Raw genomic sequence first — 72,089 nt, 5'->3', positions numbered from 1 at the left:
TAGTAGAACAAATTTACTCCATACAAAAACATAATATCAAATATGTTTTCAAATAATTTTCCAAAAAATAGTTAAATTAACAAAAATCCAAATTAACACATAACATAAATACATAAGTATTATAAAAAGTAACAGCTTTGAATAAAACAAATTCAAAACAACTTAATCAAAGTATTCATAAACTTAACATCAACACAGATGATCAGATTTTAAGCTAACATAAACACAGCACATTAACTTCCATAAGAAGCAATATAAATCAATCAAGATGTGTACTGTGAATCAATCAAGATGTGTACTGTGTATTCACAGTGCCTCTTAAGTTTGTGCATAATCTTCCCCCTTTTGCCATCAATCAAAAAGAATTGGAAGTATCAAACCTCAGCACAAACCATATAGATTTGTAAGTGATGAAAGCAAGAAACAATAATGAAAGTAAGCACCATGAAAAGCATTCAAATCTGCATAATGTTAGTCATCACAGACCAGAAACAAAAGAAAGAAATGTAGCAGTTGTTCAAATAAAAACTTGTACCCCAGATGGTACAAAGAAAAGTGAAATTGTTTGATTAGTGATACAGCCAACAAATCATTTAAAAACATGGGAAGAGGAATTAGGGAGCGACCTCTTCTTCATCTATGTATTCGGTCTGCACTTCAACAGTATCCAACTTTGCACCAAGACGGTTTTCCATCAAGGTAAGTTGATCAACGATTGAAGCAAGTGAGACTCGAATTTCATCTTGAAAAGCAGTGAATTGAGACTGTAGGTCATTTAGCATAGAGAGGACAGAGTCAAAAGAAGCTGCAGAAACAGAATTATTGTTAGTATAACCTTCATCAGGTGAAGTGTGTGATTGAAAAGGTGGTGGAGTAGACTGTATTGGTGATGGAGGTGGTGATGGATTGTGATGTGGTGGTGATGTGGTTGGCTTGGGAGAGGGAGGTTTATTGGATGTAGGCTCAGGCATGGTCTCAAATGTGGTATCATCAACCAATGTAGCCTTACGTTTCGAGGCTAACCTCCTACTCCTCCTCTGAATAGATTTAGCCTTTCTCCTCAATGCTATCACAGTCTCTTCATCACTTGAATCATTACAGAGATTGTGATAAGCATCTTCTCCTAAGACTCCCTCCTGTTCTGCTTCCCCCTTACTAGCTTCTCCATCCTGTTCCCCTTTTTCTTCTGTTTCAATATTATCAGTGGGAACAGGTCCTTGCTCCTTTTCCTCTTTTTCTCCCTTTTCTTCCTCCATTAATTTTTCCTCTTCTTCCTCAATCCCTTCTTCTTCAGAACCAACTTCAACTTCCTCCTCTAAATAATGTATTAACATCCCTTCATCATTTAATTTCAAGTGCAAATTTTGTAAACACTTTGCACCTATTTTCATGTTGGGTCCCATTGGGAACTCCAACCCTTCCAAAGGGACATCAAATTTTCTAAAAATCCAGGTCAACAACCCTCCATAACCAACAAAGTTTTTCTTCTCAATACAATCAGACAAATGAGATATCATCAAAGATGGAAAATTTATCTTTAGGTGATTAGCCATGCAGTAAATCAAAGTAGCATCACGTAAACTTACTTCACTCCTTTTGGAGTTTCTTGGCAAAATAAATCTACGTGCAATATTGTACAGTAATTTATGCAGAGGATTCAAAATGTTATGGCTTATTTTCCCTTTTCTTTGCTCAATCCCTAAAAACTTTAAAACCGTTTTTTCATTTATCCCAGAAAATACTATTTTCGAACCAACATAGTAAGTATCAAACCCAACATAAGGAACATTAAACCATTCCCCCAGCAATGCACTATTAAATTCGATTTTGATGTTCTTGACAGTACTAGAACACATTCCACCATCATTAGAGAAATTTGAAATAAATTCTCGCATAAGATTTGGAAAAATGGAATTGCAACTAAAATTTGACATCAAAACTTCCCATTCTTGATGTTGCAAAATATCATGCAGTTGAGGAAAATGGGTAGAGTCATACCAGTATTTGTCGAGTCCGAAACCAACAGACATTTCCTTTGAGACTTCTTCAGCACTATTAGGGTCACTATGCTTCGAACGTTTGACTACTTTGGAAGATGAACCACCTTTTGGTGATGAAATCTTGCGTTTGGTACTGGTAGGTTCAGTAGTGTGTTTGGGTGATTCTTTTGTGGTTTCTGTGGTTGTGGGTGGTGCAGCATTCAGTAATGGTGGAGGATGAACCACTCTTAGAGGTTGTGGCTGGGTATGTGTACGGGATTTAGGGGTTTTCTTGCCTGATTTTGAAGATCTTGGGGTTTTCATTTTGAACTTTTTGAACAAGGTTGAGAGAAAAGAAGGAGAACAGTTTCTTGAGGAAGAGGAAAATGTATGCGTATTATGATGTACGGTGATTGCTTTTGAAAGTTTTGAAATGACGGTTACCTTAAGTCCCATCTCATCAATGCTTTCATCATTACTTGTGATTTGGAAGGATTATATGAAGAAATGAAAACCGTTTCCCATATTTTTGATTTATGTTGACCATATATAATTATAAAAAGAATGAATTATGATAATATAAAATATTATATGAAGAAAATAACGAACATACTGCTTTGGTCTGATCAAATTAACAACATGCAAACAAGAAGACATTCATAGTACAAACTTTATTAAGTGTTTACCTGATCCATTCAATAATTAATTCTCAATCAAGATATTGAGGTTGATTCCTGACCTTTTTCATTCTCAGGATGCTTCATTGGGAATTTTATGCAATCAAATTTAGTGGAGCTTGATCATACCAAGTTCCAATCTGATACAAATATGGTATCAAAGGCTGGGAACAACACCAAAGACAACAACAAGGGCATGAAGGAACAAGACAGTGTTTTGGACTTGTCATCTACGCCAAATCCACATGGAATACAGGGGGCTCCCATGGATACTCCTCAACAATCAGCTATGGGCCTAAGAACGCTCAACAAGGTCAAGGAAAGCAAGAACATCACAAGGAACAGCAACCAAGCCCCAACAGAACAGACAGACTCCAAGAACAGAGCCACAGAGCTACCTAGCGAACAGCTGACCTTGGTGAACCGCCTGAGTTCAGACCGGGACCACTTGGACCGGAAGGAGGGCTGGAATGGCATCTCTCTACATGGGCCAAGCCACCAAGGGCCAAAGTTCTTACTAATAGTGCACCAGGAAGACTGTAGAGCAAGCTAAAGGAGGCCTGGTCACCGATTGGTAAATATCAGAAATTTGGCTAAGTGTTGAAGCCTTTCTGTTTGTTTCTGTTTAAGTAATTAGCCACGTGTATTTGTTAGTTAATTGTAACGGCTAGTCTAGATCCCAAAGCCTATAAATATATGGGCTCTCATTGTAATAGGGACGCTTGAACATTGTTTTGAATATCAATAATACTTGAGGTATTTTTCAGAAAAAGGATTTTTCTGAGTTTTGAAGTTTGTTTGCAAACTTCATCAAGGGTTGTGGAGCAACCTTTGGCCAGAGGGAAGACAAGTTACGGAGTGATTTGGATTCTCAAAAGCACCCCGCAATCAAGGCTTTACAATCCTTGCATTGTACCTATCATTGTTTTAGTCAAAAGGCACGATCAAGGCCTCTGTTCACCATCATCAGAAAAACAAGAACCCAGTTCTTTGTATGTGTATGCGAGTCTGTGTGTTAATTGATGAGTGTTTGAATGTTTGAGTGTGTCTATGTTTGAATTAGTTAATCCATTTCAATCTTTACATCACAAAGAACATTCCTCGCCCTTGATTATGCATCAACTTGGTATCAGAGCCCAGCCACGGATTGGGCAAAGGCTGCACATATTGGAGTTCTGAGGAAAGAGGCTTCATAGTTTCTGGGTTTTTAGAAGGAGAAAAGCGTTGGGCGATTTTGACGCATTGTAGAAAATTCAATCATCATTGATTCCACGACATACAGGGAGTGATTTCTCCTATACTTTTCATTTGTCATTCAATTGTTTACATAATTTCTTTTTTCAGACACAAACACACACGAAATTTCTGGATTTGTTGATTCTTGCATTTGTCGATTTTCGCATACATTTCATAAACGTCATTTGTTGTGCATTGCTGGTATCATAGCTGTCTCTGGTCGAGTGGATATGACCATGGAGGAAAGATTTGGGAAATTAGAAGAAAATATGAGATTAGTCATGCAAACCCTAAACCAATTAAGGATCGACAATCAACAGGATAGAACACCAAACCCTAATTTGCGACCCTACGAGGATAGAACGGTTAAAATTGATATTCCTGAATTCGATGGACATTCCTATGACCCTGGGAAATATCTTGAATGGGAAGATCGAATGGATAACTACTTTGAATTCAAAAACACACCCCCAGATCAATAGTACAAATTAGCCAAAGTGAAATTGATTAAATCGGCTGCTATTTGGCTTGAAGGAGTGCAGAAGCGTAGAGTCAGAGAGGAGAGGGGTAGGATTAACTCTTGGGCTAAACTCAAGAAGCACATGAGAAGGAAATATGTCCCAACTACCTACAAACAGCAACAGTATGTTCAGTTTAGTGCCTTAACCCAAGGAAACCGGTCTGTGTAGGAGTATATCCATGAATGGGATAGGCTAAGTGTTCTCTGTCACATTAATGATCCTGAGGAGTTGAGAGTGAGCAAGTTTATAGCAGGATTGAGGGAGAACCTTAGGCACCAACTGATGATTACACCTGATTTGACAGTGCACTCAGTAGGGCTGCAAGCCATTGAGCTGGAGAGGATTGCTAACAGGTTCACTCACACACCAAGGCAGCCCAGTAAAACCTACACACTTAGGAACCCAAGCACTGCCACTGCACCTAAGAGAGATATCCAGAACAGTAGGCAAAGAGCCAACACCACAAGAGTAGACCCCCCCGCAAACCCCAAGGATGTGGTATGTTTTAAATGCAATGGGAGAGGACACTATAAGAGGGATTGTCCTAATGCTAGGGCCTTTACTATGAGGGAGTGGAATGAAATTAGGCAAGATACTAGGCCAAAGAAGATCTTAGTTGCCCAGAATGGTCAGGAAGAGGAGCTTCACCCCCCAAATTTGAGTGATGATGATGGCACCTACATAGAGGACAAAGAAGGGAAGTGGCATAGATTTGAGGGAGATACTGAAGAGGAGGAAGATGAGGAACTGGAGAGGGTGATGCCTGAAGAAGAGCACCTTAGCTTGGTCATAAGGAGGAGTTTTCACACCACACCTTTGGAGAGAAAGTTTGATCAAAGAGAAAACATATTCCAAACAAAGTGTAAAATACAGGGGAAAGTGTGTGACCTTATCATTGATAGTGGGAGTGAGTCCAACTGTGTGAGCAAGCAATTAGTTAATGAGCTGAACCTGGATACCAAGCCACACCCTCACCCTTACAAAATGAAGTGGCTTGACAATAAAGCTAGTGGGTCAGTGAACAAGCAATGCTTAGTAAGCCTAACTTTGGGAACATATGCTGATGAGGTGATCTGTGATGTTTTAGAGATGGATGCTTGCCACCTATTGCTAGGTAGACCTTGGCAATATGACAAGAAGACCACCCACAATGGTTACACTAACACCTACACCCTTAAGCATAATGGGAAAAGAAAGGAGCTGGTACCCCTGCCCCCACATAAAGCTGTTCCACCTAAACCATCCAAGGCACCCATACATTTGATGACCAGAAGGGAGTGTGAGAGGGAGATTGAGAAGAAGGAAGTCCTGTATATATTAATCAGTAAAGAAGTGCAGGACACCACACCCATACCCCCTGAGTTACAGAGCCTGTTGGATCAGTATAGTGATGCTTTTCCAAGTGACCTACCACCTGGCCTACCTCCTGTGAGGGGTATTGAGCACCAAATAGACTTAGTCCCGGGAGCCAGCTTGCCTAACAAGCCTGCCTATAGATCCAACCCTAAGGAAACTAAGGAATTACAAAGGCAAGTGGATGAGCTAATACAAAGAGCATATGTTAGGGAAAGCTTAAGCCCCTGTGCTGTGCCTACCCTGTTAGTGCCAAAAAAAGATGGCACATGGAGGATGTGCATAGACAGCCGTAGCATGAATAATATAACCATCAAGTATAGGTTCCCTATACCAAGAATTGATGATATCCTGGATGAATTAGGAGGCTCAGAATGGTTTAGCAAGGTGGATCTCAGAAGTGGATATCAACAAATACGCATGAAACAGGGGGATGAATGGAAAACTGCATTCAAGACCAAGTATGGGCTGTATGAGTGGCTTGTGATGCCCTTTGGTTTGACTGGAGCTCCCAGCACTTTCATGAGGTTGATGAATGAGGTGCTTAGACCCTTCTTAGGGAAGTTCATAGTGGTATACTTAGATGACATACTTGTTTACAGCAAGGGAATAACAGAACACTTAAGCCACCTCCAACAATTATTTGAAGTGCTGAGAAAACAGAGGCTTTATGCTAAGCTTGAGAAATGTAGTTTCCTCCTACCTGAAGTGAGTTTCCTAGGCTATATTATAGGGAAGGAAGGAGTGAGGGTTGATCCTGCTAAGGTCCAAGCCATGCAAGAATGGCCCACCCCCACCACCCTCACACAGGTGAGATCATTTCATGGTTTAGCCTCGTTCTACAGAAGGTTTATAAGGAATTTCAGCTCTGTTTTAGCACCTATAACAGAGTGTACCAAACAGGGGAAGTTTGAATGGACCCCTGGTGCTCAAAGGGCTTTTGAAACCCTCAAAGAGATGATGTGTAAGGCCCCCATATTAAAGCTACCTGACTTTACCAAGCCATCTGAATTGGAGTGTGATGCTAGTGGGGTAGGAATTGGAGCTGTGTTAGTTCAGGAGGGGAGACCTATTGCCTTTTTTAGTGAAAAGTTAAACCACAGTAAATTGAACTATTCCACTTATGATAAGGAGTTCTATGCAATTGTTAGGGCTTTTGAGCACTGGTCTCATTACCTCAGGATACAACCCTTTGTCTTGCACACAGACCATGAATCCCTAAAGCACATAAACAGCCAACAGAAGCTAAGCAGTAGACATGCTCGATGGGTCGAATTTATGCAGACTTTTGATTTTTCAGCCAAGTATGAAGTAGGAAAAACCAATATTATAGCTGATTCCCTCAGTAGGAAGCACAATACTTGGGATAGTAGGATCTAAAATCTTAGGCTTTGAATTCATAAAGGATCAGTACCCTGTTTGCCCTGATTTTGCTGAAATTTATCAGTCTTGTAGAGACAGACCTCAAGGCTTATTTAGTATTCACCAAGGCTTCTTATTCAAAGGCAACAAACTATGCATACCTAAGCTTCCCCTCAGGACTGTTTTGGTAAAGGAAGTTCATGAAGGAAGCATAGCAGGCCATTTTGGGATTCAAAAGACCTTAGACATGCTAGCTAAACACTTCTACTGGCCTAAGATGCTTGGCACAGTAGGAAAGCATATTCTGAAATGTGAGACCTGTCTTAAGGCCAAAGTGACCTTTCATAAGGGAGAATACATACCCCTACCTATTGCACACAAGCCTTGGGAACATATTAGCATGGATTTTGTGATGGCTCTACCTAAAACAAAGAGAGGAAAAGATGCCATCATGGTGGTTGTAGATAGATTTTCAAAAATGTCTCATTTTATAGCATGCACCAAGGTAGATGATGCACAGCATCTTGCAAAAATGTTCTTTGCTGAAGTAGTTAGATTGCATGGCATACCAAAAACCATTGTCTCAGACAGAGACAGTAAGTTTCTAAACCATTTTTGGAAAAGCTTGTGGAAATTGGTAGGCACTAAGCTATTGTTTAGCACTGCTTACCATCCACAAACGGATGGCCAAACAGAGGTGACCAATAGAACCTTGGGCACCCTGCTCAGGTCCTTAATAAACAAGAATATCAGAGAATGGGATTTAAAGCTTTGTCATGCTGAGTTTGCATATAACAGGGCACCTAGTCATGCTACCAAATTTTCACCATTTGAATGTGTTTATGGCACTAACCCTTTACTTCCTGTATCTCTTATTGATTTACCTGTATATAACAGCAAGAGCATGGAAGCAAAAGAGATGATTAAGCAAATGGAAGCAGTACACAAGCAAGTACGAGACAATTTGGAGATCACTAACTCAAGGTATAAGCAACAAGCAGACAAACACCTGAAGATGAAGCAGCCTATCAAAGAAGGGGATCTAGTGTGGGTGTACCTCAGAAAGGAAAGATTCCCACAACTCAGAAAGAACAAGCTCATGCCAAGAGCCATAGGTCCTTTTCCAGTGACAAAGCAATTTGGCAAGAATGCATTTGAAGTTCAAATCCCAGCAGAGTACAATATCTCCCACACATTCAACATAGGAGACTTGACTCTACATGAACCTGCACAAGAATTGAGGACAATTCTCTCCCAAGAGGGAGGAGTTGATACAAATATGGTATCAAAGGCTGGGAACAACACCAAAGACAACAACAAGGGCATGAAGGAACAAGACGGTGTTTTGGACTTGTCATCTACACCAAATCCACATGGAATACAGGGGGCTCCCATGGATACTCCTCAACAATCAGCTATGGGCCTAAGAACGCTCAACAAGGTCAAGGAAAGCAAGAACATCACAAGGAACAACAACCAAGCCCCAAGAGAACAGACAGACTCCAAGAACAGAGCCACAGAGCTACCTAGCGAACAGCTGACCTTGGTGAACCGCCTGAGTTTAGACCGGGACCACTTGGACCGGAAGAAGGGCTGGAATGGCATCTCTCTACATGGGCCAAGCCACCAAGGGCCAGGGTTCTTACTAATAGTGCACCAGGAAGACAGTAGAGCAAGCTAAAGGAGGCCTGGTCACCGATTGGTAAATATCAGAAATTTGGCTAAGTGTTGAAGCCTTTCTGTTTGTTTTTGTTTAAGTAATTAGCCACGTGTATTTGTTAGTTAATTGTAACGGCTAGTCTAGATCCCAAAGCCTATAAATATATGGGCTCTCATTGTAATAGGGACGCTTGAACATTGTTTTGAATATCAATAATACTTGAGGTATTTTTCAGAAAAAGGATTTTTCTGAGTTTTGAAGTTTGTTTGCAAACTTCATCAAGGGTTGTGGAGCAACCTTTGGCCGGAGGGAAGACAAGTTACGGAGTGATTTGGATTCTCAAAAGCACCCTGCAATCAAGGCTTTACAATCCTTGCATTGTACCTATCATTGTTTTAGTCAAAAGGCACGATCAAGGCCTCTGTTCACCATCATCAGAAAAACAAGAACCCAGTTCTTTGTATGTGTATACGAGTCTGTGTGTTAATTGATGAGTGTTTGAATGTTTGAGTGTGTCTACGTTTGAATTAGTTAATCCATTTCAATCTTTACATCACAAAGAACATTCCTCGCCCTTGATTATGCATCACAATCTCATCTTTTCATATTGTTCCCTTGGAAGCGGTTTGGTCAGAATGTCTGCAACTTGTTCATTAGTATTGACATGCTTTAATACAATATTTTTGTGTTCTACGTTATCCTTAAGGAAATGATGTCTAATATGTATATGTTTAGCTCGTGAATGATGCATTGGATCTTTAGATATACATATGGCACTGGTATTATTACAATAAATAGGAATACATTCAACTTTAATACCAAAATCTCTTAGCTGCTGTTTTATCCAAAGCATTTGGGAACAGCAGGCTGCTGCTGCTACGTATTCAGCTTCGGCTATGGATAATGCAACCGTGTTTTGTTTCTTGGAACTCCATGAAACTAAACATGAACCAAGACATTGTACCATACCTGACGTGCTTTTTCTATTAATTAGATCACCTGCATAATCTGCATCACTAAAGCCTTTTAAATCGTAAACATCACTTTTAGGATAAAATAGGGACAAGTCGTCTGTTCCCTTCAAATATCTTAAAATCCGTTTTACTGCTGTGAGATGTGATTCTTTGGGGTTGGACTGAAATCTAGCACATAAACCAACACTAAATGAAATATCGGGTCTACTTGCAGTTAGATATAATAGGGAACCTATCATGCCTCGATACATTGTTTGATCTACGTTAGTTCCTTTTAAGTCTTCATCTAATCTAACATTTGTAGCCATGGGTGTATGGTTGGTTTTAGCGTTGTTTAGCCCATACTTCTTAAGAAGTTCTTTTATGTATTTTTGTTGATGAATAAAAATACCATTTTCAGTTTGTTTAATTTGCAAACCAAGGAAGAAATTTAATTCTCCCATCATGCTCATTTCAAATTATGTGCCCATAAGGTTAGCAAATTCTTTACATAACAAATCATTGGTCGCACCAAAAATAATATCATCAACATAAATTTGAACAACCAAAATATCATAACCTTTATTCTTAAAGAATAAGGTTTTGTCAATTTTTCCTCTTACAAAGTTATTTTGAATCAAAAACTTTGATAGTCTTTCATACCATTGCCTAGGAGCTTGCTTCAAGCCATATAAAGCTTTGTCAAGCTTGTAGACATGATCAGGACAAGAGGTGTTCTCAAAACCTGGGGGTTGTTCAACAAAAACTTCTTTGTCAAGAAAGCCATTTAAGAAAGCACATTTCACATCCATTTGATATAATTTAAAATTCATAAATGCAGTAAAAGAAATTAAAATTCTAATAGCCTCTAACCTTGCTACCGGAGCAAATGTCTCAGTGTAATCAATACCTTCTTGTTGATTATATCCTTTGACCACGAGTCTTGCTTTGTTTCTTACAATTATTCCATGCTCATCTAGCTTATTCCGAAATACCCATTTTAAACCGATTACCTTTTTGTGTTTTGGTTTGGGTTCCAAGTGCCATACCTTATTTCTTTCAAACTCGTTCAATTCATCTTGCATGGCTACGGCCCATTCGGAATCCTTTAAAGCTTCCTCGTGATTTTTAGGTTCAAGTGATGATAGGAACGCAAAGTGTGCACAAAAATTTCTCATTTGGGATCTTGTTTGTGTTCCCTTATATATATCACTTATAATCGAATCAAGAGGATGATAACTTTGATATTTCCAAGGTTTAGGCACAAATTCTCTTGTGGGAACAGTTGCATGTTCTTGTTCAGCAACTTGATTGTCATTCTGTTCAGCTACTGGTTCATTCTGCTCATCTGCGGGAACAGCTGGATTGGGAACAGTCTGCTGGTCCTCTTGTACTGGTAGTTCCTGGGCTTGATCAGTTTCTCCTGCATCTTCTTGTATTGGTTGTTCACCTGCTGTTCCTAGATCTTGCATTTTAACTCCTTCATCATCATCTTCTAAATTTGCAAGACCTATTCTAATATTATTTGTTTCCTGTTCACTTGTTGAAAAGTTAGTTTCATCAAAAATTATGTGAATAGATTCCTCTATGCACATTGTTCTCTTATTGTAAACTCTGTAAGCTTTGTTATGTGATGAATAACCAAGAAACACTGCTTCATCACTTCTTTCATCAAATTTACCTATATTTCGTTTTCCATTCACATGAACAAAATATTTGCATCCAAACACACGAAAATAGGAAATATTGGGTTTGACACCTTTGAGCAATTCATAGGGTGTCTTAGAAGTGATTGGTCTAATTAACACACGGTTCAAGATATAGCATGCAGTATTGACGGCTTCGGCCCAAAAATTTCTAGGTAGACCACTAGCAATCAACATAGTTCTAGCCATTTCTTCTAGGGTTCTATTTTTCCTTTCTACCACTCCATTTTGTTGTGGTGTTGTAGTTGCGGAAAAATTTTGATTTATACCATATTCATTGCAATAATTCATAAAGTTTGAATTTTCAAATTCTTTGCCATGATCTGATCTTATGTGAACAATTAGATTATTGGTAGATTTTTGTATTTTGTTAGCAAAAGAAACAAACTCATCAAAAGCTTCATCTTTGCTTACTAAAAATAGGGTCCAAGTAAATCTACTATAGTCATCAACTATGACAAACACATATCTTTTGCCACTACAGCTTTGTGTTCTCATAGGCCCACATAAATCGATATGAATTAATTCTAACGGTCTAGTGGTAGTCACCAAATTCTTTGATTTAAAGGATGACCTCACTAGTTTTCTTTTGGCACAAGGATCACAAATTTCTTCCTTAAGAAATTTTATAGCTGATAGTCCTCTAACTAGGTCTTTTGATCTTAATGCATTAATCAATGAATAACTAGCATGACCTAGTCGCTTATGCCAAAGTAGTGGGTCTTCTTCTATGACACTTAAACACGTTAGACTGGTTTTGGGAACAGTGTCCAGGTCCACTACATAAGTGTTCCCTTTTCTGATTCCCTCAAGCACAGGGTCTCCTGTGTTGTTCCTAGAAATTATGCATCGTTCAGAAGTAAACTTAACAGAGTTACCTTTGTCACAAAATTGAGAAATACTTAAAAGATTGTGTTTTAAATTCTCGACTAAAAATACATTGTCAATGGCATAGGAACTTGACCTTCCAACCTTTCCTTTGGCGATTATCTCACCCTTCATATTGTCACCGAAGGTTACAGTTCCCCCATCATATGCTTCAAGTGAAAGAAATTTAGATTTGTCACCCGTCATGTGCTTGGAACACCCACTGTCGAGATACCATGAGTTGTTCCCCCTCACTTGAACCTGCAAAGCAAATTAATGGTTAGGTTCAGGAACCCAGTCATCCTTGGGTTCCCTGTCGATAATACTTGAATCACTTTTTTTAATCCATATGCGTTCGACATAATTTTTATTTGCTTTGATATGCTGTTCCCTTTTTACACATTGATTTTTTAGGTGTCCAATTTTGCCACAAAAGGAACAGATTTTACTACTAGGGAGATCAACATAGACCTTTTTATTTTTATCGTTTTTAACATAACCTAAACCTTCTTTACCTTTCGGTTTAGCATTTAGAATCCATTTGGGAACTTCATTGATTTTTCCTTTTCCTTTTAAATTAAGTTGATCTTGTAGATACTTATTTTCTCTTTTACATGATTCTAATTTTAATTTTATTTCTTGAAATTCCGTGCTAAACATGTGAGTGGATATATCGTTTACGTCTCTTCTTAATCCTAGCAATATATATTGATTTATTTCAACATTAAGAATAATGAATTCCTGCTTTATTTTCTCCAATTGCTCTTTTAAAATGATGTTCTTATCTAACAGCTCAAAAAATTACTTTGCACATCGATTCTAAAAGTATTTAAGTATGAGATGTGATCTTTACTTAACATAAGGTCTTTCTCAATTTGGAGACACTTAGCTGTTTTTTCCTCCAACTTCTCTTGTGTTTCCAAAACTAACTTAATTAATTTATCCTTACTTAAACTGAATAGTTTTTTAGGAGAAGAACTAGAAGACATTACCTCTCTTTCTTTAGTCTCTTCATGAGATGCCATGAGACACAGATTTGCAGTTTCTTCCTCTTCATATTCAGTGATTGGTTTTGGAATTGATTCATTGTTGGAGTTGATGGTTGTCACTTCGAAATCTCCTATTTCAATTACCCTCCATACTTGGTAATTTTCAGCCTTTATAAAAATTTTCATCCTATTTTTCCAGTAGGTATAGAATTTCCCATCGAATATAGGTGGCCTTTGCGTAGAGTACCCTTCTTCCATGCGTTCGTTCATCTTAAACATCTTGCCAGGGAACAGGATACTGCTCTCAGGGTTTCCTGATTAAACGAGGAACAGGGCTCTGATACCAATTGTAGGAATGCTAATAGATGATCGAATGCAACAAGAGGGGAGGGAGTGAATTGTTGTGTATTAAGTTTAAGATTTTTGCCTCTAATTTTTGCGGAATTGTATCAAGTAAAGAACAAAACTTAAACTCAAAAACGAAAAGAAAAATAATAAAAGGAGACAAAGATTTTACGTGGAAACCTTCTTGGCCTAATAAGAAGTAAAAACCACGACCCCCCGGGATTTCAAAATTCTCACTATGTTTTAGGCAATCAATTACAATTACATAAAACAGTTTGCTTCACTTGAAGCTTCTCTTCTCTAGGCCTAATTCTCTTTCTCTATTCTCCCTTTCTCTTTCTCTATTCTCATGATTCTCTTTTCTATACCCTTAGACTTCTCATGAGTCTAATTACAACAAAAACACTCAATTACCCTTACAAGGTCAATTCTCAAGAGATTAAAAATTAAAATAATTACTTAAGAAAAATATAATAAATTAATTGGCATTTAAAAACAGAAAATATTTTTCTTAAAATGATCTCCCTTTTAATGGACACTCTTGGATCCTCTTGGATGGATTTCGGTTTGAGCAAAGTTCCTCCTATTTATAGTGGGAACAGACAGCAGTTACCTCAGACACACCTCCCACTATCATCCACATTCTCAAAATAAAAGGATAGTGGAATTGCCAAAAGAATAAATGACCGGCTGTCATTTGCTCAAAGATAAAATCAGTTTCCTTAAGCTAAAAATAGCATAGGAGTTAAAAAGAACAAGATCCTAAAAAATAGGAGATCTTAATCTTAAGAAGAAAAAGTCTTAGGCTATTTTTAGATAACCTAAAAATAGTTTTGCCAACCAATTTATTAAATAATTAAGCAATTAAATTAATTCTTAACCGTTACATCAACTTAAAAACAGAAAATAATTAATTCGCAATTTTCCAGCCGATATTTCTCTCCGGACCTGTATCGTGGGGAACAGCGCACTGTCTCCATCTACAATTTTCGTCAGGACTTTAACTCTAGGAACAACAAACTGACTTCTAAAGCAATTGTCCAACTTCTTGGATATTTGAGACATGTACAACTACCACGAACCAAGTCATAGGCTTCATCAACGATTAACACAATCGGATATTCACCTACAAAACAATCTCTAAAATATGTTTGTTTATTTTAGAAGTGAAGTCATCATCAAAACCTTAAGAGCCAACAATATATATATAGCCCTTGTGTATTCATTCAAGATTATGAAATAATAATAATACAAAATTTGTTGTCTTTCATTGTGTAGGAATGTTAATAGATGATCGAATGCAACAAGAGGGGGGGTGAATTGTTGTGTTGTTAGTTTAAGATTTTTTGCTCAACTTTTTGCGGAATTGTATCAAGTAAAGAACAAAACTTAAACTTGAAAGCGAAAAGAGAAATAATAAAGGAGACAAGAATTTTACGTGGAAACCTTCTTGGCCTAATAAGAAGGAAAAACCACGACCCCCCGGGATTTCAAAATTCTCACTATGTTAAGGCAATCAATTACAATTACACATAACAATAATTTGCTTCACTTGAAGCTTCTCAATTCTCTAACTGCTTTTCTCAAAGCTTCTCAACTTAGACCTAATTCTCTCTTCTATTCTCTCCTTCTCTTTCTCTTCTCACGATTCTCTCTTCTACTACCCTTAGACTTCCCACAAGTCTAATTACAACAATAACACTCAATTACCCTTTACAAGGCCAATTCATAAAGATCAAAATGAAATAGTTGCTTTAAGAAAAATATTATGAATTAATTGGCATTAAAAACTTAGAATATTTTTCTCAAATAAATCTCCCTCTTGATGGACACTCTTAATTCATGCATACCTACCTGAACCGTAAGTTCCCTCTTTTAAAAGGGGAACAGCAAGCAGTGCACTCAGCCCATGTTCTCCAGGAGCTGCACACATCCCACGTTCTCCATAACTAACTTACTCCCAAAGAAAACGGGAAGTTAGTTAAAGGTAAGAGTGGAATGTAACTGCTGTATGCACGGTTAAAACATCATGGGTCAAGGAGATCCTAAATTGTAGGAGACCAATTCAAAGTAGAGAACAAGTCTCTTGAATTCCGAGTTTATAGGAGATAAACAAGGAATTGATTTTCTCCATGTTTTTAGGCGAATTAAAATTATTTTGCAATAAATAAATAAATTTAATTAAGCAACTAATTAAATTTTAACCTTTTACATTAACCAAAAACAGAAAACTTAATTTTCGTAATCTTCCAGTCAATGTCTTCTTCAGACCTGCATCGTAAGGAACAGCACACTGTCTCCATCTACAACCTTCGTCAGAACTTCAACTCCTAGGAACAGTAAACTGTTTTCCAGAGCCATTGCCCAACTTCTTGGATATTTGAGACATGTACAGCTTCCACGAATCAAGTCATAGGCTTCATCAACGATTCACATTAAATCGGATATGTACCTACAAAACAATCTCTAATAATATGTTTGTTTATTAAAGGTAAAGTCATCATCAAAACCTTAAGAGGCCAACAAGTTTCTCAATTGAGATCTAGTTTGTGTTCCCTTATTTATATCACTTACAATTGAATCAAGAGGATGATATCTTTGATACTTCCAAGGTTTAGGCACAAATTCTCTTGAAGGAACAGTAGCATGTTCTTGTTCAGTAACTTGATTGACATTCTGTTCAGCTACTGGATCATTTTGTTCATCTGTGGGAACAGCTGGATTGGGAACAGTCTGCTGGTCCTGTTGTGCTGGCAGTTCCTGGATTTGGTCAGTTTCTTCTGCCTCTTCTTGTATCGACTATTCGCTTGCTGTTCCTCGATCTTGCACTTTTATTCCTTCATCTTCATCTTCCAAATTTGCAAGACCTATTTTAATATTACTTGTTTCCTGTTCACTTGTTGAAAAGTTAGTTTCATCAAAGATTATGTGAACAGACTCTTCTACACTCATTGTTCTCTTATTATATACTCTGTAAGCTTTGCTTTGTGATGAATAACCAAGAAACACTGCCTCATCACTTCTTTCATCAAATTTACCCAAATTTCGTTTTCCATTTACATGTACAAAACATTTGCATCCAAACACACGAAAATAGGAAATATTTGGTTTAACACCTTTAAGTAATTCATAGGGTGTCTTTGAAGTGATTGGTCTAATTAGTACACGATTCAATATATAACATGCAGTGTTAACGGCTTCTGCCCAAAAATTCCTAGGTAGACCACTAGCAATCAACATGGTCCTTGCCATTTCTTCTAAAGTCCTATTTTTCCTTTCTACCACACCATTTTGTTGTGGTGTTCTAGGTGCGGAAAAATTGTGATTTATGCCATGTTCATTGCAATAATTCATGAAGTTTGAATTTTCAAATTCTTTTCCATGATCAGACCTAATGTGAACAATTTGATTATTGGTAGATTTTTGCGTTTTATTAGCAAAGGAAACAAACTCATCAAAAGCTTCATCTTTGCTTGCCAAAAATAATGTCCAAGTAAATCTACTGTAATCATCAACAACAACAAATACATACTTTTTGCCACTACGGCTTTGTGTTCTCATTGGTCCACATAAGTCCATATGAATTAATTCTAATGGTCTAGTGGTAGTCACAACGTTTTTTGATTTAAAGGATGACCGCACTTGTTTTCCTTTAGCACAAGGATCACAAACTTCTTCTTTAAGGAATTTTATAGATGGTAAACCTCTAACTAGGTCTTTTGATCTTAATGTGTTTATCAATGAAAAACTAGCATGACCTAATCGCTTGTGCCAAAGAAGTGGGTCTTCTTCAATAACACTTAAACACGTTAGACTGTTTCTGGGAACAGTGTCCAGGTCCACCACATAGGTGTTCCCTTTTCTGATTCCCTTCAGCACAGGGTCTCCTGTACTGTTCCTAGAAATTATGCATTTTTCAGAAGTAAACTTAACAGAGTTACCTTTGTCGCAAAATTGAGAAATACTTAACAAATTGTGTTTTAAATTCTCGACTAAAAATACATTATCAATGGCATGGGAACTAGACCTTCCAACCTTTCCTTTGGCGATTATCTCACCCTTCATATTGTCACCGAAGGTTACTGTTCCCCCATCATAGGCTTTAAGTGAGAGAAATTTAGATTTATCACCCGTCATATGCTTGGAACACCCACTGTCGAGATACCATGAGTTGTTCCCCCTCACTTGAACCTGCAAAGCAAACTAATGGTTAGGTGCAGGAACTCATTCATCCTTGGGTTCCTTGTCGACAATATTTGAATCACATTTCTTAATCCATGTACGTTCGACATAATTTTTATTTGCTTTGACATGCTGTTCCCTCTTTATACATTGATGTTTTAGGTGTCCACTTTTGCCACAGAAGGAACAGACTTTACTACTAGGAAGATCTACGTATACCTTTTTCTTTTTATCATTCTTAATAAAGCCTAGACCTTCTTTACTCTTAGTTTTAGCATCTAGAATCCATTTGGGAATTTCTTTGATTTTCCCTTTTCCTCTTAAGTTTATTTGATCTTTTAGGAACTTATTTTCCTTCTCACTTGATTCTAGTTTTAATTTTATTTCTTGAACTTCCGTGCTAAACTCATGAGTGGTTTTGTCATTTTCAACCGATTTTAATCCTAACAATTTGCTTTGATTTAATTCAATATTAAGAGTGATAAATTCCTGTTTTAATTTCTCCAACTGCTCTTTCAAAATTATATTTTTATCTAATAAATCAAAAAATCTACTTTGTACATCGATTCTAAAGGAGTTTAGATATGAGATATGATCTTCACTTAAGTTAAGATCTTTCTCAATCTGGAGACACTTAGCTGCTTTTTCATCTAGCTTTTCTTGTTTCTCTAAAAGTAATTTGATTAAATTGTTTTTACTCATGTTGGACAGTTGTTTAGGAGATGGAACAGAAAGCATTACCTCTTTTTCTTTGGATTCTTCATGAGATGCCATGAGGCATAGGTTTGCTGTTTCCTCCTCCACTGGAGCTTCTGTCTCAGCCTCGCTCTCCGTATCTCCCCAAGCTGCTATCATTGCTTTCCTAAAATTAGTTTTGAAATTACCCTTCTTATATTGTCTTCCAACTTCTCTTGCTTTTCCCTTGCCCTTCTCATTTTTCCATTGAGGGCAATCCTTGATGAAGTGTTCAGTGCTCCCACACTTGTGGCATTCAAAACTTGTCTTCACGTTCGTTGTTCCCTTCTCTTTGTTATTTCTTTTATTTCCATATCTTCTGTTCCTGAAGAATTTTTTGAATTTTCGTGCCAACAGTGCTGCTTCCTCTTCACCAGTTTCAGATTCATCGCTATCATCTGCTGCTAGAGCCAGTCCTTTGTTTCGGGAACTGTCAACAGTTCCCAAATGCAATTCATGGGTCATTAGGGAACCAGCCAGCTCTTCCAAATTGAACTTGGTGAAATCTTTGGACTCCTGAATGGCTGTAACCTTTGCTCTCCAGCGTTCGTCTTGAGGAAGACTCCTAAGTACTTTTCTAACTTGTTCATCAACGGGAATGATTCTACCAAGAGAGACTAACTCATTCGTAATATTTGTGAACCTAGTGAACATTTCTTGAATGTTTTCCCTAGGTTCCATTACGAATCTTTCATATTTGGACATTAGCAAATCAATCTTGGATCTCTTTACTTCACTAGTACCTTCATGGGTAACTTCGAGCAGGTCCCAAATCTGCTTTGCGGTTTTGCAACCCATAATTCGATTGTGCTCATTTGGACCAAGGCCACAGTGAAGTAGCTTGATAGCAAGAGCGTTCATCTCCATCTTTTGAAAGTCTTCCTTTTCATAATCAGTGATTGGCTTTGGGATTACTTCGTTATTGGAGTTGATGGTCGTCACCTCAAAGTCTCCAATTTCAATAACTCTCCATACTTGGTAATTTTCAGCCTTTATGAATATTTCCATTCTATTTTTCCAATAGGTATAAAATTTCCCATCAAACATAGGTGGCCTTTGTGTAGAGTAACCTTCTTCCATGCGTTCGTTCATCTTCAACATCTTGACAGGGAACAGGATACTGCTCTCAGGGTTTCCTGATTAAATGAGGAACAGGGCTCTGATACCAATTGTAGGAATGTTAATAGATGATCGAATGCAACAAGAGGGGGGGTGAATTGTTGTGTTGTTAGTTTAAGATTTTTTGCTCAACTTTTTGCGGAATTGTATCAAGTAAAGAACAAAACTTAAACTTGAAAGCGAAAAGAGAAATAATAAAGGAGACAAGAATTTTACGTGGAAACCTTCTTGGCCTAATAAGAAGGAAAAACCACGACCCCCCGGGATTTCAAAATTCTCACTATGTTAAGGCAATCAATTACAATTACACATAACAATAATTTGCTTCACTTGAAGCTTCTCAATTCTCTAAGTGCTTTTCTCAAAGCTTCTCAACTTAGACCTAATTCTCTCTTCTATTCTCTCCTTCTCTTTCTCTTCTCACGATTCTCTCTTCTACTACCCTTAGACTTCCCACAAGTCTAATTACAACAATAACACTCAATTACCCTTTACAAGGCCAATTCATAAAGATCAAAATGAAATAGTTGCTTTAAGAAAAATATTATGAATTAATTGGCATTAAAAACTTAGAATATTTTTCTCAAATAAATCTCCCTCTTGATGGACACTCTTAATTCATGCATACCCACCTGAACCGTAAGTTCCCTCTTTTAAAAGGGGAACAGCAAGCAGTGCACTCAGCCCATGTTCTCCAGGAGCTGCACACATCCCACGTTCTCCATAACTAACTTACTCCCAAAGAAAACGAGAAGTTAGTTAAAGGTAAGAGTGGAATGTAACTGCTGTATGCACGGTTAAAACATCATGGGTCAAGGAGATCCTAAATTGTAGGAGACCAATTCAAAGTAGAGAACAAGTCTCTTGAATTCCGAGTTTATAGGAGATAAACAAGGAATTGATTTTCTCCATGTTTTTAGGCGAATTAAAATTATTTTGCCAATTAATAAATAAATTTAATTAAGCAACTAATTAAATTTTAAACAGAAAACTTAATTTTCGTAATCTTCCAGTCAATGTCTTCTTCAGACCTGCATCGTAAGGAACAGCACACTGTCTCCATCTACAACCTTCGTCAGAACTTCAACTCCTAGGAACAGTAAACTGTTTTCCAGAGCCATTGCCCAACTTCTTGGATATTTGAGACATGTACAGCTTCCACGAATCAAGTCATAGGCTTCATCAACGATTCACATTAAATCGGATATGTACCTACAAAACAATCTCTAATAATATGTTTGTTTATTAAAGGTAAAGTCATCATCAAAACCTTAAGAGGCCAACACATTGTTCCTTTGGTGCACTTTAAAATAGAGAGGATCGAAAAGTACGAGTTACTCGACAAAAGGATTTTGTCATGGTAAAAGTATTATGGCTGAATCACAAGATTCAATGAGTGAGAAGTACCCTCAGTTGTTGTCACAAGTTAGTAAGTACGAGGTCGTAAGTTGTTTCTTAAGAGGATAGAAATCGATTGAACTTTTGCGTATTTCATATTAGCATATTCAGCTTACTTTTGCATATTCATAGTTAAGCTTTATGTCTCTTTTACTTAAATTTTAGCATTTCATGACAAAGTACCTTTTTTTGGTTTAGTTAAGTTAGTAGTTAATTTAAGGAAAAGTAGAATTATACTATAGAATGCTAGTTTTTTTTTTACTAGAAGAAAAGTCTTGACAATTTTAAAAGAGAATTTGTTGAGATAAAGATTTATATTGTTGAGCTTTCGTAAGTTTTGGGGTTAAAACTTTTCGAATATACTAATTTATATCAATTTTGTATAATTGTGCATTCACTGCACTCAATAACCATTCGTCCCGCCCCATAGCCGCCCACCCTATATTTACAATATATATATATGTATATTTTCGAGTAGAGATTTTGTGTGAATGGTGACCAAGTAGGGGAAAAGAAGGGTAGCACCACCATAGCTATTATATGCGGTGTGGTGGAGCTAAGAAGGTGGCGGTGGCACCTCGGTGGTTGTTGGTAATCCTGTGGTGGTGCAGAGCAACTTGTTCAAAAACAGCATATTTATAACAATAAGCTCTTTCATTCGCCTAATTTACCAAATATTAGCATTTAATAGTTTTATCATTCAACCCTCTATTTGTATCAAAATAAGCTAAAACTTAATAAGCTATTTTGCCAAATACTCTTTTATTACTTCTAAAGCCTAGCCTAAAAAGTGTATCTACTTCAATGTACTCGTGTCAATAGCGTTGCTCTCACAATCAATAACATTAGTTTTAAACTCTTTAAATTAATATGTCACACCTTTATATATATATTAGTTAGTCTAATTTAAGAGAATTTTTATTAAATTCTCTTAAAAAATAATCAAAGAAAATATATTATGAAGTCACAAAGTAACATGGTGGTACAAGTTTAACAATGGCTAATTGTAGCCCATAACAGTAAAGAAATCGATTATTTGATTTTAAAACTTCTCCAGCCCAAATTTGAAACCAACGCCACCACAAACCTTTTCGATTATTCCAGAAACAAGTACAAGTGTCCAACAAAGAACAAATTTTGGGAAAATTTAAAATAGATAAGTTATTTATAAAAAAAACACACAGACACGGATGAACTTATTTCTATTTATAAGCGCCTCCACCCCAGAGCTCAGGTTCGGTGAACAAAGTGTAACTGGTCAAAAAAAGTTAATTTACTTGTTCTTATTTTACTAACTGTGAACAGAGGAGACCTGGTCAAACAGGGTCAACCCTCTGTTCACAGTATTTAAGGACGATGTTATTCCAGTTAGTAATTGTGAATAGGGCTTTTGGTAAAAAAAAGTCAATGGTCTGTTCGCACTTAATAACTGCGAAAAACCTCTTTGGTTTTTTTTGGATCACAACACTTGTTCACAGTTTGTAAGTGCGAACATGCCCCTACCCTCAGGCTTGGAAATAAGCGCTTATCAATGAAAATAAGTTCATATGCGTCTTATTATGTGCTTTTTTTTTATAAATAATCTTGTCTATTTCAAATTTTCAAATTTTGGTCTTCAAATTTTTGGACCTGGCAAGTCAATGTCCTATAATTACCTAGTAATACAATTATATTAGAAAACTTTTAATAAATCAATAAAATATACGAAACGACTTAAGACACGTGTCATATTCTCATTAAAATTTTTTCAGTCTTTTTCCTATTGTTGACATAGAAACTTTTGATGATTGACTTGATATTTAACGAAATAACTAACTCATAAAAATATAATATTCTTTGATTGACTATAAATATATTTTCTTATATAAACTTATAATTTTGTTATCTCAAATCTTAAATAAAAATTAAAGTTTTCTTCATTAGAAATGATCCAACCATAAAATGGCAAAAACAAATTAATTCAATTTTCTATATTCATATACAAAATCTTAAGTCTTAATCTCAAAATTTATATTATACGTACTCTTATATTCAGTTATATAGTTTATTATTCTTTTAAAAATATTTTATAATTATACATGATAAATATCTACAAATTAGATTAAAATATAATATGTTGATGAAAAATCTAAAATTTTTCAATGATGGATCATAGAGAAAAGAATAACTTTTTTATATCAAACAAAGTATTCTATTGCATGTCAAAATTGTAGTAATTAGAATTAATAAAAACTATTGACGAACATTTCTTGATTTATTTGGGTGATTTCATCAATATAATATAGCTTAACGATAGTCATTTTGATAAAAATTTATCGATTGATGGTAATTTTTGTCTATTTTCACATATATGTTTTAATATAATAGTATAACAAATTATTTCATTGGTTTGTCAATTATATTATTATAACAAATAAAAAGATTAAAGATTAAGTTTATGTTCTAAATAAATTAATTTTATATAATAATATAAATATATATAAGTAAACATTTATTACATCCGTGTTTTACACAAGAATCTATATAGTTTAATATGAATATTTAAACACTTATAAAAATGATGATAATTTACACAAATGTTCAGATATTAATAGTTTATAACATGCCATAATATATCTAGGCGGATGTAGCATGTAGTCATTAAGATTAATTGACCTCATTTAAAATTATACATAAAAAATTTAAAAATGACTAATATGTTTTTTGTTTTCGGGATCTGCCACTGATAATATATATAGTTAAAGTTATTTATCACTGTTATGACATATATGGTATGTATTGCATCTGATTCACATTAGTTGCTAGACTTGCATATATAGTGATTGTTATTAATTATGTAATATTCCCTTATTTTTCAAATGGAATTTTATTTGATAATGTAGAAACAAAAAATATAATAATTAATAAAATTGGAGAATGAGTAATGTTAGATTATGTATAGCAGTTACATGTACTACGGTTATTTAGCATAAGTAAGTATTATAACAGTTACTTCAAGCAGTTTCTCTGAACTCTTGTATAAATAAACATCATTACAATTGAATGATAACAACACAGAGAATTATTAATCCAATATTAGGATTAAACCAGAAATCAATTAAACCAGAAATCATAGTATCAGAGCAGCAACGATTCTAAGTCGTTGTTCCAGCCTCATCACATACCGATTAACCTACCTTTAACACAAAAATAACCCAGAAATGGCAGATGAATCAAGGACTGCCGTTGCACCAGATCAACCAGTCACAATGGGGCAGTTGTTGCAATTGTTCAAACAGTTAAACACCAACACACTACCCATAGAAAACACGATTAGCACCCACACTCTCACAATATCAGAGAAATTAACCAACCAAAACTACACAAAATGGTCCAGGCTGATGCACTTAGCCATTAGTGGACGAGATCGTCTCAGTCACATCATCGACGACCCAGCATCCACAAACGACCCAGCGACGTGATTCGATTGTTATCTCATGGATTTTGGAGAATATAGATTCTGATCTAGTGAACCAGTATCTTGATTTCCCAACAGCCAAAGCATTGTGGCAAGGGATTGAGACACTTTACAGTAGTGGGAGAGATGGCCTGCAAATATTCGATTTAACAGTCAAAGCCAACAAAATCCAACAAGGAACAGACACAATTAAGACATATTACAGCAAGTTACTCATGATATGGAAAGAAATCGACAAGAGGCAACCAAACCCTATGAAAGATCCAGACGATATCATCGTTTATAATCAGCTAATTCAAAAAAATCGATTGTACCAGTTCTTAGCATGAATTCATCAAACATTTGACAAAGATAGGCGAGACCTCTTACGTTTAGATCCACTCCCAACAGTGGAGCAGGCCTATGCAAGTATAAGGAGAGAAATATTGAGGCGTGGAATCATGAAGACGGAGCCCTCATCTGATCTGGAATCATCGGGCTCCAGTGGAGTTTTCTTGGCTAGAGGAAGGACTTACCGGCGAGAGGATGATAAAACTCACCTAAAACGTACCCACTGTGGAGGTACAAGGCATACAAAAAACGAGTGCTTTAAACTTGTAGGGTACCCAGAGTGGTAGCCAGACACAAAGAAAAAAGGGGAAAAGAAGCCGGCACGATTTTCCGATCAGCACCGAACCGGTAGAGCAGCAGTAGGTTGGGGTATGGAAGAACCCCCATTCACGGAGGAAAGGAAAAACCAAGGAGGAGCCATGCAAGTCACAAGTATCAGAGAAGGAAAGGGAAGCAACAGACACGAGGAAGAAGAAGGAAACGGCGTTCCCCCACAGAAACACAAATCAGGTCTAGGGTTAAGGGTAGTGGGGAGTGAAGACAAGTGGCCTAAACCTAGGAAAGACATCATTAAAACCGCGAATGGGGAAGGGATTAAAGTGAGCGGAGCCAGAACTATTTCTTTCACAAAAAATCTCACTTTAAAAAATTGTTTATTTGTACCTGACCTGTCACAAAAAATCTCAGTGAGTCAACTTATTAGAGATCTTGATTGTACGGTTCTCATGAAACCCGGGTGTTGTATTGCGCAGGATGCTCAGACAGGAAAAATTATTGGGCGTGGTATTGAGAGTGATGGACTGTATTACTTAGAAGAGGAGACTCAAAAAGGCAAAGCGACACTTGTTCGCGGGCCAGAGGAAAGACAACTATGGCATCGACGTCTGGGACATCTCTCCGTAGGGTATCTAGAAAAACTTTTTCCTAATTTTATAGGGTTAGAACCTGAGTTTAAGTGTGAAATATGTATTCTTGCAAAGAGTCACAAACACTCGTATTCTAATAGTTTGAATAAAGTTGATGTGCCCTTTATGCTTGTTCATTCTGATGTGTGGGGCCCTGCTACAACATGGTTTTTCGTACTTTGTTACATTTATTGATGATTGTACCCGCATGAGTTGAATTTACTTCCTTAGACAGAAATCTGAAGTCTTTCATGTGTTTGTTGAGTTCTATAATATGATTTGTACCCAATTTCAAACCCAACCCCGCATGCTCCGAACTGACAATGGTAGAGAATATATCAATCCTAACATGGACCTAGTCTTTAAACAAAAAGGCCTCATACATCAAACATCTTGTCCTAACACACCCCAACAAAACGGAGTGGCAGAACGGAAAAATCGCACACTTCTTGAGATGACCCGTGTTATTATGCTTGACTCTCGTGTTCCCACTCATCTTTGGCCGGAAGCCATCGCTATTGCCAATTACCTTACCAATAGACTTCCCACAAAGAGTCTCCAATACCACACACCCCTAGCCACCCTCCAAACCCATTTCCCTATACCCTCTACGCATATTCTACCTCCTCGTATATTTGGGTGCACAGTATTCGTTTATTGTCCAGCAAGGGTACGAAACAAATTTGAACCGAGAGCAGTGAAATATGTTCTTATTGGATATGGTCGTAATCAAAAGGGTTATCGGTGCTATGATCCCTCAACTAGAAAATTCTATACCACCATCGATTGCGAGTTCATTGAGAATGAGTACTACTATCACCATCTTCGCCGTCAAGGGGAGAAGTATCATGATGACGACGATCTCAGTTGGTTAGTTAGTCCGTGGTTTCCCAACCTTGACCCAAAAGATCAAGTTGACAATACTACAGAGTCACCTCACCAAGATAATCTGTCCACTCCTCTACCACTACCAATCATGTCTGACCATCAGGTAAGTCATACAGCTCTTGATAACATTGTTTCAGCAAGCACTAACAGTGATAATGTGATAGTTGACACTTTGACTGAGGAAATTGCCACAGGCAACACTAACAATGATAATGTGCTTGTTGATACTTTGACAGAGAAAGTTGCCACAGATACAATTGAAACAAGGATCATAATGCATCATATATGTTACCTCCTCGCTCCACTCGAGGGGTTCCTCCAAGAAGATATGATCCTGAGTATGAAGCACAACGTTCGAGATATCCCATTGAGAAGTCGTCCGGATCAGGAAATTTGCCACAGAGTGCCTTAGCATTTAAGGTAACTTTAGATACAACCAAGAGCCCATTGGAGAAAGGATATGGAGGAAGAGATTAACGCTCTTAATAAGAATGGCACATGGAAAAAATGCATCTTACCGAATAAAAAGAAAGTTGTCGGATGTAGATGGGTGTTCACGATCAAGTACAAGTCAGATGGCACGATTGAAAGGTACAAAGCTCGACTGGTGGCAAAAGGGTACACTCAGACGTATGGAGTTGATTACTCAGAAACCTTCTCTCCAATTGCTAAGCTTGATACAATTCGAGTTTTGTTCAGCATTGCAGCAAACTTAGACTGGCCCCTTCATCAATTTGATGTGAAAAATGCATTTCTGCATGGAGAGCTACAGGAGGAAGTGTACATGGAAGCCCCACCAGGATCACGGTTCTCAGAGAATGAGGGGTGCAGATTGAGGAAGGCTTTGTATGAGTTGAAACAATCCCCTAGAGCGTGGTTTGGAAGATTTACCTCTGCAATGAATAATTTTTGTTACAGGCAAAGTAATTCAGATCACACCTTGTTTCTTAAACGAAGAGGAGGAAGAACAACATGCCTGAAAATTTATGTCGATGACATGATCATTACCGGGGATGATAGAGACGAAATTGCAAATTTGAAGGGAAAACTATTTCAAGAATTTGAGATAAAAGACCTGGGTAAGCTGAAGTACTTTCTGGGGATTGAAGTTCTTAGATCAAAAAAAGGAATTTTCATATCCCAAAAGAAGTATGTTTTAGACCTGTTAACTGAAACAAGGATGCTGGACTGCAAGCCCATCGAGACACCAATGATGATGAACCATGGACTACAGATGATTGAAGGAGGGAAATTAGCTGATTGGATGCAGTATCAATGCATGGTAGGGAAACTAATCTACTTAGCTCACACAAGGCCTGATATTGCATATGCAGTAGGAGTAGTCAGCCGATTCATGCACAGACCACATGTTTAGCATATGGACACAGTTCATCGAATTCTCAGGTACCTCAAAGGATGCCCTGAAAAAGGAATTTTATATCAGAAGAATGGTCATCTTAATCTTGTGGCATATACAGATGCAGAATGGGCAGGTGATAGAGATGATAGAAAGTCAACTTCAGGCTACTTTACTTTGGTGGGAGGAAATCTAGTCACCTGGAGGAGCAAGAAACAAAAGGTGGTTGCTATGTCTAGTGCAGACGCTGAGTTCAGGGGTGTAGCAAAGGGAATCACAGAAATCCTGTGGCTGAGAAAGTTACTAACTGAACTGCGATTCCCTCCTAAAAGGAGTTGCGAGCTATACTGTAATAATCAAGCGGCTATCAACATTTCAGAAAATCCAGTTCAACATGATCGCACCAAAAATGTAGAAGTCGACAGGCATTTCATAAAGGAGAAATTAGAAGCCCAAATAATCAAGCTTCCACATGTTAAATCCAAGGATCAACTAGCAGACATTCTTACAAAGGCAGTTGGAACTCAGTTTTTTGAAGAGGTTCTATGCAAGTTGGGTGTTGGTGACCCTACGACCCAACTTGAGGGGGAGTGTTAGATTATCTATAGCAGTTACATGTATTACGGTTATTTAGCATAAGTAAGTATTATAGCAGTTACCAGAAGCAGTTACTTCAAGCAATTTCTCTGAACTCTTGTATAAATAAACATCATTACAATTGAATGATAACAACACAGAGAATTATTAATCCAATATTAGGATTAAACCAGAAATCAAGTAACGATATAAGTCTTAATTCCAAAATGTTGAAGATAATTACATGGAACATTAATCAATTTCACAACAAAATAAGTAAGTCAACCTTAATAAATAACGGATACTTTATTGGTGAAACTTATTTTTATTATTTCAATATAAGTGTGATCATCATCATCATCCTACCCAATGTATTCCGCTCATAGAAAAACTATGGACAGGGTCTGGGGAGGGAAAGACGGCGGTAACTTATACCCATAAAGGAGAGTGCGGCCAAAGGAGTCCCTCGACTCGAGAACGATAAAGAGACGTAACTATACGAGAAAGATAACTTAAAAGCCTATAAATAAAATAAACAAGTAGAACCAACTACAAAATAAAAGAAAACAAAAACTAATAATAAAAGGAACAAGATAAGCAAGAGGGCGAGAACACCAAAAGCTAATCTAAGAGGACATCAGTAGTCTAAAACATGGATGTGACACGTCCAACTACCTCTATCCTAGTCAGGCCCTCAGAGAGGTTTAACTCATACATGTCAATTTTTATTTGCTCATCCCATGTTCTCCTACATCTTATACTTCTATTGTAAAACATGGATGTGATCATATACTTCTATTTGATATTGATAATTCCTAAAAGTTAGAAACTAGTTTAAACCAAAATTATAAAATGATTTTAAGAAATATGATAGAAAATCCAGGGGTTTAGTAAATGTTCACTTAGTTTTTTAGTTGGTTTGTTTAACTAATTAAAAGTGTTCGTTGTTTTTGTTGATTTTTAAGTTAGCTAGTTAAATAGTTAACTATTTAAAAAAATATTTTGGTAAGATTAGGTAGTAGATGTTTGGTTGTATATTAGGAAAAAAAAGTGGCCAACAAAACAAAAGATAATGAAAAACTAATCAAATTAGTTTTTTCATTTTGGGTTAAAGTTGATACTTGATAGAATATGTAAGATATCTTAAACCTTTAATCATTAGCTTAAGTTTTTGATTGAGTTGGTTTCTTGACATAGTGACATGGTATCAAATGCCAATGTTACAGAGCGGTTACAAGTTTGAATCTCATTTTACACCTACGTTATATTATATACTCTATCAAAAATCTGTCGCAAAATCAATTACCAAACATATATATTGCTTTTAGATCAATAAAAAAGTCAATATGTCAAATAAAAAGTTATTTACAAGACATCCTGTAGCTCACCCCTAAAATTAATACTCCTTATTTTAATAAAATTAATTCTTATTTTTTTTTATTTGTCTTTTGCAAAATTCACATATTGTGAGAATTTGTTTGATTAGTTTCATTGTAAATATATTGATATCAACTTTTTATAATTTTTTTATCAACTCAATTATAAATATATAAGATTGAAAAAGATAGAACAACAAGTATATAAAATCAAATAAAATATTTGATTAGAATATAAGGAAGTGATATCAAAGAACTTCTACCTTCAAAAGCCATCAAAGATATTTATAATAGGACATAAATCAATTACTAGTATATTATTATTATTATAATTACTAGTATATTATTATTATTATTATTATTATTATTATCATCATCATCATTATTATTATTATTATTATTATTATTATTATTATTATTCATTTTATTATAAACCGTATTTCATTTCATAGAAGGAGACTTTATAAGAAGTTGATGGGGAGTTGAGCAACAAGTTGAGCACCAGCACCAGCACCAGCACCCACACCTACACCCAACCCTTTTGGATACAAAATGTTAGTCTGTCGAGCGTGTCTTCTCCTAACTCTCCGAAAGTGGAGAAGGCAAAAGGGATGAATTTATATCCATTTTCCTCGCACTTGGCAATGTATTTCTTCCTCTTTCTCTCTGCAGCATTGGCTAAGAAAGCCCCAGGGACCAATGAGAAAACTCCAGTGCCAGCAAAGGGTGAGCAGCCAGTTACATCCACACCAGCATCTTTACCATGAATTCAATTGAACAAAGGAGATCCGCTGGCCTAAGATCTTTCTCTGCCTTTGAAAAAAACCCTACCGATGCCTCCTTACGGATTGAAATCCCAGCTTTGCAACAAATATCCACGAGCATGTCCCGAACCAAATTATGACGGAACTTCACACCAATCTCACTGGAGCAATGAACAGCGTGATCCCTCCATTTATCCATCCTGGGAGTGTTGCAACTCAGGCATAAACTACCTTTGGCGAACAGGGGAATGGTGAGTCGGTAGCATAGAACGGCTCGAAACTGACAATGATTCGTTTTATGTCCCAAACCATCAATAGGAATGGTAAGAAGAAAATCTTGGGCATGCGGTTCCCGAGTTGAGTTAAGAATGACAACTTGTTTTGGGGTGAGCATGTAACTAAATACAAGGCTTTTCTCAACAACATCAAAATAAGCCCCTGCCAACTTTTTCATCATATGTGGGGCAACGAGTTCATCATTGAGAGAAAAACGTTCGAGCCACAAAGATCACGGAAGAAACTGAGAGTGTGTTCAAAAGCCGAACCAAGGGAAGAAAGATCATAGTTAACCAAGATCTTAGCTTGAAGTGAGCTAGCAAGTTTGAAGGCGGGAGGCAAGGAAAGCGCAGTTAATAACATCACTTGCCGAGTAAATTCCAAGGTCGCCCATCTTGATCGGTAGGGTGGCTAGCCTCCATTGCCAATCCCCAAAACAGGGTCCAGAGGCCGTAACATTTTTTTCCAAAGAGCTTTGCAAAGTAAGATTTAATTGAACCTATGCATCCCTAAATGAATCCGACGGACAAGTCCTTATAGCGTAAAATAGCCTCCCAAACCCCACACAATAGCGAAGAAGGAGAAGCTCGCATTGTGGATCATGAAGTTTGCTGACAACTGCCATGAGCTCCATGGTTTTAGAAATCCTCTTTAAGGAAAAATCGAGACAAAAACTCCGGTTTGTACTCACAGCCCCACCAAGTAGTTTCACCCGCACTAAGGGCGAGATATGTTAGGCGAGAAAACTCCAAGTTCTCCACTTCTAGGGTCCTCCCTAGGCCAAAAAGGTTCAGTCTTGTCCACATTGAAAAACAAGCCCTAAGATGGACCATCCTCCTAATAATGTGTAGGGCCTTGGAGACCATCAGTGTCAACAACAATTAGGCGAATACCACCCCCTGCCTTAACCAGAGGAGTGAGGAAACACTAGCTATATAACCCCCAAGCACGCTATGACACTTCCCAAGAAGGAGCAAATTGACTACCTTTGTGATAGAGCTCAACAAACAATCAGTAGTTGCTGACCCGACACCTCCTAGCATGTCCACCAGATGTTGAGCTCCAAGTCCATCCCTGCCACACGAGGTTCCTTTAGGGAAGCTATGAATCATATTCAGCACCTCATCTTTGGACACAAAAAGAGCTTCCTCAGCACAAGAGACAGAGGGTAGAGTAGAAGGGGGGGGGGGGGGGGGGGGGGGGGTTGAAAGGGTGCTTAGATTCTAGAGCCAGAAGGGGTCTGGTGAAAAAGGTGTCATACCAGATGAAGACAACACCTTGATGGCGGCAGAGAAATTTCCATCTCCAAGCTTACGGTTGCATTGATATAAATTGGAATCTTCAAGGCTACTAACCTTCTTAGCACTAGCATAGGGGAGAGGTACCTCAGCTAAACGATCTAAAACTAAATTAAGCCTGTCACTAGAATCCCGTCATTCAGAAACAACATTTGAAATACTATCAAACTGGCATTGTTGTCTCATACCCAACCTTCGTTCAGATCTTATCTTAGGCAAAAAGGTACCCAAGAGTCCAAGACACACCCAGGGAAAATAAGAAGTTACACCCAAGCAGACACATCACTCTGGCAAACCAGGACCGCATCAAGAGCATGAAGAGACACCCTCATAGCCAAGACGCAATTTGGGGTACTTTTAACCGTTCGAAAAGGTTTCAAAAAGACACACCCGATCATATTAACATCAATGCTAGCGGAAAGAAAACCGCTAAAGGAGCCCAAGGAGGGATCCTCATCAGCCACACTGGATACATCGGTAGCTACCAATGGACGGGGAATGCAATGGATCACACCATCATCTGAGGTGGGGGCAAAAATCACCAATCCATTGGCATGCTTACAATTCTTGCTAAAGGAGTGGATGCGCCAACTTTCGCCACAAAGCCAAATATCCGTCTTTTTGAGAGCTACGTCTAAAGAAGCGAACAAGCAATGGTCACTCGCAATACGATCCCCAAGATAACGCCTAGACTCTTTCGAGTTAAAATGGCAAGCCCCGTGGCGATCAATGAAGTACTTTTTAAAAAGCCCCTTACCACCTCCATTGTTACATCCATCACGACCTCTAAACGGGTACGGTATCCTATCAACAACCATAATACAACACAACAAAGGAGCCAACGACACACACGTGGGAAACCCGCAAAGAACAAATAGGCTAGTAAAACAGGAAGGAGATGCGCAACAGAGGGCATAAGCCCATGCCACCGAAGCCAAAGCCTAACCCACTCAAAACAGCTTTTGTCGTGAAAGATAGGAAACAAGTGCTAGCCTAGCAAACTACACGACAAGGCAGCGAACACGTAGAAAATTGAAAACAACCAGGAGGCAAAAATCATAAAATCCAAACATAACTTGCCATATGGGGACTCAGAACAGGGGAAAAGGAAAAACCTAGCAAAGAGACGACACCTAGCGTGCTAAACAAAGCCATAGTCGCTACTACCATGTCCGGAGAAGGCAAACCCCACAAAGACTGGACCCAGCAGCCAAAAGGGGCTAAAACCACCTAAACCCACCTCTACTACTACTACTACTACCTAAAAAGCCACCGTGGCTGGAAAAGAAGGAAGGAAAGAGAATCCTTCCGCAGAAAACGAACAAAACGCACCTATAGAAGTAGTTTAACTTGTAGTTGCTAGCGTTGGGACACTCTAGGAGAAGCGGCAGAAGACTCACTGGACGATGACCCACCTGACCAGAGGCTTGTTGTTGGCCGTTGCTGTTGAAGGTCTGTCCACGCTTACTAAACCGTAGCTGTTGAAGGTCGCCTCTCCAAGCTTAGAGAGAGAAGCCCTCAACGGTCGCCAAATTATTATTATTATTATTATTATTATTATTATTATTATTAATGAGATAATGTCATTTTTATTTTGTTTGTTTTTTTGGCAATAATTGCCAATCATACTTAGATCGTATTTTATTCAAACTCAATAAGTTAAAACATAGTTAACTGATATCATGTTTTAAAAGACACTCCAAAAAGAAAGTAAAGAGAGATGCGCGCAATCAAGAAACACCCTAATTGATACCTGCGCTAGGGGTCGAACCCAAAACCTTCTGCTCCATGCTCTATTCATTGAGCCATAAGCGCTTTTGGTAACTGATATCATGTTTTATTCGTCTCAATTTATATTTTATCAATATCAATTTTTTTATAATTTTTAAGCAAACACAATGATACTCTTTCCATTTCCTTTTGTTTTTCCAACTTTAAGAGAGAAAATTAAATTAAGTTTTTGAGGGATATATTGAAGGTAAAATATATTCATATGCAGTATTATTATTAGACTCGGCTTAATCATTGTTTTCTTCATATAATTTGTTATGGTACATGTTTAGATATTAAGAATCAAAATTTTATTTTAAAATGCGTAAAAAAATAAAATATAAATATAAAAAAACAAAGAAAATTAAAATCTAAATATTGTATTGATAAATGTGTATAATCAACTAAAAATATGATTAGAATAAGGAAGGACAAAATATTATCATATCCGTATAAATAAACTTCTAATGTGGTGTGGATTATTATTTACAAATTTTTCATTGAGATAGTCTCATCGTGAGATAATTTTAATTGGTCAGCATAAACTATTTTTTTGTAGTTGGTTCTACTTATTTATTTTATTTATAGACAATTAATTTATCTTTCCCGTGTAGTTACGTCTCTTTATCTTCCTCGAGCCGGGGAATTCCTTTGGCCATGCTCAATTTTATGGGTATAAGTTGCCGTCGTCCTTCCCTCCTCAGACCCTATCCATAGTTTTTCTATGAGCGGGATACACTGGGTAAGATGATGATGATTCTTTGAAGAAGTTCTCATTTTGTCATTTTTGTTGTTCCATAAAAAATCTTTCTATTTATATCACCAATTATGGATGAAAATAGCCTTGTTATTCTCATTTTAATATTTTGATAATGTTTATGGTCCCACATAGTTTTTACTAATTTATTTTAACAGTTTTATATTCTTTATGGTCTCTACATATTTCTATTAACTTTATATAAACATCTTTTCATTAGTTATAGTCCCTATATTTTACTAATTTTTTTAATAATTTTTTTTATATTTATAATTCTTACTTTTCCTTCATCAAACTATTTAATAAAATAATAAAATTTTATCAACAATTCAAAATATTTCATTTTAAGAAAAAGAGGGACAAACATTTAGACTAGATGCATGTCACTTTTCACGGGCGGCGGTTCAACGTATCCGCTCGCATAAGATAAGACGGTCAGACCAAGTCCGAAAATCACGGCCATTCCTTCTAAATTTTTAATGTTTTAAACAAGATTATTAAAAAAGTCAAAAACGCGTCGGAATGAAATCGACATGCAGACCAAACTCACATGCTACCCAAATTCATTTCTTTTCTAATATTCATTTTATTGAATTTCCTGTTTTGTTTACATGTAATATCAGGATTTTTTAACAAAAATTACTAATCATTAATATGTTTTAATATGAATTTAACAAATTAAATGTATGAGACGAATTTAAAATTAATATTTTTTTAGAAAACCTCTTTTCTGACATGTCTGTAAATATAATCTATTTTTTTGAGTGGTTGCACTTATATTTATTACAACACATGTCAATAATTATTTCTGTTCGTTGCAAAACTTAAATTAAAAATATATTTCAATAAATATAATACTTAAAAGTCCGTTAAAAAAAAAATAATTTTTAAAGTCTGCCTAATCTATAATTTTTTATAAATAATAAAAAAATCTTACAAATATTGCTTTTAATTAATTGATACTTCTACTTTGACAATTTTTTATAATCAATAAATAATCGTTTTTTTTTTTTTGAAATATCAATCAATAATCTTATATTCCCGCTAATCAGTAATCACCCTGATTTTTTACCTTATCTGGTTTTTAATAATATCTCGATTTTATAGTATTTATTTTTATTTTATGGGATTGTGAGAAACTGATACTCATATCATCGTGTATCTTCTCCTTCACGCATTTACCAAAAGCCATTGATTTTTCTGACAAATACTTCCAGAATCTTCCTTTTTTCATTTCTTCTAGCTTATCGTTTACAGGTGAACTCTATTTCTTTCTCCTCTTCTTCCGGAAGATCACTGGAATTCTGTAAGTTAGGGTTTTACATATATGTACTGGTTTTGTTATTTTTAAGAATTTCGAACATTTTGTTATAAAATTATACTCCGTTTGAATCTTTAAGGTTTTTGGAAAAAATTAGGGTTTTTGAACAGTAGTGATGGAAGGGAGTGATGAAACTGGAGTTATGCATAGAAATCAATCTTCATTTGAAAATTGTTCATCATCAGCTAATAAACAAAGTAGTAATTTTCAAATGGGAATCAATGGCCAAATGCAGAATTTGACTGTAAATGTAATGGAGAATAATAGTAGTAAGAGACCTGCTGGTATACCCCCATCGCATCCACATTCTCACTTTGTATCTCCTAAAAATATTCCACAACAAGCAGGAGGAAATCAGAATTTCAGTATGACGTCGACACACTCGAGATCTTTATCGCAATCGTCGTTTTTCTCGTTTGATAATTTGCCTCCTTTGAGCCCTTCCATGTTTAGGGACTCTGGTGGTCTGGGTTCAGGGTCAAGTGATGTTTCTATGGAGGAAAAAGAAGGTTGTGGGATTCGAGGAGCGAGTGGAGTTTATGTAAATGAGGGCTTACCACCTCGTAGAGGGCATCGAAGGTCCAGTAGTGATGTTCCTTTGGGATTTGCTTCGATGGGACAGGGTTTGTCTACTCAAGAGAAGGAGATGGAGAAACCCGTGCAGCTTGTTTTGAAACGCGAGTTAGATTGGGGCGGGACAGGAAATGAAGGGGGAACAGAAAGGAAATCAGAGGGTGAAGTGGTGGATGATTTGCTCTCAGCTTATATGAATTTGGATAATATTGATGTTTTGCATTCGTCTAGTATGGAGGACAAGGATTTGGATAGTAGAGTAAGTGGTACTAGGACTAATGATAGTAGCGAGAATGAAGTTGACAGCAAAATTGCTGGAAATTCGCGTAATTCAGCTGAGAAGAGAAGCAAAAGGTGTGCTCCGGGAGACATTGTTCCTGGTCCTCGGCATTTCAGAAGTCTTTCTATGGATAGTTTTATGGGGAATTTGAATTTCAGTGATGAGTCGCCCAAGCTTCCTCCATCTACTTGGACTCGATCAGCTCAGCACTCACCCAGCAATTCATTTGATGAGAACACTGATAAATTCAGTTTGGAGTTTTCCAATGGTGAGTTTAGCCCTGCAGAGCTGAAAAAAATCATGGCCAGTGACAAATTAGCTGAGATTGCAATGGCGGATCCCAAACGTGTTAAAAGGTCTCAAGCTATACTTGTTTTTTATCTAGTAACTGTTGTTTTAGCTGATTTTAATATTTCTTACATTACTACTTTTTATTGTTTCAGGATATTGGCTAATCGTCAATCTGCTGCTCGTTCCAAGGAGCGGAAAATGAGATACATTGCAGAGTTGGAGCACAAGGTGCAAACATTACAAACAGAAGCTACTACGCTGTCAGCTCAGCTGACACTTCTTCAGGTAAATTTGAGTACTCCTTGTTTTATGATTATCACTTGTTTTTCTTTGCTATTTTATTTGTTGATTTCATGCTACTACCGCTTGAAACCTACATTTAGCTAAATGGTGTACTTTCTCAGAGGGATTCTGCTGGGCTGACCAATCAAAACAATGAGTTGAGATTTCGGCTGCAATCCATGGAGCAACAAGCTCAGCTAAGAGATGGTATGGTTTTCTCCAATTGTGTTATTTTTATTTTCTTGTGTGATTATTGTCGTCTTTCATGCTATTTTTTTGCATGCTATATAGCTGAATCCTGCCTAGTCGCTTCTGGTATCTCTGGTTTAGTGGATTGAGCTTGAGTGGATATCCTCTTTGGTTATTGTGATTTTGGTCACTCAGACACTTAGCCATTGCTTAGTGAACTAAGGCTACAATTAGTAATTCGTTTTTGAACTATATCCACCAGCCCAAGTGATTTTTTTGTTGTATTAGCCATTATAGGTGCAATAGTGCAAAAATGCTATTTTAGATATGATTCACGGTTGCAATTATGTAGGTGATGCATAGCACCAAATATTACCTGAAACCATGAGTTGTCTTTTGAATAGGGTTAAAATGTGCTTTTTACACCCCTACAGAACACTATGATGACTCAACCAATACGATATGATGCGATCTATTTACGATGATAAGAACTTACGTCAAAGTCATCATTTTCTTATCAAGTATTATCATTAAGCGTCATTTTCCTTCTTAACTTTCAATAGTAGCATCCAATCGGTACATTCCTTGTTGTAAGTCAGATTTGTGCTTAATTATGCACAAACATTTCTTCGTTGTATTAGGTACCATGATTTTCTTTCAGTCTTGAGTAGTTGTGTCTTAATGTGTTTCAAAGCGACGTCATTTGTATAACTTGGTTAATTAGATTAATTCTAGCTCATTCTTAACTATTAAGAACTAATGTGAGGTTCTAGAAATGATCTTGGAGTTTAGTTCCCAACAGCGATATTCATAAGAATGCCCGGGTACCTTGTTTGTCGGTTAGTAGTTTGAGTGGCCCATGACCCGACCGAGTTATCGGACCAGTATAACTTGGGTGGGACACTAGGTACCCGATTTGTGTGGAAAATTACTTGCAAGTTGTATGTAGCATATTATTGTATTCTTTTATGTTCAAGGTCTTGCTTTATTTCTTTGCATTTTTAGAATTTCTTTTCTCACCCTTTTTATCCCTCTCTTTTGCCTTATAAAGGCCGACTACTTTGAGCTGTAATGAGGGTTGTATAGCTAACCGAATTCCATATACAAAGATGGTAGAATAAGAGAACTGTGAAATTTATAATAATACAAAACTAGCTTTAACAAATAACAAGTAAATAATCATACAAAAAAAATATATACTAAATACACTAACTTTCCTTTATTAGACTAGCAAAATACCAATCCCACAAACTCATCAAATACGAATCTCAAGTTTTTTATTGTCCAAGTGAATTGTAGGCATCGAAGATATCAATTTTATCATCACGTTTGTAATTTGTGTAGGTCTCTTTTAAGTTTTTATATAATTGAAAAATATTAAAATTGGAGGGAGTATATTGGATTGAAAGCTAATGTTGTTAATTTGATTAAATAACAAGTCTTGTATAAGTGAACACTCAAACTATAAAAAGCGAACACTTCACAACTGTAAGTAATCACTTTAAGACATTAAGTGTATATTATACCAACCTAATAGTGATGGTCTCATTGTAAGAGCGTCTCATTTAAGAATCTGTGGTTGATTAAATGTCTTTTAGGTTGTGTTTGGGCTAGGGAGAAGGAGAAAATAAAAAGGAGTGGTTAGGGAATGGGAAATGACAAAGATCAGAGATGAAATAAGGGAGAGATTCTGGACTATTAACATGTGGACCATGACCGACTGCATTAAGGCTTCGGGTTGGTGGGTTAGGTTGTTTAACACCTCTAGTTCCCGGTGTTCCCTTTGTGGTACTAGTGGCAACTCTCTTATGTTAGAAGGTGTAAGCAATGTATAAAAAGACACAAATTGCACTACTAGAGCTAGTGGTGCGGGGGGTGGGGGGCCCTCATTGATGTGAGACCCTTGAGACAAAATCATATGGAAAATGTGAAAAATCTCTAATTGTGCTTCTTTACATCTAGGTTGTGCTTTATAAGCAATCGATGCGCCTCATTGGAATTGCCTCTCTAAGACTTCAAAAATATCGCCGTATATAGGCGTCCGACCTAGGATGTTGAACTTGGACGCTTCATATTTACTTTTTTTTCCCTTTCATCTCCATTACACATTACACCTTTTCAAATAGCCCTTTTCTTTTGTTGTTCAAATTTCAAACTTTGTTTTGTTATTTTTATGCCCCTTATTCTCATGGGGCCAAAGATTTGTAGTTTTTTGGTCTCGGATTATAATGGACTATAGTAAGGTAAATTATACAATCATGTGCTTTTTGTATTTATATCAAGTTGCATATAATGTTACTAACCAAAAGTCTATCGGAAACAATTCCTTTGTTAATGTTATCACCAATAAGGGTAAAGTTGATTACATCTGACTCTTAAACCACACCCTAGGTGGGAGCCACTTAATAACATTAGGATGATAAAAATGTTGTTATAACTTGATTTTATCACACTTTGATTTTTATTATTTTTAAAATTCATAATTCTAAATAACTAAATTTATTTTGTAGGAGTAAATTTAATTTTATAATTTCTTTAAATATAACTTGGATCTAATATTTTTTAGTATTTACTATTCTCAAAAATAACTTTATTTATATAAATTAATGAATAAACTCTCTCTTAGTGATATTAAAAAAATAATTTTTTTATTTTATAATTTAAAACGTAGGAAGATTAATTTTTTATTGTTATAAAATTTATTTTTTTTAATATGATCATTGCCATGTCCATGTCAGTGTCCAAATTTCTGACATAGTCCTCGTGTCCAGTAATGTCAATCGTTGCCGAGTCGGATTTTGACACTAACTCTCAAATTGTGTTTTAAGTAACATAGCTTTAAGGTATATAATTGGAAGTAGGGTCCCACTTGCGTAAGTCATATCACCTTATATTGAGTTCTTGACAATTAAGAGTTTGAAGTCATTCACTCTTAGTTTTGTTTGGAACCTTTTTTAGAATGAATGCTAGTTATGCTAAAGGAGAAAAAATAATAAAAGGAAAACATTTTTCACATTCATGTTATCATTCATATCAAAGCATCAATTATTTATGCAAAGGAAACAACCTCTTTATGACAAGTGTAAGGTTGTTTATGTCAGATACTCAGATCTTCCTTCTACTACCTATATGGAACCACTGGGCATAGGGTAATAGTATGTTGTTGAATATTATTATTCAGGTTCCTTGATTCATTTATGTTGTAATAGCATAACATGATGTTTGTGCTCTTTTTTCTCATACATTATATCAAGTTTAGGCCTTGTTTGGTAAAGAATGGCCAAATTACCAGATTGGCATAAAAAGAGTGGTCAATGTCAAGTTCGTATCAAAGAAAAATATTTTGGTACAAAATGAAGATTGTTAGACAATTTTGATATAAAATTTGACTTGATTATCATAGAGGCCTAAATACCATTTAGATCCGACTTATTTGTCATCTTGAAGTTTAACTTGTGTGATCAACTGTTTTGATCAAAACATGCTGCTAGGAGGAGTTGATTCATAACAAGCCGTTTCAATCGCTAAATTTGCCAAACACTAACACGAAATGGGTTGACTTTCCAACCATCTTTTTGTGTCAAATAAACTAAAATTGCCTTATAATTCATTTTACCAAGCAACCCCTTCCTCTTTAGTCGTCTCTTGCCATTTTCATCCATTTTCTTATTCCCTCAAAATACATTATCGTCATTGCTTTCTATTTATGCTTTGAACATAAAAAACATAATGGCATAAGGGATTCTGATTATATGTCTTCAAGTTTTGAATCGATCCAACTTAATAAGAGCTCATTCCAGTAAGAATTTGGGGTTATATAAGATGATGCCAATGTCTTTAGCAAGTCAGTAACTTATTCCAATACCACCGACAATTTGGCATTGACACCCAAACTAGTATTTGTGCTGTGATGAAAACTGAAAAGAGGAAAGTATTGTCTTATACCCTTTTCTGTCTTGGCATTGATACTTTATTCACTTCCTACTTTTTACAAGTTAGGTAAGTTTTATTGAGTGAAAATTTCTACGTCATTTCACATTGGCATCTATAATAGACCGGATTATTCATTGTTACAGAATATTAGTTGTAGGAAAAACAGTAACGAAGTAGCATAAGACTGTATGAATGTCATGAGTTTAGTCAGAATATAATTGTATTTTTGTAATTCAAAGCATTACAGATTGAGATACAAGCATTTGAGAGGCTTGAACTCTCCCTAGACATGAGTATGGAACTAACAAATTAATCATCATCATCATTATAACCGTACCCGGTATATCCTGCTCATAGGATCTATGATCGGAGTTGGGGGAGGCACGGAAGACGATAACTCATACCCATATAGGATGATGCAGCCAAAGAGTCCCTCGGCTCGAGAAAAACTTCCATAGAACTCGCAAATTGTGTATACAAATTATTTGAAGCTTTTCTCATTTCCCCTGTTTCCTACTTATATTTGTTTTCCTCTTCTCAAGATTTATCCTCTTGTAGAGACTAGAATATACTCACTAACTAACTTATACCAAAATACCTAGTTCCCTCCCTCCTATCATATGACAACATCCTTGGTAAAAAATGGTCTGTTGTTGAAGTTTGGTAAAAATTGTATGTCCGCTCATGTTGGAACAAAGATTTATAGTTCTTTGGTTTCGGATTATAATGGACTATATCAAAATGGTTCATCAAATCATATGCACTTCCCATTTAAGTAAATTGTAAATTTTGCTGCCAAGTGACAATCTATAAAAAATCACTATGTTGTCACTTACAAGATTAAGATTGTGTACATTCGATCTCCAAACTCTACCTAAGTTAGATCCACTTAATGAAATTGGGGTAATGGAAAGAACATAATGGAAAAACGATCGAGTCTATGCTTGGAATAGGACATGCCTATTTGCTAACTGTGTGAAATTTAGCCCTTATGAGAAAGGAAAACTTGCGTCTGAACTGTGAACAATCGTGCTTCATGAACAATAACGTGTAGGCTCTTGTCTTACAAATCCTCCGTTGTTTGATGTTGCAGCTCTGAATGAAGCACTTACAGCAGAAGTCCAGCGTTTGAAGCTTGTAACTGCAGAAATTAGAGGGGACTGCCCTTCAAATTGCTTGCCTCAGCAGATGATGAGAAATAACCAGATGCTGCAGATGCAGCCTTCTCAATACATGTATCAGCTGCAGCAGCAAAACGACCAAAAAGAGCAACCGGCACCACAAAAGATCCAGGAGCCTCGGCAAAATCAGTCTATCCAGCCTCAGAAAGACACTGAGGCTACTAAGAGTTAGACGTGATTGTGTTTCCCGAGCTTGCTTTCAGAAATCGTAGGTGCCTTTCTCAGATATTTGCAGGCGCCTAGCATGTATATGTTATATTTAATGTATGTATGATGCTTGACATCCATTCATTCAATCTTTCGTCCGATGTAATCATTGTTTTCTCGACTCAGATGTATCTAAAACGAAATTCAAACAGCGTACTTAGATATTGTTTGTTTGTATGGCCTCCTACACAGATCACTAGACATGTTGATGCTGCTGAGAAGTGCCTGTACTTCGAAAGGCTTATCAAGCTTCTCTTGGTGGAAAGCTTGTGTACTAGTAAGTTGTGACTTTTAATACATGACATGATATTTATAAAATATTGGATAGACTTTGTTCTGTAAATAGTAATTAATTACCGTCCTGGTCATGCGTTTATTGAGTTCTTTTTCTCTTATTTATGTTTATGCTATTTCATGCAACTAATCATACTTTTCCACCCAATGTATCACAATAAATTGCAAATATTTTAAAAACAAAGCTAATATTTTATCATATTATATTTTTTGGTTTCTCCACACGTGGTTCTGGTGTCCTTCCAACTGTTTTGGTGCATAATAACCTTTAGGGTGATTTAAAAGCTATCACTTTGTTTTTCAAGTCAATTTTTTTATTTTTCTCTTTATATTTGTTACATTTGTAATTTAATGTGAAGAATTTTTAGAGTGAATGTAGCAAATTCAATAATAAAATAGATGAATTTCTTACAAATTTGCTACAAAGTGTTTCTCGAACATCATTTCAAAAGAATAATCAATATAATTATGTAATATTATCAACTAACTAACCAAAGCCAAATGAATGAAAAATCACTCCCTAAGAGTCTACTTTCCTCGTCAATTTTACATTCAAGCCAGCTCTTAGAATACATAAGATGTCTCCTTTGGGAATATAACATATCATTAGGTCGTTGGTAATCTCTTCCGATATCATAATTTGGTATCCTTAAGATTGTCGCTTATTGCCGTACGTTAGTGATAGCCAGTTTAGTAAAATTTAGTTCATTTAATATTTTTTTATTTTTTATATTTTCTTATTTTTTATAGTAAAAACAAATTAAACAACAAAAAAACATAAAGTTAAAATTAGAGCCTAAAAAATTAGATTTAATCAACGTTAAAAACCTTAAAACGAAAACAAAAAATTTATAAACAGGAAGTGGGTCGAAATCAGGTCAACCTGATCTGTTGTAGATCGGTTCAAGGTTGTGATTTTTGACCCAATTAACTAAATGGGTTGGGTTTGAGTCAAGGTTTTTTTGACCTGTTTATATATGACTCGAACCCAAACCCGACCCAACCTGATCTGTTTGACAGGCCTAATCATGAACCAATAATCTATTCTAGTAGGGATGTCCCCTACTCAGCGACGCACTGCACGTCTTAAACTTAAGTGTATTGAAAGTATGCTAAGGTTTCAAGGTTGTTGTCCAAAAGCGATCCGCCACATCTCCCGCGTGTAGTGTAAAAAGAGCAAGGGCGGGTTTTTTATACTAGGATATTATCCAGAAACGTTAAGCCACATGGCTCGAGTGTGGTGTTAAATGAGCTAGGGCACATAGAATTTAAATATAGGAAGTTAAGAAAAACCGAAGGTCTTAAGTTAAGAATGGAATCTTGGAACATTGATAGATAAACGCATAGGTTTTCAAAGTTGCTAAATATCATGAAAATGAGGAAAATTAATATTTTATGTCTACAAGAGACAAAATGGGTTAGAGATAAGGCCAAAATGATAGTAGTGAAAGGCAAGAATATAAATTATAGTGCTCAGGACAAGATAGAAATCAAATAGAGTTGGTGTAATAATAAATGAATGAACATCTGAGGATGTATTAGAGGTATACAAAAATAAAGATAGCATTATAAAAGTAAAATTGTATATGATAATGTTAGAGTATATAACATATCATGGGGCCTCAACCATTAGTTTAAGGCTTTGGTTGAATTGATTCCTTGACAATATATCAGAACCAATGTGACAAGAGGTCACAGATTCGAATCTCAACCACCCCTTATTTAAAGTGAAATATTCAGTGCCTATGTGCATCCTCAAATTTATGCCCAATGGGCTCTCATGTAAGGAGGCGTGTTAGAATATATAACATATTCTAGGGTCTCAACCTTCATATTAAACTTTTCTTGTTAGATACAGATGTTGAACATTATAAATAAATAAATCAATTAAAAAGAAAATTCTAGAAGTATCTCAATGCTATGATGCAAAATATACCAATGAATGAAAAACGCTATATCAAAGGTCATTTAAATTAGCATCTGGGGGTATGTTGCAGTGGCTGCGAAAATGTTCATGAAGATTTTGGCAATGAATCTAGGAATACAAAAGGAGAGCACAATTTTAAATTTTGCTCTCTCATTCAATAGTTTGGTTGGTAACACTTGATTTAAGAAGAGAGATTTCTACCCGGTGGCTTTTCAAACGAGAGTAAACACAATCCAAATTGATAACTTTTTGATAAGAATGATATATGGAGGTAGGTTCCGAAATTGTAAGGTTTTCCCGGAGAATGTATAGCCACCCAGCACAAATTTGGAACTTATGGGGGTTCGAATGTAGTAGAATGGAGTTGAGGTCATTACAAGGTCTGGTTATGGGATTTTGTCCCACATCGTTTGTATAGACAACGACTAATGTGGGGTTTATTGAGTAAGCTCATCTTTTTGTTGTTGTTGTTGATCACCTACCGTGCACATTTCAGGGATACAAAGTTGAATTTAAGCAGGTCAGAGTTACAAAAGCAAGTAATTATTAAATTATAAAAGATTGCCAAAATCTCCACAAGAACAATGTCCATTGACAAATTTATGGAGCCGCTTACTATCACGAACTATGATTGTGCGGTCTACAATTTCTGAGATAAACTTGATGAACGTATGACTGTCCCTGCACATACTAATACTCTTTACAATTCGCAGAGGCACAGTATTACTGGTTTGCAATAACCCGAAAGCAATGGCTAGCTTCTCGCTATGATCCATGGAGGACGAAGTTATCGATTCTACCTCATCGTCGTTCCCATAGCTCACTTGTGGACTCTGAGATTGATAGCCCCTCCTCTTAGCTTCATCAACCAACATACTCAAGTGATTGTCAACCTCCGTTTTCAGAGGATATGATCGACTTTTTGGTGAAAACGAATAGATTTTATCTTTGATGCTTAACCAACTCCAATCCTGCAACTTTCCGAGCTTTTCATCTTTCATGATTTTCCTTACTCTTGAAACATCCTTCCATCTTTCAGCTGAGAGATACATGTTCAACAACAAAACATACGTTTCCAAGTCTTTTGGTTTCATTTTGAGCAGTTGTTCAGCAGCATAATAACCCAACTCTAAATTTCCTTGACTTCTACAACCAGCAATCAAGATTGACCAGATAACACTATTGGGTTCACACCCCATATTCTTTGTCATATCGAAAGCATCCTCCAACCTACCGAGTCTTACAAACATATCGATCAAACACGCATAATGTTCCACTACGGGTTTGATCTTGTAGCTTGTCTTCATCATTTCAAAGTATTCTAGGGCCTCATCGACCAGTCCTGCTTGACTACACGCAGATAAAACACCGACAAATGTGATTTTATTTGGTTTCTCGCCAGCTGATAACATTGCCTTAAATAGCTGCAGTGCTTCTTGAGATTTACCATGTTGGGCAAAAGCTGAAATCATAGATGTCCATGCTATCAATGTTCTTTTATGCATCTCCTCGAAAGCTTTTTGGGCATTGTCGATGTTGCCACATTTACTGTACATGTTAACTAGGGATGTACCCACAATCACATCGGCCAGGAACCCACTTTTAATGGTCTGTGCATGAACTTGTTCGCCGTACTCCAGCACCACCAAAGCGCTACAAACACTCAAGACACTCGACAATGTGAAAAGATCTGGTTTTGTGCCTGATCTGTTCATCTTTAAATAGAAGTTTAATGCCCGATTTCCACTTTGGTGGGCAGAAATTACATTCTCTGCAATATCAGTCATTTGGGCATGGCCTGCTATCATAGCATTCCATGTAACCAAGCTGATAGAATCAAGCTCATCAAACAATTTATCGGCATCATCAATCAATCCGCATTTCAGGTATAAGTACATGACTGAATTGTCAATACGCAGATTCTTTTGGAAGCCTAATTTGATGCTCATGGAATGTATTTGTCTACCTAGATCCAACGCTTGAATTGAACAGCACAAGCTCAAGATGCTCGTGAACGTGAACTCATTGAGCTCAACATCTTCCGAAAGCATCATCATAAAGTATCTTATACCCCTCATATAATCGCCATTATCACCACAAGCAGAAATAACCGTGGTCCATGATACAACATTCTTATTGCCTGTTCTTCTAAACGTATCAACCGCCAAAGCCAAGCTCCCACATTTAGAGTAAAAGCTACAAAGGGAATTTCCCACACTCGTTTCTGATTCTGTACCATATTTCACAATGTACCCATGAATTTGCTTCCCTAATTTTACAAGCAACAACGACGAGCAAGAACTCAAAATTGTTCCAAATGTATAATTTGTTGGGTATGCCCCAACTTCCAACATATCTACAAACAGTCGAATGGCCACCTCCGGCTGCAAGTTATGAACATAGCCTGTCATAAGCCCGGTCCAACTAACAACATTTCTCCTAGGCAATGTATCAAACACCTTCTGGGCATATTCCATACGCCCACATTTGGCATAGACATTAATAAGGAAAGTCATTACAAATTCATCTTCATGGGTACCAGTTTTTACAATATGGGCATGCACCATTTGAGCCTTTGACACCGACCGTTTCGCTATACATTCTTGCAAGAAGGGAACATAAAGTACAGATTCAACTTGAGTACCTTCATTAAAGGATGATAATGTCTCCTTTAAATTTGAGAAACTCTTCTCCAAATTGGGATTTGAGTAGCTAACATTTGGACTCTGCAATTACAAAATGCACCATATAATCATCAATTACATAGAGAAACCAACATTTTAATATCATCAATTCCCAAAAATGTAAAATTATATAATTGATTTAGCACAAAACGAGTTGTGATTTTCATTAACAAATTGGAAGAGTTTGTTCCCAAAGAAGCTAAACAATCGATTTTTAACCGATTTTCACTAACCCACAAAGGTAATTGATGCATATATAAATAATTTTAAGAATAGTTAACAAAACAATGAAAAAGATTAGAAATACTCCTATAAAATTTACATAGAATTCCAGAAATGATGGTTGTAGAATACAACAAGTAGAATTCAGATAAAGAAAAGTAATACCTTATCAAAAATGGGTGTTTTTCTGATGTCTGGCTCAAGTTTGAGATTGCCATTTAAGGCAACTGAAGGAATAGAAGCCATTAAATGTTGAGGGCATGGAAAGAAAGGTGTATCAGCTCCAGTATTCAGATGACCAAAGTGATTACGGTTAGCTTCTTATCTATACAGAGTATGAGACTGTTATTCTTTTCTTGGGATTTTCAGTTTCCTTTTTTTTTTTTTTAAGTAAAAATATTAGTTTAAAAGTAGTAAAATTGGGAAATTTTAACGTCTCAAGTTTTTTGCTTTTCCACGTTAGTGGACAAGTTTTTTTTTTTATTTGTACCGTGAGCTGCTTTTAACTTTTTTACTTTATATAATAAAAAATTAAAATTTTTGGTAAATTCATGTTTTATTACTCATCATAAAGACGTCTTTTATAAACCCAAACATTGCGATCACCCTCATGCAGCACATTTTTCAAAAATTTGTTCGAAATGAATATTGAATTTAACAACAAATTTGACCTTTTGGTTACTTTGTATGTTAAAAATATCAATATATTTGTATTTCCCGTTCAAATATAATGGGGTTTATGAAAATTCCCTGATTTGAACCGATGACTTACGCCTTATCTTATGTTACTCTACCACTGAGTTAAAAGAGCCCTTTAATTAGCCAATTTGTCTACCATGTGGAAAAGTCAAATACTGAGTGTTACCAAATAGAATTTCACATTAAATTTCTTAAATTTATTTAATGCTTATTGTAGAGTGAAAAAGTCGTCAGCCATTTGACTAATCAATGATTTTTAAATATTAGTTTAAAAGTAGAAATGCTTGTAAAGTAAATTTGTTTTACATATTTTAGGTATAAAAATAAGACAAAAAATGAGTCATTATTTGTGATCACACTCCTTAACTTAATTAATTTTTGGAAGTGGAGTCAAGCTTTAACCACATATAATCACTAACCAACATTGGGTAGTAGCATAGAAGTATAAATTCAAATCTAAATGGAAGGTATTTTGCATTTAGCATATTGAGTTAAGACTCACTCCTCAACACATTAGGGGGCTTATTGACTAAGTCAATCATGTTAACATAATTGAGGTTTCAAGTGATAAAAATATCAAAGATATAATTACCACCACTTCTTGGTTTAGGTGGTGTATGGATGATAGCCTTGGAAGTTGGACCCTTGACTCACCCAAGACTTTCAATACTCAAAGCAAACAAGTTGAACATGTGAGTATACCATCCAATCCAAAGTTTTCTTATTAGGTTAAGCAAGCACTTGCAAAGAGTAACGAATTCTACGTCTGTTAAAAGAGATTTATTGTGTTGGTTTTCAAGCTACTCAAGTAAACTGCATGGGGTTGTAAAAATGATGCATAAAGGGGATAATCATTGTGTCGTTTGTTCCTTATTTCTAATGCTCTTAAAAAGAGGTCTGTTGCGTTGATTGCTAATTAATAATTGCCAAAGTTCTTAATTTTGGTGCACTTTGCATTAGCTTTGCAAAATCGACATATATAAGACTCCTTTTAAGCACGCCAAAATAAATGTCTTTTTAAACAACCGACAGAAATCATAAAACCGTTTACTTTGGTTCCTATATAATTAAAGCAAAAGACTCATATTTAAGTACTTGCTATCCATTGCCAGTCTTGGTTTTTTGCAATAGTTTTGGGTCTTTCAGAAGCTTTGAAAATAACTAATTGTTTTCCTTTATGCTCTTTCTAGTCCTAAGGTTCTTGAACCTTTTTCGTTTTCATAATTGTAAATCCATTTTTAAGTCGGTAGGTCACGTAAAAGACCGTCTCTTTAATAGACAACTTCCAAAGCCAGCCCAATTAATTTTAAAAAAGACACATACTATGTACACGCATTTCACAAAATACCTACTATAATTTTTAGTATGTATTTTGTATACTAAAGTAGACATATAAACACCTATTGCACATAACATAAGCTCCTACACCAAATAACCTAAACACTTAGCGCATAACATAAACTCCTACACCAAAGAACCTAAACACTACAGCACATAACATAGAATCCTATAGCACATAACATAAACACATACCACCAATAACCTAAACGCCTACAACACATAATAAAATTATCTACAGCACATAACAAAAACACCTACGACAAATAACCTAAATGCCTACAGCACATAACCTAAACCCTTACAGCAAATAACCTAAACACCTATTTCACAACTTCAGCATGTTTAAAACACTACTTGACATACTGTAAACCTCTACTTGATGTATCCTAAATGCCTACTTGAGTTATCCTAAAACTCTACCGAGTAAGCATGCAGTTACATAACATTTTATTTTTTTTATTTTTAAAAAATCTAATGGGTCTACCCTTTAGAGATGGTCTCTTTGACACTGTCTCTCACAATCACAACAAATTAGTGTGTCTAAGTTGGAACGGTTTAAAATTGGGTTTTATTTTCACATTGGGTTTTACATAATTGTAAAATCATTTTTAAATTGGATCAAATGAATTTCTATTACAAGGTTGAGTGAATATTGAATCGTTGGATTTGTTTTAAGCACCTTTAAATGTAACCATGTAAACATCGAGACTTTAGATGAAATTTTATTTAAGTGAAAAATAACCACGTAAAAATCGAGACTTTAGATGAAATTTTCTTTGCTTTTAAATTGCTTGAAATTTTCTTTGTTTTTAAATTGCTTGAAATTGACTTATAGGAATTTCACTCATCCGTCAAGCAAACATCACATACCATTAACTGTTAAGACACTACTCCAACTCTTTGATTTGCGCTCTTTCACCATTTTCGACCTATTTGGTTATTGATATTAAACGGTAGTAATAACAATATAACGTAAAATTTCTGGTAATGAAACTTTCAACATAAAATAGTTTTTTTTGTTTATAATTTTTCATTACCTTCTAATACCACATTTAGTCTCATTTTCATATAGAGATAAGTCACCCAATGATTCCCATTTCTATTTATAGTGTGTCTTTTTGACCTTATTACCCTTACTCACATTACCTTATTACACATATACTCTTATTAAACTCAACTAACTAACCTCTATTTACCCTACATATTCTTAATTAAACCCATTAATCTAAATTTACCTATCTACCCAAAATTAACCCATCCCTCCCTTTTTATAAAACCCTAACCCTAGATTGTTTTACCCACCTAGTATCATATGCCCCTTATGTCTTGTTCTTTCGGTTTTTTCTTGGGTTTTCAAGAAACCTAATCTAGTGATTTGTTATTCTCTCTTGTTCTTTGACTTTAAAGTAACTTAACCCATTGATTCTCATCTCCAACCTCATCTGTTAATGCAATATCCATCCCCATCCTCATCCCCGCGGCGGGTATAATTTTTTTCCCGTTCCCGCCCCAATGGGTTTATACCTAAAACCATACCTGCCCCACCACCCATCCAAAGTCTCAAACAATTACATATCCAAAGTCTCAAACAAACACATAACCAAAGTCTCAAACAAAAATACATGTTTAAAACAAAAGTATTTCAACATCAACTCAAAATCACCCAAAGTAAATCAATCCAGAATAAATTTGTATATTTGTACATATCTTGAGAGGGGGCGGGCGGGGATGGGGCGGGTATCACCTAAAATCCATCTCCATCCCCATCCCCGCGGTGGGTATGAATTTTATACCCGTACCCGCCCCATGATCCATCAAACCGGGACCCATCCCCGCCCCGATGGGACGGGGATGGGGCGGGTCTCCTATTAGACTAGACCCGCCCCGCTTGCATCCCTACTTTTGGGTTTGCTCTTCGATGTTGAAGAACCCTAACCCATTGATTCTAATATTCTCTCTTGTTCTTTTGGGTTTGTTGTTTTTTTTATGGGTTCGTTTGCTCTTTGATTTCTAGGTACGTTATTTTGGTTTTTTTCTCTCTCTTGTTATTTTATTTTCTTCGTTTTTTTCATCTACATGCTTCGATTTTATTGTTGTTCTTCAGTTTGTTATTGTTCTTCGATTTTCTTCTAGGTTTGATTTTGCTTTTATGTCTTGTTCTGGGTTTGTTCTTCGATCTCGAAGAACCCTAACTCCAACCCATTGATTTTGCTTATATATCTTGTTCTTGATTTTTTCTTCGATCTTGAAGAACCCTAACCCTAACTCGCTGATTTTGCTATAATGTCTTGTTTTAGGTTTATTCTAGTTTTGCAATTCTCGGATGTTTTGGGTTTGTTCTGATTTTGCTATTCTCTGATGTTCTGGTTTGTTCTGAGTTTGCTATTCAAGAACCTTAAGCCTCTGATTTTGCTATTCCCTAATGTTCTGGGTTTGTTCTTCGATTTTAAAGAACGTAACTCTCTGATTTTGCTATTCTCTGATGTTCTGGTTTGTTTTGAGTTTGCTATTCAAGAACCTTAAGCCTCTGATTTTGTTATTCCCTAGGGTTTGTTCTTTGATTTTAAAGAACGTAAGTCTCTGATTTTGCTATTCTTTGATGTTCTGGTTTGTTTTGAGTTTGCTATTCAAGAACCTTAAGCCTCTGATTTTGCTATTCTCCAATATTTTGGGTTTGTTCTTCTATTTTCAAGAAACGAAGTCTCTGATTTTGCTATTCTCTCGTTTTGGGTTTGTTCTTCAATTTTCAAGAACCATTACTCTATTTACTAATATCTCCAGTTATCTGTTTATTCTTTGATTTTAAAGAAACATCCACTGATTTTATTTCATCTTTTTATGTTATATTTTGATGAACAATCATAAGGTTCTTGATGACTCTAAAAGGGTTGATAATGATAACCTTAAATTTCATGATGATTCTTATGATGACTCTAAATCATCTATTGAGACCGATCCACAGTGGAGGTGAGATCTGGATTCTAAGAGTGAACCCATCTACACTCTAGAACCGAAAAATCCTAACCATGTGTATAACTCGACAGATGCTTTATTTACAATAATTGGTTGTGAGTGTTAACCCATCTTTCATCGAGTATTTTGCCTCGTTCACTCCAAGTTTATGTTTTGAGCATTTTGCCTTGTTCCCTCCGTGTTTATGTTTTGAGTGTTTTGCCTTGTTCCCTGAAAGTTTTTGTTTTGAGTATTTCGTGTTGTTGCTTTATGTTTCTGTTTTGAGTATTTTGCCTTGTTCCCTCCAAGTTTTTGTTTTGAGTATTTTGCCTTGTTCCCCCCAAGTTTTTGTTTTGAGTATTTTGCCTTGTTCCCTTCATGTTTCTGTTTCGAGTATTTTGCATTGTCCCTCCAAGTTTTCGAATTCAGTTTTGGATACTGGACAGTTGGATACTTGATGAAACAAAAAGATTTGAAAAATGTGGTTGTTTGGTTAAATTTTGTGGCGTGAATTTAATGCATCAGTTTATGTTTTTGATTTTTTTGAAGTCGATGAAAAAAATACGCAATCACATGATTAGCAAAGATTGCACCTAACTCGAAGTTGTGCAAGAGTTGAAAAGGCTTGCGAAAATTAAGTAGTCGATCTATGTAATTTTTTTTTTTGTTAGAACAATTAAATGTAATGTATCATTAGTTATGAATTTTAGTCAGCAATTAATTATGTAATGTATCGGTTCATGAATTTATCAGTTGGGTCATTTTCAGATTTTCCAGATTACTGGATCATTATTCAGATTTTCGAACGTTTTTAAGATTTTGGGAGAGAAAATTAATTTTTGAACAGGCTCTCTCTTGAGAGATCGTCTTTCTTAAAGACGGCTCTCAAGAGCCCATCCCACTTTCCTTCTTTAGTAAATATCTTAATTTAAAAAACAAAACTATTTTAAAAAAACTGTAGAAAACTGTTGGAAGATGAATAGTTTTCTGATTAACCGTCTATTCCCAAGCAAAATAAAACATCATTTAGTAATAAATTAGATTTTTTCATTTTCAAAAAAAATTAAGGTTCATCAATGGTGGAAAACAGTGATGTTGAAGATGACAAATATGGCTAATTTTTATGATTTGGGGTTATAACAGAATATATTTGTGGTTATAACATAATATATTTGGAGTTATCACTCAATATATTTAGAATTAAAACTTAATGTATTTGAGGTTTTATAACATAATATATTTGCTTGTATTATTATATTATCAATTTTATAGTACTATATTACAAATATATATTGTTATAAACTCAAATCTATTACGTTATAACCGTAATTATATATTTTGTTATAACCCAATTATATTATGTTTTAACTCTGAATATATTATGGTTATAATTACAAATATATTGTGTTATAATTACAAATATATTATGTTATAACTCTCAATATATTATATTATAACCACAATTGCTTTTATTAATTTTCCCCAAACAGTGGACATTGTTGTCTTCGTCAACATCACTATTTACACCATTGATGAAACTTAATTTAAAAAAAATCAGAAAATTGTAAATCCAACTAATATGTAACACAATCAACCCAAAAAAAATAAAAGTGAAAGCTTTAAAAACGAAAATGATAGAAGTATAAATACATAATTTTGATGGTTTTGCAAATGTTGAAGAAGATAAACAGAGAATAAACCAACAATTGAGTTTGAGGGAGGAAGATGGAGATTAGTAGTTTTGTCAGGAAAGAGAAAAAGAAAAACGTAAAATGGAAATTAAAAATTATTGTCTAGAAAGTTTAGTTATTTTTTTTTAATTTAAAAATTGGGCTAGCCCAAACTTGTGACGTCTTTTGTAAAGACGGTCTCAAGTAAGAATTTGTGATTTTTAAAGGAAGTCATTAATCTAAGGATGGACCATTAACTTACTAATTCTCATTTTGTCTCCTTATCAAGTGGTTTCATTTGATCCACCTAAAAATTGGTGAAAAGTCAAATGGAACTAATTATTAGAAGAATTGGGGGGGAGTAATACATTGTAATGAATTTCATGAAGTAATTGAGATTGTTAAGGGATAACAAAAATAACCACTTTAGCAAGAGATATTCCTAGGATGCAAGTAATTTGGTGAAAAAGCGAACATCGAACCAAACCAAATCGAATAAGTAATTTTGGTTTGACTATATTTTAAATTTGGGTTGGTTTGAACTGACTTTTAATTATAATTCGGTGTTTGGTTTGGACGCGGTATAGGGTCCAACAAAACCGAAAAACCGAAATGTTAAAGGCATGTTATATCTTCCATTTGATTTGTTTGAATTTTTGCCTTTATTTTTAGATTTTTGTTAAAAGTTTTATACTCATTCAAATTAAGTACCCTAAATTTATTAATATCTATTTAGGAGCTTTAGAAAAATAATTTTGAAACATTACATGCAAATTTGATTTTCAATGCAAAATATACAAATCAGTACAATTCAATCTATTCGGTTCAATTTGGGTTGGTATTTTAAAATTCGATTTGGTTCAATTTGAATTATAAATATTATGATTTGAATTCGAACTGAAAATATCAAAACCAAATTTCATTCGATTTGATTTGGATTTGTATTGAATACAAACCAATAACCAAACTTTCACCCCTAGATATTCCTATTAAAATTACACTAACTTTTCATTAGCATTTCCATCATTTAATACCGACTACCAGAACTATTTGTGTAATAGCTTTTTTGGTCAAATGAGACAAATTCAGTAGGGCAGAAAAAATAAATAACAATATGATGATTTTTCCAATTACTTGCACACATTAAGAGAGTTTAAGTTCCTTTCCAAAATAAAGGTACAACCATTTCCACTCACTTCTCAGATCACAACCTCAGCAGTTAAACACCAAGCCTAAGAATAGTGAACCTGAGTCTTAAAGCCTCTTCCTCCACTCCACTTTTCTTGTTTTCTTTTAAAAAATGGAATGTTAATAGGTTCAAAGGCCTAATTAATACACCTCTCTACACATATTTAGCAAAATTTCCACCCTCTTAGGCGGTAAATTAACAATTAATGCGTCATCTCGCCTTACTTCACTTGCGAGCTCTCCCACTCGAACCTTTAGGTCGACCACGACCTCTGCCACTGCTTTTATTCTCAGTTGGAGTATTCTTGCCGCCCTTCCCACGACCTCTACCCCCTGCTTTCCCCCCTCGTTGTCTCTTCCCCACCTTGCCATTTACAGCCTCTTCTTCACTCTCGCCATAACTGCCATCATCGCTCTCTTGGTCTTCCTCTTCTGACTCAGATATATCCTTTTTTGACTTCTTTCTCTTCTTCGAATTGTCAGTGCTGCTCTTCTTAGGAGCTTTCTTAGCAGAAGGAACAGGCTCAGCAACCACCGCAGCTGCATAGATAATAGCTCAGAAATGTCGCCAATTACTTTTCGATTCCACCAAAACATGATACAGCATAGATAGTAAAACATGGAGTGAGATATAATTTACTATTTACCTTCTCCTGATGCTTTTCCGTCATATACATCAAGCTGCACAACACCAAAGGTTGTTCAGATCAGAGCTTATAATTCAAGAATTAGCAACAGAGAAAGAAGTGAAGAGAAGGGGAGATAATAGTGGACAGCATGAGAAGCAGAACTGCAGAAGTGATCCGGTGCATAATGTTTTATCCATGAAATAATATTTAGGATTTGTTTTACGTAAGAAAAAGGAAATCAATTCCTATCTTCATCTGTACCCAAATACAGGAAAATTGATCCGTGACTCCCTCAACCTTTACTCCCTAAATTTTCTAATCTGAAGACATTGTTACAGAGAGAACAAAAAAACTTGTAAAACACTTGCACCATCAGATATCAAGTAGCAGTTCTGATCCAAAGACACGACCACAGAATAAAACTACTAGTTCCATGAGAGAATTAAATAGTAACATAAGCTAAGTTCTTAAATATTTGTTAAAATCAATCACATTTCACAGTGGGTCTCGTCTTCCCAACTTAATTTCAATTCAGTTCAATAGAGCACCATCACTTTGAAGTTTCAACCATATTTCCTTCCCTTAAGTCAACAGCGCACATAAAAGAAATAGGGACAAATAATTATAGGAAAAAGAAAACAGGTGACATTTTAATGGACAAAATAGCACTTGGTGAAAATTCGGGAAGGTTGGGCAAATTCTCTAAAAGGGATTCCAAAACAAACACTAGAATTTTCCATTGTTTTACTTAATTGACTAATTATAATCTCAGCATCATTCCCAAATGAACTTCAACATTCACAAACCCATAGTCATATCCACCATAATCACAATAAATTTGAAGCAACTGGATTTGATTTCTGAATTCTGATGATGACTTCAACGAGGATGAGTTTCAAGACCTTTTTGCATTGGGGCAGTCCCTTTCTATTAGAATTTGCTTTAACAGAGGCCTTCTACCAATTTGTACCAGAATTTGCTTTAAGAATCAATGGATTTGATTAATGATCTGCCAGAAACTTTAGAAGATGGTGATGGAGATTCAACTTCTTGACGCATTTATACCATAGTTGTCAATAAAGAATACTTCATTTACGGAGGTACTAAATTACTAATAGAATTCCTCTTTCAATCCAGGCACCTTGAGTAACTTAAACTATTTACTCCCTTACAATTGTCCTCCTTAGCTCCCCCAAAATAGGCACCTTAGTTTTAAGAGGCGTGAGGCGCACCGAGGTGCAAAAAAACCTTTTCTCCAAGGCAATGCACAAGGCCAAGGCGCGGGCTTTTTGCAAGTGAGATGCACAATTTTGCTAAAAAGCCCCAAAATCAATTTTAAAACATGTTTAATACTTAAAAGTTAAAAGAGCATGAAATTTATATTATAATATCATATAAGTAAGCTAAACACTACTTTAGCACATAAAGTCATACGATAACTCGATAAGTTGATAACAGTCTTGAGCTAACAAAATAAATAAAAACCAAAACAATGACAAAGGTAAAGAAAGAAAAGAGTGGTTCTTGATGCTTAATACGTTTGGGACAATCTTAAACAAACACATTAAATCTAAATCAAAATCATACGTTAACAAGTAAAAAAGGCAACACTTCAAGGTTATTTTTGCTCTTTCATTTCTCACTCCATATTTTTGCTTTAGAGCAAGAACGGGGGTACATTTTTGTATCGCGGTACGCTTAGACTCAAGGAGGCATCTAGGTGTTCGCCTCTTAGTGCCTCACGTATTGGCAACTCTCGGGCACGCTTTTTAAAACACAGCTAAGCAGCCTCTTGATTTTATTCAATTTGGCCCTAAGTAAATGCAAAAGAAAGAACGAGAGAAGTAATCCAAGAAAACACAGGAAGCAAAAACTAGATACATGAAAATATTCACCTCAAATTTTGTTTAATTGCTTTATATTTCTCTTGGGTGCTTTTCACTCTAAGATCATGCTCCCTCTTGGAAATTTTGTTATAACCGATTTGTTCACCCAAAATTTTATCATTCACATTGACTCAATTCATGAACATTTTGGTCATCCCTCCTATCAAGTCAACATTACAAAGATAAAAATTATACAAACACGTGTCACTTGAAGAGAAGAAAAACATGTCGGTGTAATATTGAAAGCGATGTGTCAGGGTACGGTAGCAAAGGGAGAAGGGGACTTATATTGATTTTGCTTTGCGTGAGTCAAGGTGATCATCATTGATTTCAAGACAAAAGTTTAATAGTTCACTAGAGGCATTAGTTGCCCTTAGTATCGAGTTGATTAAATTGTCCATAATTATCTCAAATAGCTCTAACGCAAGACAATAAAGACTCTACCTGATCAAGACGGTCACATACATTTGCTCGGTCAACCACCACCATAGAATGTGCTAATCCACAGGCCACACTACAATAATTAAAATTGCCGTCAAAAACCCTCAAATATGCTGCAAAATAAACATTATTGAGTCGTCACATACAACTCCAACCTGATAACATGCATGCCCTCAAGGATATCGACCTTCTTGGGTATAGATGAAGACCTAGAAAATAAAAATGAGAAAATAATTCAGGAACATCACTGCAAGAAAACCCTGACAACAAACCAAGATAAGAAAATGGGTTTTACTTCTGTGCATCGGGTCCATAACCCAATTCTCCATTCTGTGCATGACCCCAACTTATACATGATGAATCGGCCCCAACGAAATGGAACAAATTTCCAGAGTCCATACATCGCAAATTCCAACCACTACAAGTTGCATAAGAATACAATAAGTGATATATACCAAAAGCTCCCAAAAAAGGTGAGCCTGAGAAAGAAGGCATAGATAAGAAAGGTATCCCCATACTCAATGAACACCAATAATAAAAAGTCAAAATGGAAAACATAGAAGGCTTCTAGATATCATAGTAGTCGAACATATTGGTAGACAAGAGAAGAGCACTAAAAAATACATAATCAAAACATGTACTGTTGCACATTCCAATTAGATCCAAAATTGGGAAGTAAACATAATTACTGAAGTCATCCACAAGGCGAGTACAATCAAAACAAACTCTAGGAACAAACTAAGATCTCGTGCTACATCTGCCACACTTATTTATGAATGATGAGCGATCTTGTCATAAATTTTCTAATTTATTACTATACCATCAACCATATTATACTATCTATCCTTTTGAGTTCGAGGTATGAATTTTAGTTACTATAATAATTTTTGGAAAATGATATATACAGGCTGTATATAAAAGAGAATCTTGTATTTTATTTATGTTTGATATTATATTTGCATTGGAAACAAAAACATTTAATTAAAGTACTTTATTAGTTTACCATTTCTTCTTTATTGGGAAGTTGAAATAATTATATAAAATATTAATTGTTTTCCAATATCTAGATTAAATTCTCTTGAAAACTTAAAATTATAAATATTAAAGAGAATATGTTAATTTTTGTATACAATCCTAAGGGTTGTAAATATCATTAACCCCATAATTAGTTGAAAAATAAAACAAAAAATTGATAAATAGAATAAATATATGTAGGAGATGAAGAAAGTTAATGAGTGAATGGATGAGATTAAAAGAAAAAACGTGAAACCATAGCCAAAATAGAAATGTAGCAAAATTATAAAGATTAATGTAAATGAAAGCATGTCAAATAAAAGGAACAGACGGGTAACTCATAATCTATAGACCCTTACAACTTGCAATAAGAACTTATAACATCCCAAAAAAACGATATTAATTGTTTGTTAATACAATTTCCTCTAGAGTCCAACCAACTAGTCTCGCAGCAATATTCAGGTTTCGATAGTGAATATATGCACCACTCTAATCAAACTACTTCGTTGAAGAATATAAGTGCCTCTTCCTTTTATTATTTCTATTATTCTATAATATTGCAATTATCACACTTTTTAATACGAGGCATAGCACTTTTATATAATATTCTAGAAAAGACAATATTTACGATCATCAAGGGGTATGTGTATTTTATAAGTTCCAAATTATTTCAATATTAACAAAATGCCACATAAAAATATGTAGCCCCAAAGATTTGTGCCCTCTTAATGTGTACCCTCATTTCAAAAGTATATATTTACCAAAATGCCATTGAAATATATACCCCAAAAGTATAAATATGTACCTCTTGGTTAATAGTTTACACAACTTAGAGTAGTTTTCATGTATGTAGAAACCGCTTGAAGTGATGAATTGAAAACAAATTTAAGGGTGTACATATTCGCTTAAAGAGTGTACATATCTACTTAAGGGATTGTATGTTTTTCAGTTACAATACTTTTTAATAATTATAAAAACCCGTAACAGTATGTATTGACTAAATAGACCTTTTAGTAGTTGCAGATATTAACAGAAAACATGCATACCCTTAGAGCGAATTCGTGCACCCATTTTCAATTTTCACCTCTAGTCGTTTTCATGTGATTGGCTAGTCTATATTGTGTGTATTATATATAAATACACATACATATACACACACACGCACACACATATATATATATATATACACACACACCCACACACATACATAATATATATATTTAACTAATTGGAAATTTGGGTTGACTACCAAAATAAGTTGATTATTTTACCTTAGTTAAACAACTTCAACAATTTCGAAAATATAATGCTACCTTAGATCTAAAAAAATATAGAGGCTACCTTAGATCCATAACAGGCTTTGGATACATCCAGTCATCACCAGTGTTCTTCATTTTACCCCACATGTATAACTGCCCACCAGCTGAAAGGCAAAGGAAAATATTGTACACATCAACCTAAATCAGGGAAGACCCATCGCATTGAAAATCCTTTACATATCAACCCAAAGAAATGCATATTTTATAGAACAAGCATAAAAAGGCAGTTGCATACATTTGTTGATTCATGATATAACTTCGCAACCAAAAGAAAAAAACAAGAACTTAAATTTATGTAAAGTGCCAAAGCAATTACATGACCAAAATACTCTATATGACAAACTCTGCCATTCTAAAGATACTATTCTTTTGTAAGTCTGAATTAGAATATTTTAACCCTTAACCTATTGTTCTAAACCTTCAGCTACAGCTCTTATTATAATCACCATATATTACTTTTTAGCATAAGTTTGACACAGTCAATTAGAACAAGTTTTGATAACAGCATATCAAATAGATGAAAAAGAGTAGCAAAGAAAATCACAATGAACAGACTTTTTACCACAATTTCTATTCTTCACATACAATAAATATCAAAATACTATTTAAAGTGAGCACAACCTTCATAATTTCATCAATTTAACAGAATAGTAAACAATCAATACAAATTCGCTTGAACATAGAATAAGAGGTGTGGGAAAAAAAAGAAGCATAGGGACAAGATGACAAGAAACTGGTGAAACGAAGAGCTAGTTACTCTAGAAAATCCTACTTATAGCACCTTGTGACGGTTGACTGAAAAAGAGTTAGTAAAACATTTAGGAGAAAGATTTTTTTTCATTATGCGAATATGATTCCAACTAAATTTCTATTCTTAAAAGGAGATTCAATAACAGAAAAGGGGATGTGAGAAGGCGGAAAATGGAATCAAGTTCATAAGCATGCTTTAATAGGACACATTACACACTACACACAACTCTTACATATATCCAAGACAAGTTGTAAAAGGACATGACAATACTTCAATAGGATACATTATACCCTACACACAACTCTTTCACATATCCATGACAAGCTTATAATAATTAGAGAGAATATATCCAAGAATATAAAAGCAAATGTCAGCAAACTAAGATGATGGGAGAGGTTGGTCAAGTTATGATTGATGAAGAGCTTCATCCTCAAGGTGCATAGGATATCATTTACTCGTCTCAACACAAATAATTAATCTCATAATTACTATAGCAATATAATTTTACGTGTAGTTGTGACATGAGAAAGGAACCAGCAAAAGCAAAAAATACTAAGCATTCAACTCAACTGAAGGATGAAATCATGAAAGCATTCTTACCAGCAGTACATGATGAATTAGCAGCACCAGCTGAAACTATTGCATCAGATGGCAGAACATTATGTCTTATGAAGACATCTACACGCCGTGGGGCCCACTCATCTTTCTGCTCTCGATGTCCCAACCTATTGTAAATACGCAGAATTTCCTCAACACATGTTCAGTGAATTCCAGACAAAGAACCAGATGATCAAGAGATAAGGATCAAAAAAACACCATAAAACTTATATTTAAAAAATCCTTGGTATGAGCACTAGGAGAAAAGAAGAGACTAGAATAGCATACAAACCTTCCATAACCACCATATCCCCAGCTGCAACAAATTACATTAACCATTAGAAACCACAGGATACATAAAAAGAGCAAAACGATGCATGATTGTATCATTAAGGTAGGGTTCAAAGATTGTACTACAGGGATACTCACGTGTATACATAGCCATTGGAATCCACAGCCACTACAAAACAGAATAACATGCATGGTAAATACAAAACAGTCAAAAGAGAGCAATGATAATACAGGAGAGCACAATTAGTTAACCTGTGTGATTTGATCCACAAGCAACTTTGACAATAGTTTCTCCGGCAAAGGAGGCTATTGCTTTCGGACGGGGTTGAGGCTCATAAGCAAGCCTTACAGAACTGTCTTTTGTGTTGTACTGCAGGATAAGTCGATAAAATATTAGGTCCAAGGAAGAAGCCCCACAAGGTTTTACTTTTTAGAAGCACAAACCACTAATTAAACTGCCATAACTCTAATCTAATTCCAGAAAAGAAAATTAAAAAAAAAAAAAAAAAAAAAGATACCAAAAAAATATGGAGTACACATTTGAACGATAATAGCAGCACTCAGCAGTTCAATATTAAGAACTACACTAGCAAAACAGAACTCTATTTTAATGGATACTAAAAAGGAAACACCGTGGTCCACACAGTCCTAGAATTTTAAGTAAAAACTCCCCCAATAACATAACAACTGTTTTACCAAATAGGAAACATCATAAGCTTTCGAAATTCCAAGGCAAGAAACAGCATTTTTGGATTCCTCCACAAAACTTTCAAATAATTTTCCCTCGTTGATACACCCCTAAAGTAGTGATAATCAGTTTCATCGGATAAATCTGTAAAGAATCAGTGGACATAACTACGTTGGACATTCAAATGTAATATAGAACTCCACCAGTATGTTGTGACATGAAAGAAATTGTATCACATCAAGATTTACTTTTACTATTCAAAGTTTACCCTTAACGAGATAAGGTATTATCAACCAGATATTTACTTTTAAATTGACCATGCAAACATGTCAGATTTGAAGTAAACATTCACAGTTTAAGATGTCAACAAGAACTTCATTTAAGTAATGGCCCATACCAGGAGAGTCATCAACAGGAACGCAATGTCACTAAAAGTCACATTCTAATGACATGGACCTTTTAGCATGTTCCAGCAAGAAATTTCAACATTAAGAAAAAATATACACCCATCATATATACTTATTGATATCTTTTAGCATGGACCTTTCAGGATCACCAATTTACATTGTTAAAAAGATAGTGAAGTACTGAAGTTTCTTTCTAATTGAATGCAGAACATGTGCTTACATCTGCAAAAGAAGCTGCAGTATCTACTATCTATTTAATATATAGCCACACCAGATGCTACACATAAAACATGAAAAACAAAGGATGTACTTCCTCAATCCGAAAGTTAAAAGCACGATAGAAACAAGTGGTCAAAGCTTATTTTAAAAGTTCTAATAAACAACTACAACAAACCAAAAAGCAATAAAGCATACCTCGTTGTCAGTACCGTGACCAAGTTGACCATATTGAGGAAGGCCAGCCGTTCTATTTAAAACCAAGTCAACAATAGAAGACCAGCATTAAAAAGGTAAGGAACTCATAAAAAAACAAAAACAGGTTTTTCAATGCTGAATATATAAATTTAATACATATCACAAATCATACAGTATAGAAGCTCCTTGAATAGTTGATAACCACGTAGTGAATTCTCCACCGCATGAAACAGTGGTGACATCAGATACAATACAACGTACAGGAGAAGACTCAACTTCTGAAATGGAGAAAGCAGCTGTGAGAAGAGAAGTTGCACAAATACACATGCACAAGCGATCTAACATCAAATTATTAGATCCAGATTCCAAAATATTCCCATGCAAAGTTTCAGGAGCAATAAGCAAAGACAATACACTTGCAATGAAAAAGAAAATGCATAATAACCTTTACAGCCACATAACCGGAAAAGAAACATCAGCCAAGGTGCAAGTCAAAAATTCTAATGCTTATAGGCCAACCTTCTCAAAAAGCAACGTGAAATTTACAGAAAGATAAGTAAAGAGGGTCACAATCAGGTGTACAGAGGAAGTTCATACCATTCACAAAGTCTACTTCCTAACCAAAAGGTATACAGTTATACAATGAGTCTTCTCAATATATGTTACAAATCTTGTTTATCTATTTAGGCCATTTACTAAAGGGAATAAAGGAAAAACTTGCTTCCAAAGTCTAAATAAAATATTAGGACATAGTTCATGATGAACAACCAACTATGTAAGAAGCTACAAGAAATCTACAGAAAATATATAGATGATCACAATAGTGTGTACAGATACATCAATTTATTGCTTTTAATTGTATTTTTCATTATGTTTAAGTACAAGCGGTTCAAACACAATACAGGGCAAAGCTTTGCATTTTGCACTTCAATGCTTTTGCTTTCGAACACCATGAGGTGTTGATCTGAATGGTAGTTTTCACAACCCCTATATTTTAAATGTCTTTCTATATTTAATTTAGATGGGTGATATAAGATAAAGACAATTCTGTAACACGGTCAATACCCGTTACCGAAATTGGATAGTATGGACACTTCAAATCTGCCCACTAACTCCAAAAGGACACTTCCTTATCATTCACTCAGCAAAAACTAATTATTATTACAAGAGTGGCTCTTTATATAGCCTAAGCCCCAAAAGACAACTACCAAATAACTATTCTAATTACAAAACATACAAAGACTAATTAAAGTGAAATGTCGATAATGCCCTTGGACCCTTTGAGCCAATATATCACATTACCCACCGCTTGAAGTTCCACCTTGTCCTCAAGTTGGATAAAAATTAGCTTTTTGTGTCCAATAGATTGTCCTGAAATGTGATACCAGATTGTATTCTTCTTCAATAGCAGCTACAACGGAAATAACCCCTTCGAAATTTTAGGCATTTACAACTTTAGCACGGGCCTTATGGTCACCAAGAGCTTTGGTAGCAATGTCAAATAGAGTGATTCATCCCCTCAAAATTATTTTCAGAAATGTATCATCAGCCTTAAAAAAAATCAGCCCAGCATATCTTTGTATTGGTGACGTCATCAGCAACAGAATACACTCCAGAATTGCTGATGTCATCAGAAGCCAGACTGACATCATCTTTTTTCAAAAAATTGGACCTGCTGAATTCCAGGTTCTGATACTCCCTCCTTATCTCTTTCAATTTTCTCTCTCTCCTCACAACCAAAAAGCCCTAAAGAAATCAACCTTTCTCTCCCATTTCTTCCACTCGCCGACCACCCACCTCGGTCCCTGGTGCACCGCCCAGCTTCTTCGACCAAATCTGCCATCTTTTCGTTGCCGGTGCACCACCACCGAATTCCGGTGACCCCAAAACCAAAAATCCTAAAAATATTATCTTCCTCCTTCAAACCCATGAACCCTAGAAATACCTCAACTTTTCCACAGCAATTCCCTAACATTGAAGCTTCCCTCACCATGCCAGCCACTACTCCGACCGTCGCCTAGAATTTTCAGGCCAGTTGCAGCAATTTTCCGGCGGCCTTAAGCATCGCATAGGAACCGCTAAATTCCCCATTTTTCTCCTCTTTGCTCGATTCTTCCCTTTTCTTGTTTCCATTTTTCTCTCTTTTCAACCCAATTTCCCCAAATAATAGGGCGTCACTTTCTTCCTTCGTCCTCCGGAAAACGTCACCGATTCCCAATAAATCGCCCCACCTCGTTGTTGTCTTCCCAGTCCTCCTCCAGACCCACAACACAGTTGTGCTACCTTTCTTTTCTTTTTCTTTATGTTTTTTCCCATGGCTTCTTTGTTCTTTATTTTCTTTCATCTTTAGTTTCCTTTTTCTCAAATACCTTCTGTCTTCTTTTCTTTTTTTGACCTTTTCTTTATGTTGCCATAAGGTAGTTTTACCAACTATGCTCAAGCTTCTCTTTATCTTCTCCACTAATCTTGGATCCTCTTCTTGGTTTTTCAAATTCTCTTCCTGATCTGTAAGTTGAACCTTACAGTTTTCCAACTCTCTTACCTTCTGTCCCATATCATCAACCTTTACACTCTTTTCATGGACATCTTTTTTTCTTTCTTTATGAAATACAAATGCCATTAATTCATCTTTCCTTTCTTGATGTAGGATAAGGAGTGTATCCTTTGTGATTATGTTCCGAATCAAAATGTTCATCACAAATCTCACAAATCCCTTTTCCAAACTTCTCATAAATTTCATTGGTGGATGTGGGTTTGAATGATTAGATGAAACCATTTTGGACAGCCCTTTGAAGCATGGTTAAAGGAGAAATTTTTGTCCCAAAACCCTCAAGAAACCCATCAAGATCATCTTCTAGATTATTTCTTGGACTTTTGCCATCGCCGGCGAGTTTCCAGTCACCGAAATCGTACCACTCTGATGCTATTATAACACACCGGTCAATACCCATTACCGAAATTGGATAATATGGACACTTCGAGTCTGCCCACTAACTCTAAAAGGGCACTTCCTTTATTATTCACTCATCAAAAATAATTATTATTACAAAGGTGGCTCTTCATATAGCCTAAGCCCCAAAAGACAACTACTAAAACACAACTATTCTAATTAACAAAACACAAAGACTAATTAATAGTAAAATGTCGATAATGCCCTTGGACCCTTTGACCTAGTTCATCACAGATTCAAAAGAAAAGAAATTGTGAATAATAAGCGTTTCACCCGTTAAAAGAGAAAAAACTTTTGAGTGCTATTTAAAGTAGACCAAATAAATTCCTCTACTAGCCCTCTAAAATTTTGTTTAATGAGTTGACCAATTGAAGGCCCGACCCTTTTAGGGATTTAGTGGGCTCGACCCTATCTTTAGCAAAAGACAAATTTTAAGGCGCTAATCAAATTTTAGATCACATTCTACGTTTTATATAAACTAAAATCTTGTGACATTATATTATAGCGGGCGCAAATAAAAAAGTCAATGGCTAACATCACTCGAATTGTAAGATCTTAATTGCCTACAAGAACATGAAGATCAAACTTCCAATAGCCAAGAACCACTTAGATGCAGATGAGGTTGTGTATAAAAATATAAACATAGAGTTTGGATATCTAGCTCTACGATGAAATAATAAAGATAACGAAGAACTTCAGTCCATCATTCCGAATACCAAAAAATAAAATCACAACATAAAAAATGAGTCATACCATTTCTCAGTGAACCGGATCCTAACTGCCCATGTTTGTTCCAACCGAAGGCAAAGGATTGTCCATCATCGGTCACAACTACGGTATGTGACCTTCCAGCACCTGCCTTCACTATTTTGCGCCTGCAAGAAATTCAAAATTAAGCCTTAGTCACCCACTTTATAATACCCCTCCAACTCGAATATTCTTTGATGACTCTTAATATATATTTTATTCTTATTCAATAAGTTAAAATATGGTGTTTGGAAAAATAACTTATTGGGCAATTTTAGCTTATTTTGATACAAATAGAGAGTTGGGTATTCAGACCAACTAATGCTAATGTTTGGTAAACTAGCAGGTTGAAACAGCTTATTGTTATGGACAAGCTGTTTTTAAACAAGTTTGAAGCTTCTCATAGCAGCAAATCAGCAAGTCAAACAAGTTAAAAAAATCAGCTGGTGAAATCAGCCACTATAATCCGCTATCAGCTACAGGCTATGAGCTACCAGCTATCAGCCGTATGCCAAACACCCACATAGTCAAGTAGGATCTTTTTCTATTCGTCACAATATCAATTTTATTAATATCAACGTTTTATAATTATAATCATGCACAATTAAAGATATTTAGGATTAAATTAATGTATTAAAAAGCATGCAAAAAGTATGAGACAATTGCACCAAGTTGGAGGGAGTATCAAAAGTGGCAGTGACATAAGATGGTCTTTTGGTAAAGACCAAAAAAACACAATTCAATCTGACAAAGTATAATGACATTGGGGTAATGGAATGTATGGAATTTGACAATTTGACAAAGGAGGAGGTAAATCATCTATAAGAAATATTTTCAATTTTTTGATATGACATATTAATAATCTGATGCCAATTGGTTCCAGCCTAAACAGGTTAGCGAGGGTCAAAGGTATGCAACCTTACCCTTATAAAAACAAAGCGACTGTTTTCGATTCATGCTTATTACAAATATAATCAAGTTCACATAAGTAAGAAGCACAAATGAGAAAATGAGTCGCTTTTATTAGGCATGAGCTTATGGAGACACAAAAGGGTCCTACAGCTTAGGCGCAAGGTGAAAACGCGAGCTTTTCGTAAACAAGGCACATCTTTTGACTCTAAAAGATTATATAACTTTTAAAAACATATTTGAAACTTAAAATAATGATATGCACTAAAAATTGCATCAAAGATCTAAATACATTCATTTCCATCACACTAATCAACTAATATAGTGAAAAACAACACAAGAGGGTACCTAAAATTACTTATTAAATCGATCTGTCAAATTGTTCTCTAACTAGTCATTGAAAAGAGAAAAGAAAAATCATCTTATTAGAGCAATCTGTCAAATTGTTCCCTAACCAGTCATTGCATAAAGGGGGGAGAGAGAGAGAGAAATTTTAAAAAACTACAAGAAAATAGAACGGAACAATTTACAGAAGACACATAAATAGAAGAGAATAGAGATAATTGAAAGAAGAAAAATCAAGAAAAAACTAACCAAATATGCAAACTAATTATTCAAGTTTTTTCAATTATTTATAAAAAATCTTAAATTTTTTTCAGTTAGATATGCATACCCAAATTCTCAAACTTTAAAATTTTTTGATGGGATGAGATTATATTATTCATTTTTATTAAATAAATATTGTAATATATTTTATAGAGTATGTATTAAAATTGTATCTTAGTTGAAATTTATAAAAATAATTTTTTGATTCTAAGTTAGAGATTAAAATTAATTGCAAAAATATTCTTAATTTTATTTTTCAAGAATATAATCACCATGCATTGCATAATGCATTGCACAGGTACTACCTAGTCTTTTCATTAATAAGAAAATTGTCAAAATAGCTTCAAATTTTATTAAATAAAATTACCCAAAATACAACAGGTCATTGGAGAGAATGATAAACAATTCAAAGGCGTCAATAAAACACAAAAAAAAAAAAAAAAAAAATGATGATCACCAACACAAAAAAAAGAAGAAAAATAAGCCTAAATACCAAAATGGAATCAAATTTTGTAAGAGCATACTTTGAAAGTTCAGATACAACTGTGGGCCTATCCCGCTGCAGGGAATCACCATGTCCCAACTGTCCCCTCTGTAAGAACAGTTCACTTTAATCAATAACATCTCATTTCAACCAAAAAGACTCAAAACCAAGTTCACATTAGCATACCTCATTTCTCCCCCACGTATAGCATCTACCATCAACATCCAACGCCACACAATGGCAAGAAACTACACCAAGATCACCTCAAAAGATTAGAATCTTGTTTGAAACATTGGGTACCAATTTAAAAAATATCAAACATAATCTAAACCAAATTTCAAAAATCAGATGTAAATACCCAACACCTCCAATAACTACAGCATCGAAAATTTACACAAACCCACTAATAAAATCCACAATCACCATATCCAACGATCAGCATTTACATTATAGCACAATAAAGCATACGAACCCACCAACTGTACATAGAATTCACAAAAGAATTAATCAAACTACCAGCAAAAATCGAAGATTAGCCCTTCCAATTATCACAACTCGCAAGAATATAAATTTCTCAACATCAAAACCAAAACACATACATTAACTCCCACATACTTATAAGTAAAAAGCACAATGAACCCAACATGAGCAATTTCAAAAATGAAATACACTTCATCAAATTAACAAGCTCCCGATAAAAAGTTACAACCTTTATTCCTTTAAATTGCTACAGCACATACAAAAAACATTCACTTCAATTGCTGAAGCAAATTCAAGGGGAGAAACAACCAAAAAAAACTTACCACAACCAGAAGCCACAAAGCGAATGTTGATTCCAACGAGGGGACGAAGTCTAGTAGGAGAGTACAGGTTTCCTTCAATCCCAGTTTTCTTTCTACCAACAGTGTCCCAAGCAGTAGCACCACAAAACAGTAACTCTCCTCCTTTCACTGTTTCTTCCTCGCAATTTTTCTCAGCTTCAACTTCTGCCATTTTTTACTAAAATCAAGAAAAAAAACAAGGAAATTTCAAACTTTAAACGAAAAATCAAAAGGGATTAAAACTAGAAACGACCTAATAAAATGTGAGGTCTTAAAAAGAATGGATCTAACGGTTACTAACCGTTAAAGGAGTAGCGAGTGGAGGTAAGAGATAGAAATGGCGGGAAGTGGGGAAAATAAGCAAGTTAAGGGGAAATCGGCGATTAGGGTTTAGTAATGCCCTAGATCAGAGAAGGAACAAAGAGGAGCAGTTTTGAAATTTAGTGGTTCAGATAAATTAAAATAAAAGAATTGGAGGAAAAACTGAGAAGGGAAAGTATTAAAAAGAAGAGTAAAGCGGGATTGGGTGTTGGGAGTTCCAAGAGAACTCAATCCCTTTTTTTTTTCTTTTTTCTTTTAATTTCTTAGTACTCTCACTCACACTCACACACTTTCACTATTCAACTTGTTATTCTTTGAATTTGAATACGGCCTTCCTATATTCAAAACAAATACGGGCTTCCTAAAATATATTGGAAAATATTAGATTTATCTCAAGTAATTAAACACAAAAACTTATGAGAGACGGTCTCACATTGAGATCGTTCTAATGGGCCGGCTCAAAAGCCGAAAATTGAAAATAGAAATGTCCGATATTTCAGAAATTAAAAAATTAAAATTAATTTGACATTAAAGATATCAATTTTGACCTTAAAGATATCAATTCAACTTAAAAAAAACCTTATATAGATCAATTAAAATAAAAAATTTTAATTTTGACCTAAAAGTGATCAATTGATTAATTTCTACCTAAATATGGTTGTTTTTTCACAATTTTTCAGAACGGAGGTAAGAAAATGGTATTATTCTATGGATGAATTTCAAACACCAAATGAATGGTCAATA

At 35.4% G+C, this 72,089-nt stretch overlaps 3 protein-coding genes across 3 annotated transcripts; 1 reads left to right on the top strand and 2 right to left on the bottom strand.

The window, feature by feature from the left end:
* The first annotated feature begins 35,882 nt into the window (after positions 1-35,882).
* Positions 35,883-43,552, top strand: LOC130811557 (bZIP transcription factor 29-like). Its single transcript, XM_057677888.1, has 4 exons — positions 35,883-37,366; positions 37,454-37,586; positions 37,706-37,790; positions 42,799-43,552. Exons 1-4 carry the CDS (start codon positions 36,273-36,275, stop codon positions 43,056-43,058), a joined length of 1,572 nt encoding a protein of 523 aa, XP_057533871.1. The 5' UTR covers positions 35,883-36,272; the 3' UTR covers positions 43,059-43,552.
* Positions 43,553-45,804: 2,252 nt separating this feature from the next.
* LOC130811556 (pentatricopeptide repeat-containing protein At2g22070-like) lies at positions 45,805-48,587 on the bottom strand. Its single transcript, XM_057677887.1, has 2 exons — positions 48,386-48,587; positions 45,805-48,040 (listed from the first exon to the last, which is right to left on the bottom strand). The coding sequence occupies exons 1-2, from the start codon at positions 48,464-48,466 to the stop codon at positions 45,866-45,868; spliced, it is 2,256 nt and encodes a 751-aa protein (XP_057533870.1). The 5' UTR covers positions 48,467-48,587; the 3' UTR covers positions 45,805-45,865.
* A 7,273-nt stretch (positions 48,588-55,860) lies between these two features.
* LOC130811555 (uncharacterized) lies at positions 55,861-71,657 on the bottom strand. Its single transcript, XM_057677886.1, has 17 exons — positions 71,326-71,657; positions 71,007-71,202; positions 70,390-70,451; positions 70,244-70,311; positions 68,211-68,332; positions 64,680-64,785; positions 64,508-64,559; positions 63,251-63,368; positions 63,137-63,167; positions 63,000-63,023; positions 62,711-62,835; positions 61,382-61,463; positions 59,322-59,444; positions 59,182-59,235; positions 59,030-59,099; positions 56,718-56,751; positions 55,861-56,610 (listed from the first exon to the last, which is right to left on the bottom strand). Exons 2-17 carry the CDS (start codon positions 71,194-71,196, stop codon positions 56,297-56,299), a joined length of 1,575 nt encoding a protein of 524 aa, XP_057533869.1. The 5' UTR covers positions 71,197-71,202; positions 71,326-71,657; the 3' UTR covers positions 55,861-56,296.
* Positions 71,658-72,089: the final 432 nt, after the last annotated feature.

This window comes from Amaranthus tricolor, chromosome 4, assembly GCF_026212465.1.
Source record: "Amaranthus tricolor cultivar Red isolate AtriRed21 chromosome 4, ASM2621246v1, whole genome shotgun sequence".
In the NCBI taxonomy this organism is placed as follows: Eukaryota; Viridiplantae; Streptophyta; class Magnoliopsida; order Caryophyllales; family Amaranthaceae; genus Amaranthus; species Amaranthus tricolor.
Note: the sequence above shows the minus strand (reverse complement) of the source record. Positions and strands in the feature narration are given on the sequence as shown.

Excerpts from the sequence above, each read along its gene's own strand:
- LOC130811555 (XM_057677886.1), bottom strand. The coding sequence starts at position 71,196 with ATGGCAGAAGTTGAAGCTGAGAAAAATTGCGAGGAAGAAACAGTGAAA. Across the intron at positions 59,100-59,181 it reads GAGGGCATGCATGTTATCAG|TGTGGCCTGTGGATTAGCAC; the intron begins GTTGGAGTTGTA and ends TAATTATTGTAG. Across the intron at positions 56,752-59,029 it reads TATGTGACCGTCTTGATCAG|CTTGATGTATATGACGGAAA; the intron begins GTAGAGTCTTTA and ends GGTGTTGTGCAG.
- LOC130811557 (XM_057677888.1), top strand. The coding sequence starts at position 36,273 with ATGGAAGGGAGTGATGAAACTGGAGTTATGCATAGAAATCAATCTTCA. Across the intron at positions 37,367-37,453 it reads GATCCCAAACGTGTTAAAAG|GATATTGGCTAATCGTCAAT; the intron begins GTCTCAAGCTAT and ends TTATTGTTTCAG. Across the intron at positions 37,587-37,705 it reads CTCAGCTGACACTTCTTCAG|AGGGATTCTGCTGGGCTGAC; the intron begins GTAAATTTGAGT and ends GTACTTTCTCAG.
- LOC130811556 (XM_057677887.1), bottom strand. The coding sequence starts at position 48,466 with ATGGCTTCTATTCCTTCAGTTGCCTTAAATGGCAATCTCAAACTTGAG. Across the intron at positions 48,041-48,385 it reads AAACACCCATTTTTGATAAG|AGTCCAAATGTTAGCTACTC; the intron begins GTATTACTTTTC and ends TTGTAATTGCAG.